Genomic DNA, 54,515 nt, shown 5'->3' with positions numbered 1-54,515 from the left:
GTGTGAGCCTCAAAGCTAATAAATAAAGTAAGTCCCCATGGCATGTGAGCTTCCAATGAGAAGACAGAAAGCATGACCTAGAAAATGAAAAGGGCAGCAAAATCCCATGGCATGTGAGTTTCCAATGAGAAGACAGAAACCATGACCTAGAAAATGAAAGGGATAGCAAAATCCCGTGGCATGCGTGAGCATTCAACATTTTATCATATAAGCATTGCCAACAAAAATAAAAGGGAAAGAAAAAAGTAAAGCTGTAGAAAGGTAAAAACATTGGGTACCTAACTCTTCTAGCAAGCCAGGTGATGCACATGGAAAATGCCCATAGCTCTCCAAGGGGTTTCCAACTCTTGACAATCCTGCTTAGGATGACATGACTCCTTGAGGTATGTCTTGGTAGCACACAGTAGCATTGTAGTTTCATTCATGCTTATGTTTCATGTTTGCATAGTATATTTTTCCATTGCATGAGTGTGTGAGTGTAGGCCACCTTGTTTAGTTATTTGAACATGCTCATAATCTCATAAATATTGTATTTGAGGTCTAATAACCTTGCTCTCAGAGATCTAGAGGTTTTGTGTACAGTTCATGGAAAGCATGTACAGGGTTGAAGAGGTAATGGCTTGGTTTGAGAGATGAATTCTTAATATAGAGAGGTTTCTGGTAGTTTGAGCTCTTGGTGGCTCTTATTTCAGTGTATTGGATATGTTCCAAGAAAGTTCAAGGTCAAACTCGAGCTATATTGCCTCCTCAAGGTTTAAGTTCAAGATTTTTGAAAATTCAAGTCAAAACAGTGTTTTTATTGGTTTAGAGGTTGGTTTGATGATTGGTGGGACCCACTAGTCTTTCAAGTGGCTACGCATGTTCAAATTCTTGTTGGTGGTGTGTTTCAAGTGTTACTTGAGCCAAACAATGGTTATTTGTGAAAATGATATATTCAGTTGCAAGTTTTCAAGTAAATTTAAAATTCAGCAACTGTGACTGTGAAGCCTTTTTAGGACTCTTGAAAAGTGTGCATATGAGAGAGAAAAGATAAGTGGTTTATGCCAACATGTTTACAAAATTTTTCTCTACAAGGGTGAACAAACCACACAGTCATTCGAGCTACAGGTTGATGTGTGTGAAGGTCAGAAGAGTGCATCAGGATCATTGTCAGTGAGCTGGACAGCAAGCTTGAGTTGATTTTGAAGAGAGAGAAAGAGGAGAGAGAGTGTAGGCCCCACTTGGGGGTGCCATGTGTCAGGGGGTAGTAAGGTAGCATGTCCACCTTGGCATTTGACTGAGTTAACATGGCCATATGGCCATCACAGCTTTGACAGCATGGCTACACAAGCACCAGCCCAGCAGCCTAGCACCATGGGCATAGCAGCCCAGTAGGTCAGCCCCATGGGCACAGCAGCCCAGCCTTCTTGGGCAGTTTGTCAAACAGCTTGAATATGCTCTTATACTTAGAAAATATTTGGAGGTTTTGAAAATCAAGCTACTAGAAGTCATTCTCTGTAGTAGGTTAGTGAATTTTTTGGAGGATCACATGGGAATTCCAACCGTACGGATGTGAAGCCCACGTGGCAAATAGTGGGAGATAAAAATTGTAGCTTTTTCTGACACGTGTACAAATCATGGATGAGTCATCGTTGTCCAAAAAACACAAGCAATTGTGTGGTTGAGATTAATCTTTAAATCTAAAATGAATCTCTTGTTCTGATTGGTTGATCTAAATCATAATCAATGGATGAGATAGAAGATTCTAAATGGACACCTCACAATTAAGCACATGCGAAATTGGTACACTTAAGTGATGACTTCTCATTGGTGGATCAGGAATCTAATCTGATGGCTCTGTTTTAATCTCATATCAAAGATGAGGATCCAACGGCTTATGTGTGCTCCGCTCCCGTGTAAAGCGAAAGACGGAAGATCGAATCTTATTTTAATCTGGGCCGTCCGTATGATCTGATCTAATGGCCCAGATTGACTCAATCTTTTGAGTAGATCGATGCATTGGGATCTGTGTCAGAGGCTTCCAGGACATGTCGCACGCTACTACTGATGTCCAGAAGGTCTGCATCGACAGTGGTTGTAGTTCTACTTCGTTCTTGAGGTAGTTTTTCATTCAAGTTCCCCGTCTTATCATTTAGTCTTGTTAGGGAGTGAGGTTCATGTAATTTTGAGTGTTGGGAATTTGGGTTGATTATATAAACTCACTTTTATTGTTTAAAACCTACTGTGCTGATACAATTAGGTGTGTGGGAGTATTTCCTGTGGTTCATGTGTCATATGGAACTGTGTTGAACCTATGTAGTAAGGTTTTTAATAGAAGTGTGCTGAGCAAAGCACGAAACTCGTGAGGGGTATTGCTCCGTGGACGTAGGCCATTATGCCGAACCACGTATATGCTTGTGTTGTGGTTTGATATTTTTTTTGAAGTGTTTGCTTGCAGAGTGGGTGTGGTTCACTGGTAGACCAAGCTACTTTGTAGTGATTGGTGCGTGACCATACGATTATATGTTGGTTGTTATAATCTGAGTTTGCGAATATTTTAATAAGCACAGATTCACCCCCCTCTCTGTGTCGAGTGCCATTCATCAATTAGTATCAGAGCTAGACTCAACATTAGTTAAATCGACAGTTGAGAGATCTCTATGGGAATAATGGCACACAATAAAGTCTCAAGTTATGGAAGGGCTTATGAAGTCAACAAGGATGAAAATCAGCCTTCTGAAGAGACAGAAGAAGTGGAAGCTGTAGTGGATCTTAAGGGTGAGTTGGAAGAGGCTCTTGAGAAGCTTGATATTAAGAAGAAAAAGAATAAGAAGCTGGTTAAGGTCTGCATGAAACAAGAAAAGAAATTTGAGAGTTTGAAGGATATCCAGACAACTTTGAATGATCTTGAGACTCAACTTGCATTCAAGGTTACTCACTGCAACAAGCTTGCTCAAGAAAATGAGGTTCTTCAAAGCCAAATCAAAGAGTATGAAGACAAAATCAATAACTATGAGCTGATGTGAGTTGAACTTAATGAGTTGAAACAGAAAGTTAGAAAATTTGATGAGAATGGAGTATCTCCAGAAATTCAGCTCACTCAATCTCAACCAAATGAGTCAAGTCAGATTCTTGAGAAGATCATCAACTATCAGAGACCAACTGGCATAAAAGCAGGTTTGGGGTATGTTCATATGGAATCATCTGGGAATAATGAGCAACTTAGCAAAAACTTAAAGAAGATGAATTTTGTGAAAGAAGGCAGCTCTACTGATGCAAGAGGAAAAGCTTCCCATGCGACAAGTAAGGGGGAGCAGAAGAAGAGACACCAAGAGCAAAGAAATCAGCAAAAGACCAATGCCTCTCATTTCAGATTCTATGGAACATCCAGGTTTGGAAGGTCAAGATTTCAAGGCAAAAAGAGCAACTACTTTCCTGGTTATTGTTTCAAGTGTAACACATATGGGCATAAGATAGCCACTTGCAATTTCAACTTAAAGCAAGTGTTTTTCACTAGTAAGAACTCTTTTGCACCTTTGTTGCAAAATGTGGTGTGTTACAATTGTTGCAATCATGGTCATATTACTAGAGATTACAAACAACCCATCTATTTCTCTCCCATAAAGAAGTCAAGTCAAACGAAGACTACAGCTGGTTCAGATGTGAAAATGCAAGTTAAAAAGGATTGGGTTGAAAAAGTTTCAAGAGGAAAGAGTATTAACTCTTTGGTTGTTCAAACTGCTTTTAGAGCTCAAGACAAGGCTGTTCCATGGATCCTTGATAGTGGCTGTTCAAGTCACATGACTGGTGACAAGAACAAGTTTGCAGAGCTTAACCAATATGAGGGAGGGTCTGTTAAGTTTGGAAACAGTGAGAGTGCCAAGATAGTTGGCAAGGGCACAATGCATCTAGATGATGGGAAAGTGAAGACATCTGATGTTTTACATGTTTCAAGTTTGAATCATAATCTTCTCAGCATTAGTCAAATGTGTGACAAGGGTCACAAGGTTATCTTTGATAAATCAGGATGTGAGATCATAAAATCAAAGAATGGCAAACTTGTGGCATCAGGTGTGAGGACTTCAGGAAATTTGTATGCATTGTCAGATAGCACAGGTGGATCTTGCTTGGTTAGTCAAGAAGAAGAGCATTGGATTTGGCAAAAGAGACTTGGGCACATTGGCTTTGACAACTTGGTGAAGATCACTTCTCATAAGGCAGTCAGAGATGTTCCTCAGCTGAAGAAGCCATCCAATCCTATTTGTTCATCATGTCAAAGAGGCAAGCAAGATGACTTGGGTACAATTTCTGAAGCATAAGAATGAAGCTTTGGATATGTTCAAGGTGTTCAGAAAGCAAGTTGAGAATGAAACTGAAAGAACTATCAAGTGTCTCAGGTCTGACAAAGGTGGAGAATACACCTAGGGTGTATTTTATGAGTATTGCTATGAGCATGGCATTAGGAGACAGACTTCAGTAGCTAGAACTCCACAACAAAATGGAGTTGCAGAGAAAAAGAACAGGACAGTTCAAGAGATGGCAAGAACACTGTTGATAGAGAGTGGTCTTGGCAAGAGGTACTGGAAAGAGGCTGTGCACACTGTTGTGCATATTCAAAATAGATGCATGCTTAGAAGGTTTGAAAAGAAAACACCATATGAACTCTGGTATAAAAGGAAAGCTACAACAAAATACTTTAGAATCTTTGGTAGCAAGTGCTTCATCAAGAATATAGAGGAAAATTTAAGCAAATTTTAAGATATGTCTGATGAGGGCATATTTCTTGGGTATTCAGTGAGAAGCAAGGCTTACAGATGCTTTAACAAGAGGTTAGCCAAGATTGTAGAGAGCTCAGATGTCACTTTTGATGAGAAGAGCAACAACAAACCCAAAGTTGATAGAATTGACTATGATACTGACAGTGAGTTCATAGAGAATGGTGATGAAGAAGCTGAAACTAAAAACTCAGCAACCAAGAATAAAGCCCTACCTTCCTCAGAGTTTGAAAAGGAGGAAGAAGATGAAGAAGCAACTGAGAAGAGACACAGGACTGAAAGACTTGAAAAAGATCATCCTCAAAATTAGATTGTTGGAGATCCTTCAGCTAGAGTACAGACTAGCAGAATGAAAGCAAGTAATTGCTACTCCCTTTTGTCTCATATCGAGCCTAAGTCTATTGAAGAAGCTTCAAGAGATTCAAGTTGGGTCAAAGCTATGGAGGAAGAGCTTGATCAGATTGAGAAGAACAAAACTTGGGAGTTGGTTCCTAGACCTGCAGGAAAGAATGTAATTGGCACAAAATGGGTGTTTAGAAACAAACTTAATGAAAAGGGAGAGGTGATAAGAAATAAAGCAAGGTTAGTCTGCAAAGGGTATGCTCAGGTTGAAGGTGTGGATTTTGATGAGACTTTTGCACATGTGGCTAGACTGGAGTCTATTCGGATGTTTTTAGCACTTGCAGCTTACAGAGATTTCAAGATTTTTCAAATGGATGTAAAATCAACATTTTTTAATGGAAATCTTGAAGAGGAGGTCTACATGGAGCAACCGGATGGTTTTCAACTTTGTGAAGATGTTACTATGGTTTGTAGACTCAAGAAAGCTCTATATGGTCTGAAACAAGCTCCTAGAGCTTGGTATTCAAGATTGGATAGCTATCTATATGAGATAGGCTTCAAGAAAGACATGGTGGATAGCAATCTCTACATTAGATCTGTGGACAGCAGCCCACTGGTTGTGGTTGTTTATGTTGATGATATCATATTTGGAGCCCATAATAGTGAACTATGCAAGGAATTTGCTGAGAGAATGCAGACAGAGTTTGAGATGTCAATGCTTGGTGAATTATTCTTTTTCCTTGGTTTACAGGTCAAGCAGATGTAGAATGGTATATTCATTTCACAAGCAAAGTATATTAAAGAGATGCTGAAGAAGTTCAACATGGAAGATTGCAAGTCTGTGAGTACTCCAATGATGACAAGTTGCAAGCTTAGCAAAGATGATGATTCTCCTGTAGTTGACCATACCATGTACAGGTCTATGATTGGTAGGCTATTATATCTCACTACTTCCAGGCCAGATATTCATCAAGCTGTATATATGGTGGCTACATTCCAAGCTGGTCCAAAGGAAACACATGTTGCAGCTGTGAAGAGAATTCTCAGATATTTAAAAGGAAGTATGGACTTTGGCCTGTGGTATCCCAAGAAGAAAGGATTTGAGTTGACAGCCTACTCAAATGCAAATTGGGCACGTTGTGTCGATGACAGGAAAACCACTAGTGGAGGTGCATTTTATCTTGGAGAAAGTTTAGTCACATGGCATAGCAAAAAGTAAGACACAGTTTCTCTTTCTACAGCTGAGGCTGAGTACATGGCAACTACTTCCTGTTGCACTCAGATACTTTGGATGATTCAGATACTGAAGGTCCTCTATATTGAGCAAAAACTACTAGTGACTATCTATTATGATAATACAAGCTCAATCAATATCTCTAAGAATCCAGTCATGCATTCCAGGACCAAACACATAGCCATCAGGTATCATTTTCGAAGGGAAAAGATAAGTAGTGGAGATATTAAACTTGGCTATGTTCCTACTGCTGAACAGGTGGCAGGCATTTTCACTAAACCCCTTCCAACATCTACATTTGCATATCTTAGGCAAAGACTGGGAGTGGTTACATCTACCTCACTTTAGTTTATCATTAGCACTGACATAGGGGGAGTGTGTCTGGTTACTGCATATTTTTTTCCTTCTTCTTTGTCAGGTTGGGTACCCCTTTGGTCTTGTTGTCAAAGGGGGAGAGAGAGTCTTTGAGGTAGGAAGTGTGTTTGTGTACTGGTGTATTGCCAACAATGCCAAAGGGGGAGATTGTTGATCTAATGGCATTGTTGCCATTGTTGGCAACTTGGTGGACAACAGTGGTGTAAGGAATGTGCTAAACTTGTCTGCAAGTTGGGAATAACGAACACCGTGTGAGCCTCAAAGCTAATAAATAAAGTAAGTCCCCATGGCATGTGAGCTTCCAATGAGAAGACAGAAAGCATGACCTAGAAAATGAAAAGGGCAGCAAAATCCCATGGCATGTGAGTTTCCAATGAGAAGACAAAAACCATGACCTAGAAAATGAAAGGGATAGCAAAATCCCGTGGCATGCGTGAGCATTCAACATTTTATCATATAAGCATTGCCAATAAAAATAAAAGGAAAAGGAAAAAGTAAAGCTGTAGAAAGGTAAAAACATTGGGTACCTAACTCTTCTTATAAGCTAGGTGACGCACATGGAAAATGCCCATAGCTCTCCAAGGGGTTTCCAACTCTTGACAATCCTGCTTAGGATGACATGACTCCTTGAGGTATGTCTTGGTAGCACACAGTAGCATTGTAGTTTCATTCATGCTTATTTTTCATGTTTGCATAGTATATTTTTCCATTGCATGAGTGTGTGAGTGTAGGCCACCTTGTTTAGTTATTTGAACATGCTCATAATCTCATAAATATTGTATTTGAGGTCTAATAACCTTGCTCTCAGAGATCTGGAGGTTTTGTGTACAGTTCATGAAAGCCATATACAGGGTTGAAGAGGTAGTGGCTTGGTTTGAGAGATGAATTCTTAATATAGAGAGGTTTCTGGTGGTTTGAGCTCTTGGTGGCTCTTATTTCAGTGTATTAGATATGTTCCAAAAAAGTTCAAGGTCAAACTCGAGCTATATTGCCTCCTCAAGGTTCAAGTTCAAGATTTATGAAAATTCAAGTCAAAACAGTGTTTTTCTTGGTTTGGAGGTTGGTTTGATGATTGGTGGGACCCACTAGTCTTTCGAGTGGCTACGCATGTTCAAATTCTTGTTGGTGATGTGTTTCAAGTGTTACTTGAGCCAAACAATGGTTATTTGTGAAAATGACATATTCAGTTACAAGTTTTCAAGTAAATTTGAAATTCAGCAACTGTAACTGTGAAGCTTTTTTGGGACTCTTGAAAAGTATGCATATGAGAGAGAAAAGACAAGTGGTTTGTGCCAACATGTTTATAAAGTTTTTTTCTACAAGGGTGAACAAACCACACAGTCATTCGAGCTATAGGTTGATGTGTGTGAAGGTCAGAAGAGTGCATCAGGATCATTGTCAGTGAGCTGGACTGCAAGCTTGAATTGATTTTGAAGAGAGAGAAAGAGGAGAGAGAGTGTGGATCCCACCTGGGGGTGCCACGTGTCAGGGGGTAGTACGATGACATGTCCACCTTAGCATTTGACTTAGTTAACATGGCCATATGGCCATCACTACCTTGACAGCATGGCTGCACAAGCATCAACCCAGCAGCCTAGCACCATGGGCACAACAGCCCAGGCAGCAGCCCAACAGGTCAGCCCCATGGGCACAGCAGCCCAGCCCTCTTGGGCATTTTGTAAAACAACTTGAGTATGCTCTTATACTTATAAAATATTTGGAGGTTTTGAAAATCAAGCTACTGGAAGTCATTCTCTGTAGTAGGTTAGTGAATTTTTCGGAGGATCACATGGGAATTCCAATCGTACGGATGTGAAGCCCACGTGGTAAATAGTAGGAGATAAAAGTTTCAGTTTTTTCTGACACGTGTACAGATCATGGATGAGTCATTGTTGTCCAAAAAATGCAAGCAATTGTGTGGTTGAGATTAATCTTTAAATCTAAAATAGAATCTCTTGTTCTGATTGGTTGATCTAAATCATAATCAATGGCTGAGATAGAAGATTCTAAATGGACACATCACAATTAAGCACATGCGAAATTGATACACTTAAGTGATGACTTCTCATTGGTGGATCAGAAATCTAATCTGATGGCTCTGTTTTAATCTCATATCAAAGATGAGGATCCAACGGCTTATGTGTGCTCTGCTCCCGTGTAAAGCGGAAGACGGAAGATTGAATCTTATTTTAATCTGGGCCATCCGTACGATCTGATCTAATGGGCCAGATTGACTCAATCTTTGCCTCGAACTTGGGGCTATGTAAAAGTCGAATCTTGGGATTTGTGCAAAGACGCTACCCCCAATATTTTGACGTCCTCTACGCAATGGTAAAGTCGGATTTAGGGTTTGATGCCTCTGTGATTTAATGTTTGAATTTTCTCAGAGAAGAAGGTATTTTGAGTAGATCGATGCATTGGGATCTGTGTCAGAGGCTTTTAGGACATGTCGCACGCTGCTACTGATGTCCAGAATGTCTGCATCGATAGTGGTTGTAGTTCTACTTCGTTCTTGAGGTAATTTTTCATTCAAGTTTTTCGTCTTATCATTTAGTCTTGTTGGGGAGTGAGGGTCATGTAATTTTGAGTGTTGGGAATTTAGGTTAATCATATAAACTCACTTTTACTATTTAAAACCTACTGTGCTGATACAGTTAGGTGTGTGGGAGTATTTCCTGTGGTTCCTGTGTCATATGGAACTGTGTTGAACCTTTTTAGTGATTGGTACGTGACCATACAATTGTGTGTTGATTGTTATAATCTGAGTTTGCTAATATTTTAATAAGCACAAATTCACCCCCCCTCTCTATGCCTCGTACTGAGACCATGAACCTTAGGAACTTCCCTGATGTTACTCCAAAGGCACACTTTGCAAGGTTTAGCTTCATCTGGTTCCTTCTCAGCACAATGAATACCTCCTCCAAGTCGGTCAGGTGTTGGTGGTCTTGGACGCTTTTCATGAACATGTCATCCACGTACACCTCCATATTGCGCCCGATCTGTTCCTCGAACATTTTATTGACCATCCTTTGGTAGATGGCCCCTGCATTCTTCAGTCTGAACGGCATGACACGGTAGCAGTAGTTCTCCTTGTCAGTTCGGAATGCAGTGTAGGACTCATCATCCTCATGCATGAGGATCTGGTTGTATCCAGAGTAGGCGTCCATGAAGCTCAACATCTTATGGTCGGCAATTGCATCGATCAACAAGACGATTATGGGGAGTGGGTACTCATCCTTTGGGCATGCTTTGTTTAAGTTGGTGTAGTCGACGCACATTCTCCACTTCCCATTGGGCTTTGGTACCATGACCACATTGGCGAGCCAGGTAGGGAACTTCTCTTCTCTGATGAACCCCGATCAGCTCAATTTCTCAACCTCTTCTTTGATAGCTGCTTGCCGGTCGAGGGCAAAATTCTGCCGCTTCTATTGGACGGGCTTCCTGGTTGGGTCTACATATAGCCTGTGCTCTGCTATAGATCTGGGTATGCCCGGCATGTTGGCAGTCGACCATGCGAAGACGTCCATGTTGGTTCAGAGGAGGTGTCCCAGTTCTTCTTTCTGTTCATCGTTCAACAACGAACCAACCTGTACAACCTTGGAAGGGTCATCTTTGCTGAGTGACCATGGGATGAGGTCCTCCACCAGCCTACCTCTCTTCTCTGTCTGTTCATCTCTCTGGTCGCTGACCAGGTTCTCCATGCATAGTGTCATTCCCCTAGTGTTACCATTGTTCTTCTTGACAAAGGTGGCATAGCATTCTCTGGCCTTCTTCTGATCGCCTCAGACTTCGCCCACTCTGTTGTTAGTGGGGAACTTCAGTTTTAGGTGGAGTGGTGATACTACTCCTCTAAGGGCTATCAGAGATGGCCGCCCTAAGAGGCTGTTGAATGAAACCATGGACCTAACGACCATAAAGTTCACCATGATGGTCACTTACCGAGGATGTTCTCCAAAAGTGACAGGTAGCTCTATAGTGCCTCTAATGGAGGCAGTGGCGCCCAAGAACCTATGGAGGTAGGTGGGCTCTGGCTTGAGTTGGTCATTCCCAAACCCAAATTGACGGTAGGCTTCCAATGAGAGCACATCCACTGATGCTCCTGTATCTATCAGCAGCCTTTGCATCGATCGATTGGCTATCTGCACCTGCACTACTAAAGCATCCTTATGTGGAAAGCTCACACCTTCCAAGTCTGCATCCGAGAAGGAGATCACCGTCTTGGTCTTTGCTAGCTTATTTGGTTTCTCTACTACTCCCATGAACCTGGTGTGGGCTTTGGCCTTTCTGGTAGACTCTTGCCCTGGTCCTCCAAGTATGGTGAGGATGAGGGCTCCCTTGGTGCCGCTTGGTTCTAGTACATCTCTCCTCTCTTCTGTGCGGTCTCTCTCCCTATCTTGATCCGCCCTCCTGTCTTCCTTTCTTGGTTCTTCTCTTTCTTGCTCACGACCTCGGTCTCCTTGGCCCGAACGACCGTCACGCCTTCCTTTGATGTACTTGTTCAGGCTTCTTGCCCTTACAAGTTGGTCTATCTCCCTCTTCAGTTGGTAACATTCTTTTGTGTCATGTCCGTTATCCTTGTGGAAGAGACAGTATTTGTTAGGGTTGTGCTTCTCAGGCCCTGCTAGCATGGGTCGTGTCCAATGGAGTAGGTCATGATCTTGGATCTGCATAAGGATCTGGGACCTAGTGGTGTTTAGAGGGGTGAACTCTAGGCTGCTTGATCGTTCACTCCTTTCTGGGCGGCGGTCGGTCCTTCCTGATGGGCAATCACCCTTCTCCTATCGATGCTTGGTCCTCGACCTTTTACTTTCTTTGCGGTCCTCCAGTGCCAACTCTTGTTATCCTAGGGCTTGGCTGCGGCCACCTTCTTCCAAGCTTGTAGTACCTTGGCCATGTTGGCGAATTCGTTACACCACTCCAGGATCTCCTTCATGGTCTTGGTCTCATGACGTGCCAGGTCCTTAATCAAGTTAAGGTCCCTGATACCCCCAGCCAAGGCTGCATGCTGGATCTGATCATCTAAGTCTCGGACCTCCAAGGATTCCTTGGTGAACCTGCTGACATATTCCTTGAGGGACTCCCCAGGGTTCTGTACCAAGTTCAATAGATTAACCGTGGTCTTCTTCTGTTTGACACTGCTCTGAAAATGGGTGACGAATTGCTCTCATAATTCTGCGAATGAACTAATTGACCTCGGTCGCAGTCTGGAGAACCATGAGGTGGCTACACCCTTGAGGGATGCAGGGAATGCTCGGCAGGAGACCACATCCAAGCCACAGTATAGGGTCATCATCCTGTTGAAGTAGTTGATGTGGTCATTAGGGTCCGTAGTACCACTGTAAAGTTCGAAGGTGGGTAACCTGAACCTGGAGGGGAATGAGGCTAATATGATCTCTTCTGAGAATGGATGTTGTCCAGGGATCGAGTGTGTCTCGCCCTTGGTTTGCTTCTTTAGTCCTTCCAACTTCTCGTCCAAATCTCAGAGCCTCTTGTCTAGTTCTTCATCCCGTGACTGTCCCTCACGTCTAGCTGGTCGCTCACTGCGACTTCGTTCTCATCCTCTCCTTGAAGTCCCCTCCCATCTTGAATGTTGGCGGGATGGTGAAGGGTCATGTCGCGATGAACCTTGCCGTGAACGCAAGGGGCTTTCTTCGCGGTAGGTCCGGCTTTGCTCTGATGTATGACTCCCTCCTAGTCGACCTTGGAACACCGACCTCTTGATGAACCCTTCAGGGTTAGGTACCATGGATCGGTGTGATGGTGTTCTCCCATGGTCTGACCGTACTGGAAGGTCTACTGTTCTCCTGGGAGGTTGGTAAGGCTCTCCCCACTGCTTGGTGTGCCTCTCTAACCTATCACCCCTGGGAGGTGATCTCCTAGGGCTTTGCTCCTGTCGAGGATCTATCATACGACGGTGGGATGTTGCACGCTGCCTCAGGTAGTCCCGAAAGAGTTGTTGGTCGTGGAGGATCTGTCGCTGCAAGTCATTAATCTAACCCATAGTCGCTGGTGCATTAGGATCAGGTACTGGCTCCACGGCGACCTCAATGGCTGCTTCAGGATTGAGGTCAATTACCCCAACTTGTTGGTTCTCGGGGACCTCCCTCTCCTAAGAGACATGGTCAGTGGCTCTGCGACGTGAATGCTCTGGAGGAGGTGATCCGTTCCCCTCCCTCGCAGCATTGTTGGTGGAGGGAGCGGTCTTCTTGCCTCGTGGTGCCATGGAATGATTATGAGAATAAGCTAGTAGGTACGATGGCTAGCGTCGTTCCCACAGACGACGCCAATCTGTTGCGTCAGGAAATCGTAGAGGGGTCCCTCAAGTGCCGTAACCTACAAAAGGACCAGGGTGACAAAGGAGAACCAGTGTAGTTCCGGCCTAGGACTCTCCGATGCCTAAGTTAGATCTCTCGGAGCAAGCAGATGAATGATAGAATTCAAGATGGGATCATGGAGTAGAATACCTTCCCTTTTATAGTAAAGTGTGGCGGTGTGGAGAGTCCCAGTTGATGGAGAGTAGTCTTCATAGTTGATAGAGTCCCTGAGTAGCAGGGTTCTTTCCTGAGTGGTTATCCTTCTATGGGAGGTGGTGTCCCGATAGAGTTGAGGTCTCCGATAGATAGATGTTGAGGTGTGCAGATAGAATGTTAGGTGCCTGTGTATATCTGGGACTGTAGGCAGCGGTCTAGAACCTAGAGTCCTTGTTCGCCCGTGCTTGCTCGTTCGAAGGTGATCCGCACCCGGGGGTTCATGTCTGATTGACGTCCTTCGATCCGAGCCCGGGGGTTCATGCCGGATTGACGCCCTTTGATTTGCGCCCGGGGTTCACGCCCAATGGAAGCCCTTTGATCCGCGCCCGGGGTTCACACCCGACGACGTCCTTCGATTCGTGCCCGGGGTGACCAGTTCGATCTAATTCGCGCCTGGGGTGGTTCGTGTCCATGCTTGGCTTTCCTCTGGTTCTGGCGTGGCCCATCTCCTTGGGTTAGGGACACGCGACATCTTTTGACTGGTCCGATGTTTATTGGGGTTCATCACATCACCTACAGAAATCAATATTCACATAGTTGATTTTGGGAAATGGAGATAAAAGATATGTTCAAGTTGCCATCATGGGTTGTTGGCTAGTCGCTTTGGGCCTTTGGATTTGGATTAATAATTCACGTAGTTTAATAGATTAATGAAGGATTAAAATCCTCTCCAATTCCCCCATGGTGCAGTGCGGTGCAATTCGGGGTGGAGATGTTGATGCTTGACAGGAGGGACATCCAATAGTCTAAACTGCACTGCCCTAGGTTTTTTTTTTCTTTCTTCTCGAGCTTAGCATCGTTGGATGTTGCGGCTTCCAGGTGTCGACATCTCCACCCCGAACTGCACCGCACTACACTTTTATAGATAGATCATAGGGGTGGCAAAACCCAACATGAACACGACCCAATAATAACTTTATGAAGTTCAGGTCCAACTCAGATTGAATTAGACTTGATATGAGAAGTTTTCAAGGTGGTTGTAAAAATAAAATAACATTTTAATCAATATCCTATACAAAAATATAATAATACATATATAATTCTTTTTTTAGTAGAAACATATACTATTCTAAATCATTACATGAAAGATGTTTAGATCGTACGGTTTAAAAATTACCCTCCCAAATTCCCATATGGGGTGGACGGAGCAGAGAACCCCAACCCATATTCTATCCTTTTGTTAATATATATATTTTTATTGGGTCATCAAAAAGGGTGGCACTGCAGTAATTTAAGTTAAACAACAAGAGTGATTAGATAAATATCGATTCCGGATTCCGTCGAATGTGACTCCATTGACACCTCCAACCAAACACGCTTTTAAAGTCTAAACTTGTAAAAGAGTGAGATTTATGAACCTTAAAAAAGGATTAACGGTGGGGTGAGGGTGGCAAGTAGGTGGGTGGGCTGCAGGACAAGGTGGCGAGGGGGAGGGAATGGGGTAGGGTGAGGCGGGGAGGTGTGGTGTGGGTTGCAAAGGAAGAAGAAGAAGAACGGGCTTTTCTAAAAACAAAAACAAATGTCTATTAACTCTTCAATTTTGGGTCTTATGAGAATGCTCATTAAACTTAAGGCTTAAGCTAAAAAACGAAGTAAAAATGTTTTTGGTCATAATACTAATGGTGTTTGTGTTTGTTCAATTTATATTAAATAAAAATAAGCTCCAAATGATACCAAACACATTTAAAAATGAAAAAATGTTAAAAAAAATAAAAATAAAAATGATACCAAAAAGATCCGATGTCTAACGGAATAGTAAACAGCTCAATGTCAAGCCTAGACCAATTATTACTCAGTTATTCTCAATGTTTGACAGTAATCCAACAAGCACCCGAGGGGGACCATTAATCAGCCGTTTATAGCCCAAATATCCATTTGTAGTTCAATATCATTTAATCCAATTAGTCCTATTAACATGAGTCCGGTTATGAACCGGTAAAATGATTGAATAGAAATGTGTCCATGCATAGCCTATGAGGTCCGATTAATTAAATGTTTAGTAACGATACGAGACCTTAAATTGATGCAGATCGAAACTGACCGGACCGACTAGTCGACACTTCCTGCTCAAACTTACCTAGCAGTTCCAATCTTTCATCGTGTCATTTTGGTCAATAAATGTGAATTGGCAGGCAAACAATGTTGGGAAATAGGCTTTGTCCCATCCTATTCCTAGTTCCCGGTTACCATCCTGCCTTTGGCTTTAACCCTTGGATGAAGGCCAAGCTTCTGGTTCCAAACAGAGGAAAAATAAAATAAAACATGCATTATTTTCATCAATGGGGATGTAGCTCAGATGGTAGAGCGCTCGCTTAGCATGCGAGAGGTACGGGGATCGATACCCCGCATCTCCATTTTTAACTTCTTGCATGGATTTATCCACTAAAAAACAAGAATACAACTGTGGCCATTAGGCCCATTACCATATTTTGTCTGACAATGAAAATGTGTCCATCTTTTATGAATATCATTTGCACTCGAGTAGAAGGTCGTGTCACAGGTTCAAGTCCTGAAAACAGGAGTAAGGCTGCGTACAATTGACCCACCCCAGACTTTACTAAAAGCGGGAGCCTTGTGCGCTGGCTCAGCAAAAAAAAAATTTTGGCAACCAGAAAAGTGAGTATAGCTACTCTGTTTAGTTTCCTTACTAGAGAGAGAGAGATCTTTTAAATTAACCTAAAGTTGGTAAAGCTTCAAGTATTAGTCCCTTGAAAATTTCCTAATCTCAGAAACTAAAGAAATAAATAAATAAAACAAAAAGAGACCTGTTAAGTAATCACCAAACCATGAATTTAATGTCAAGCATTCTCTGCATCACAATTAACTTAATTCATTTGTTTCCACCCCTTTGCCTGCTTAAGAATATTGGAGACTCCTATACCACTGGAACTAAAAGAAACATGCAGTCATTCACATAAAACTCTTGCATTTAATCAAATTACATAAGTTTTAAGTTTCAGTTTTCGCATAGGATTTTAGGATCCACATATATACAAAATTTCAATCCCACCTGAACTGCAATGTGACAGTTATTGGAAGGTGTGCTGTTCTACTTCCAGGTGAGGGCAGTCCTCTGAATTGTGTGGAAACAAATTTACAGAAAATCCATTCCACACAAGGATGGTCCACAGTATGTGATTATTTTTGTTTTGTTATCAGTCCTATTATTATTATTTTGATGTTTTGGAATTTCCCAAATCTCAACCAAATCAGCTGATCAATTAAAGAATGGCCATTTAAAACAAAAACAAAAAGTTGGATCTCCATTTATAGTCTAATATTTTGGGCTTGAAGCCAAACAAATTGAAGAGGGAGGAAGAAAGTTTCAGTTGGAACTTTTTTAAATCAAAAATTTAATCTTGATATTGCATAGCCAACCCTCTGTTCGATCACGGCATTGAATTGCCAAGAGTCCATGCATCACTGCTAACTTTAGAATTTAAAAATGGCTGTGAAGATCACTAGAATCATGGAAATCTGGTCAACCATGGCTTCCTCCAACTGGATGTTTCAGTTTACTTACAGACTTGGGTCTGTGCCTTAAAAGCTCCATCAAAACCATGAAGTAGTGGATGTTAGGAATTTTCCAAATTGTGACGAGTGGGTTTAATTAATTATCGGGTCGATCATTGATGAGGATCAAGAAATACAAGGGCTGACGTGGCTTGCTACTATTTATTGAAATGGACCAGACTGGCCTGGCCCATTGTGGAAGTGGGTTAGGGTTTTGGGGAATATTATAAATACTAATGATGAGGTGTCCCTGTAGTCACTATTCTCTTTTCTCTTTTCTCCACAAGAAAGGGAACTCAGTGGGAGAGTCTAGGAGACTGTAGAAGATCCCCATCGCGGTTGTCCGAGAGTATTTGAGGACTTGCATTCATTATCTGACGGATCGTTGCTGCTATTGGGTGCGTTCTTAACTGTTCTTCATCAGCATATGTGGGTGCCAGGTACACTTTATTTCCCTATTGTTTTTTATTCAATCGTGTTCTAGATCACTGTATGGGGATGGATTCGGGTTTGACAAAACCCTTGATCGATCTAACAAGTGGCATCAGAGCCGACCATACAGACCTATGATCGATTGATTGTCAGTTTAAGAATATGAATCGAGGTTTTTGACGACGAAAATATGGATTTTGATTGAATTTTTGGCAAAATCGCATGTTTTGGCCGCTGTCGGATTTTTTTACCAACGAAAATCAAATATTTTTATATGGGTACGAAAGGCTAGGAGAGACGAGAATTTTGATGGGTGGATCGTCACCGCCGACGGCCGGACGCACCGGTCGAAGCCGCTAGTGAGATCCACGCGCCGGCGGTGGTTATTTAAAAAAAAAAAACATAACGATTATGATGTCATGCAATGTCATCATGACGTCAGCGGTTGCTTGTGGGTCAAGTTTGACCCGATCAGAGCTGACCCAACCCGGGTCAAAGTTGACCCAGACCCGGTCAAAGATTTCCGGTCAACGTTTACCCGACCTGAGTTGTGACCCATTTTTTTGACCCGGTTTCCCGGTCGGGGTGGACCGGCGGTCCGTTTCAGGTGAACCATGTTCGACCCGATTTGGTTTGTTTCATCTCGGTTCGGCTTGGTTCAAACCGGTTCTGTTCACTTTAAACCAAAACAAACCAAAGCAAAAAGGGGAAAATGACCATAAAACTTCAAATGGACTGTGTGGGTTCGTTTGGATGAATTTTGAGACGTGGTTTTTTTTAGTGTGTCTGTTTTTTTGTACTCTTCGTTTTGATATGCAATTTGACATATCTTGAATAAACAGAGGCTATGATTTTGATGGTTTTTGCTTTTTCAATTCTTTTGGGAACAAAATCAACTGTTTGTATTTCGGAACTATTCTAGAATGTTTTTATTGTTCCAAAAGCTGTTTTTCCTGTTTTGGAATGCCGTTTTGATTGGATTCTGTCCTGGGATGCCCCATTTTACTTGTATTTTTCAATGCCGACTTTTTGGGTATCCTGTTTGAATATTTTGTAGAATTTATGGGACCTATTAATGATGATTGTGTCACCTTTGAGTGACGTATGGACAAGTGGAGCATCTGATTGGGCTCCGGTTGGTCTTATTTCATTTGTAATTTCAAGACCTATCTATTGGTACCTAGTTTTGGGACATTTAATACTTTCAGGGATCTGTTTTGGATGATTATGCTACTTCGACCATATTTGGACTATTTTGGGTTGACCATTGCCACTTGATTGTGCATATCACAGCACATTATGGACGATCAATGTGTTTACTTCCACATATATTACTGCATATCAGGTTGAGGAATTACGAGAGGGTAAAATAGTGATCCACCAAAGTGGTCCATTGAATCCTCTTATGGTTCTGTCAAGACAGCGGAATAGGTGACATTAGCCCAAAGGCAATGTTGCCAAAGACTGACGAGGTGATATGCACATGGATTGGAAGGGATAGTGGTCTAAGGGTTTCAGTTGTCCAAAGGTGCTGGGATTTCTGAAAACTACTAATTTTTTCATGGAAAGGCAGTGTGTCTATCCAAAGATAGTGTACTCAAAGAATTTGGGATGCGTGGCCTAGGGATTTTCTTACTGCCCAAAGGTGGAGGAAAATTTTTGAAAGTCATCGATATCTCGCGGTATTTGCAGTGCGATAAATTATGAAATTGAGGTGCATAACCTAGGGGTTTCTCTATCACCCAAAGGTGGAGGGAGATTTCTGAAAGTTGTTGCTATCTCGCGGTACTTGCGGTATGATAAAGACGTGTGCATTTTGACCCAAAAGGGCAAGAATGCAATATTGTGAAGAAGTATTGTTGATTGATGTTTATCATCTTGATTGTATGCATACATGTATCTGGTGTGTTGTTGATGATAAATGTATATATAACCACTGATTTTATGATAATATGTTGATGCATGTTTGAATGATGAATGGACACGCGATGGTTAAAGAACATGTTGATTTGTGCGATATAGAAACCTTTAACATTGTGATGTTTTATTTTTATATGTTGATGGAAACATTATGTTGTTGACGAATGATAACTTATTATCGTAGATGAAATAATAAATGAATAATTATGGTAACTGACGGTTAACCAACGTGCATAATGAACCATGAACGAATAATCCATCAATAAGAATTGTAATGATGAAAGATTCTGTTAAAATCAATTTATAAACCTATGGGGTATAACCGGCCTTGAGCCATTTGACGGAAGCTACTTTGGTAGCATAGATTGAAAGTATATTAATAGTATGGAATGATAAAGCCAAACACTGAAAGAAAATAAGAAATAATGAAAAGAATGACTGAGCAAATTAAAATCATGAAGAACATAATAAAAATATTGATGCACTTGACAAACTACGATTATACCCTTGAAGGAATTGATATCTAATTATGCACAAGAAAGAAAGAAAGAGTATTGAGAATGGTAACTTGACTGAGAACAAAAGAAGTAATCAGTAGTTTGATGGTTTTGATTACTTTGTGTAGAATTTGTGGTTTGAATTTTTACTTTCAAACTTGGTCGATTTAGTTTGTTCAATTCGCTTGATCAATGAGAGTACTTTTTTACATGATTGATCTGTTTGTGGATTGGGAGTTCTTCTCATTTTGATTAATATGCATGTTGAGTGAGAGAACTGAAATATATATGTTTCGTTTCGATTATGATGCTTTCACTTGGTGTGATGAACGGCATTGGCATGCATGCATATGATTGATGTGTTGAACTCCATTTTGGTCTAAGGATGTTCGATTGGCGACGAGCCAAGTCGTTCGGCTATTTCTAGCCATAGATGTTCGATTGGTGATAAACTAAGTCGTTTGATTACCAACGAATATGACGATGTTCAAAAGTAATCCATGAGTCGTACGATGCTCATGATACGTTCGAGGAACCACAAGAAATGATGACGATATTTATGTGATCACAGACGTGTACGACATTCCTTGTACAAAATTATCTCAAGGCGGTTCATGTTAGTAAGTAAATCCTTGTTTGTAGCTGACAGAAAGTGATATGCCGTATGTTGAGGCGTATTTTCTGCTGTTGCTCGACATCGATATATTTGCTAACTAGATCCAGGTTTAGTAGCATTATTGTTGTATTAAGATTTCATGGCCACATCTGATAATGATGACCTTATAATTAATCTAGCCCAAGTAGGAGATTGTTAGGAATTTTCCAAATTACGACGAGTGGGTTTAATTAATTATCGGGTCGATCATTTATGAGGATCAAAAAATACAAGGGCTGGCATGGCTTGTTACTATTTATTGAGATGGACCAGACCGGACCTGCCCATTGTGGAAGTGGGTTAGGGTTTTGGGGAGTATTATAAATACTAATGATGAGGGGTCCCTGCAGTCACTATTCTCTTTTCTCCATAAGAAAGGGAACTCAGTGGGAGAGTCTAGAAGACTGTAGAAGATCCCCATCGAGGTTGTCCGAGATTATTCGAGGACTTGCATTCATTATCTGATGGATCGTTGCTGCTATTGGGTGCGTTCTTATCTGTTTTTCATTAGCATACATGGGTGCCAGGTACACTTTATTTCCCTACTATTTTTTATTCAATCATGTTCTAGATCACTGTATGGGGATGGATTCGAGTTTGACAAACCCCTTGATTGATCTAACAGTGGAACCATCAAAACCATGAAGTAGTGGAATAGGGAATCTGGTTCCAAAGCCTTGAAGCCGGAGTAAACCTATTTTGATCCTTAGAGGCCATATAGGCAACATTTTCAAAAGTTTCTTCTTTGGGACCCAAGCATTGGATTTCCTATATCCAAAGTCATTCTATTCTCAAACGTTCTCGTCTAAGAATAGTTGCATGGAGGGGAATGAAGCTTCAGGCTGTCATTACAGGCTTTAGGTACTACTACAGCAGCTGTTGTCACACTTGTAAAACTGACTTCACCAGGACTAAACAAGGAAGAAAACCCTTTAGCAGATGGCTCTTGTCCTTCTCTCTCTCTCTCTCTCTGTTTCGATTGAATTCATGGATTCCAAAGGTTTGCCAGTAATCAGATTGATCTGCAGGAAATTCATTGCGCTTACAAGAATTTACAGTCCTACTTTTTGTAGAACTTACAAGAGTTCCTGCAATCTGATTTTGAGAATCTGACACAAAGCTATTCTGATGCTGCACCACCCCACTTATCTGCTGCTGGTAATTACCTTCACTCAAATTTGGCCTTGTAGCAGACTCATCACTCACCACTTTGTGCATCTCCTCCCTCATCCATCTCAACAAGTTCCCATACTTGGAGCATTTCTTGCCTTTGGTTGAGATCTAGTAATACTGGCTCCTCCTTCAGCCTTGGGTGACATCCAATCAGAAATCAATTTATGGTTCTTTAGAATTGGTAATTCTTCCCTAGAACTAGATTCATCTTCATTGATTGAAGAATCAATCAGATGGGTTAATGTCCCTCCTCCTCAATTCCCACTATTACTGAAACTTCTGCTTATGAACGACCCATTATGGGAAGGTAAAATCTCATCAATCTCACAGCTTTTCTATCTTGAAATACAGAATAAATGAATGAAACCCAGATGTCTTGAAATAGAAGTACATGATACATTCAACCTCCAGGAGACTCTTGAAAGAGGGAAACCAATGGATCAAGAAAGTAAAATATGAACAGTTCCTTGAACACATTGTGATAGGTTAAAGGTGAACTATAAATTGCAAGTTGGATTTTCTTCTTCCTGCAAACTATATATGCTTTTTAACATAAGAATTAGGCTAAAATTCAATCAGGAATTTAAAAATAAAAAAGGAGATCAAAAAATCAAAGATGCTAACTAACAGCTTTTACAACTTTTCACTCTCAATCCTATTTTCATCTTCATATCAATCCACAACCAATTTGATAAGCAAAAAAGAATCAAGAAAAGAACAAGAACAGGGAAAACTTACAGATTTCAATTTCTCAATCAGGTAAAGAAGTTAATATATGAAGACTTGTTGGATTTTTAATTGTTTTTAAAATTAAAGATTCAAAATGTGGTTTTGTTGGAGGGTTGAGTCATTTCCTAATAGACACCTAAATAGCCAATAGGTGCCTATTGGAAGACTTGTTTGAGTGGCTAACAAACAAGTCTTATGGGAAAAGGCATGTTTTATGGCCGGGCATATCCTTTAGAGACACCCCTTGGGGGTGCCTTTGGTTCTCCTATATAAAGAGAAGAGTCTTCCCATTTCTCTAATAATTTTGTGAAAAAACTTCTTCTATTTTTTTCTCTCAACTTTGTTTCTCCTTTGTTTATCCAATTGAGTGCAACTCTCCATGCCCTTAGTAGCCTAGTATTTGAAATGCATCATTACTAGATAGCTTTAACTGGAGCGTTGTTTTATCTTGGAGGTTGATTCGCAAGGACTCGGCTGCACCATAGAGGGCGTCTACAGTCTTAAGGAGACTGACTTTTGTCATGACTCAGCCCCACCATTTCTATTCTTCATGTTTTCAGGCTTATGACGCGTTATATGGTGCTTGAGATTGTCGTCATTGATCTTGATTTGTCTACATTAAGATAAGTAATCTAACCTCTTAGTTACATATATATTGATATGTATGCTTTGGAAGATTGTTTCCAACAAGACTACCCGTTCCCCTCATCAATATCAAAGAGATAAAGGAGAAATTAAAACTGATAAAACCCAGTTGCCCACAAAGAACGATTATCATAGAACACTAAGGCTACGTTTGGTAAATGTCTGAACAAAGAATGCCCGTTCTTGACTAGAAACATTCTTTGGCGTTTCTGGTCTGGAATGGCGTTCTGAGACTGAAATTGACCATTTGGTAACGGTCTCAAGAACGCCGTTTAGAACGAAAATGTTGTTTGGTATAATTTGTTCTTCCCTATTTGATATTAATTACAATAATACCATTTCCTTCTAAATTATACCAAAGAATACTTGTAAAATCCTTTTCTCTTACCAACTTTAGCATAATATCTCATTAACATAACCAAAGTAATTATAAAAATATGTCAAATTTCAAAGATGCCATTAAAAATTGAGTTCTTGCGTGGATTAATGCCATAACTGACTATGCTATGAACATTTGAATAAAATGGGCCTTGGTGGATTTGAACCACCATCCCCTTGGAACATGCTCATGTTCCAAGTGCTCTACCAATTTGAGCTAAAGATCCATCAAGTAGAGATCCAAAACAGAAATACAGCAAAAAAAAATTTAAAGTAGCATGAATCTCTATATGGTCTAACAGACTAAACCCCAAAGTATGCTGAAAAACCAATAAGAATGGGGTGCAATTAAGGGTAGAATGAGCTGCTGAACTATGGATCCCACAGCCCTATCTATATATAATATTTGGAGGGTTTTGGATATGATTGCGGTTTGCATATTGAAGGAGCTGCATTCTCCATCTCAGATCCTTGTTTGGATTGAAGGGAGCTCTACAGTGTTTTGGGTGTTACTGTTACATATAAATATATCAAAGTAAAGAAAGACAAGTCTATCTTTGCTGATGCAAGTATACACATCTCTTCTTCCAATCTTTTTCTCAATTAATCATAATGGAAGGAGAGAGCCTATTGGAATATTAATAATTAGGCACTTGGCTTTTTCATCAATCAAATGTGTGCATGTATGAACCTTTCCATCTTTAGAGACTGTAGTTTGTCCAGTACTCTTATTCTCTCTTATTAACTAATTGTCAAAAGGGTTTGATCCATCAAGATTGAAATGGCTATATCCGTCTTAATTTTTAGCGGAATTAGAAATTATGCAAGACTGCAGTTTTAGGACATCAATCAAAAACATTTTCAGCATCAGTTGCTTTCTGGTTCAACCGCTGGTTTTTATCACCAAGAGTCTTAACCATGAAACATGAAACATGAAATTGGGCATTGACCCTTCTCTTAACCCTCCTCCTACAACCTTTGCCTCTATCTCTACTTCACATTTTCAAACTCAAAAATTCTGTGTTTCATAAAAACCTATGTCACCATAACTGGCCATGTTTTCCCAAGATGCACATTTGTTTCAATCTTGCCTTCAATACACATCATACGTCATTGACACACATCATACAAAATCCCTAAAATTCTATCCTAAGAAACATAATCCATCAACAAACCTTAACACACATCATACATAATCTCTAAAATCCATACTGATAAGGCATAAAACACCCCACCAATCAGAAGCTGCCACATGGCCGAACCGAGCTCGGCAGAAGATCGGGCCGACCCGATCTTCGACCAACCTTACTGCTTGGCAGAGCTCGTCGGACACATCCAAGTCAACCGGACGCTGAGCCGAACTCGTACGGGTCGAACGAGGCCGACCGAGTGAGCCGAGCTCTTCGGCTGATCTCTGGCCGCACGACACGGCAGACCAGTACCAACCCAGAGATCCCCCATCGCGGCTGAGCAGCAAGCCCGTCGACCCCACGGTCTGAGCCTACTCAGGTCGGTCTTGATTGGAGCACCATAGCATGGCCAAGCTTACACAACTGGTGATGACCCTCAGGTCATACAGGCCGGGGCTGAGCTCCTAAGCCGAGCTCTGAGGCTGACCTCCCAGGCCGAGCCCTCCTCCACAGAAGCTACCATAACGTCCCACCAGGGATCGTGGGGCCACATCAGCACATCCCGAGAATCACGGGATAAGGATTGAGCCACGATCCCGGCGCAATACGAAATCATACTTTACATGGACTCTTACCTTAATAAGAGCCCGACCCTGAAAATAGCTCTCCACTCCGCTCTACGCGAGAGAGCCTTCCAAAAGAAGGACTCCTACCATACTAGGACTCTTCCAACCGCCTCATCTCATCCTCACTCTATAAATACCCAGGTATGGAGCACCATTCCTCATCTCACTTTTACTAGCTGTTACGCTGTTGCACTGGTGATCTAACTTGAGCATCGGAGAGTCCTAGGTCGGAACCACACCGGCTTTCTTGTGCTCATCACTTGTCTTTGCAGGCTCATCCGTGGGCGAACCAAGCACCAGAGATTTCCACACGCAACACATACCTAAAACAGAGACAGACAGAGAGAGATAGAACCGGAATACCAATAAAAACATCTAACAAAGACCATACAAAATCAGAAGACATATTACATATAAAATGGTAGCTAAATTGGAAACAGATCGATCTTGCCTAAAAATCAATTTCAGGTAACAGTAGATAACAGTAAAATCCCTAAAATTCATACCTAAAAGTCAATTTTGCTCATGAAATCCCTAAAATCCATACCTGTTCGGCTGATTCTTTCCAAGATATAGTGATGGTGATCCAATTCTTGAGACAAAACCATGTGTAATGGTATAGGTTTTGTTAGATCTAGGCTTTCCAAAACTATAAGGCTAACAACAGAGACAATTGAGAGAGAGAGAGAGAGAGAGAGAGAGAGAGAGAGAGAGAGAGAGAGAGAGAGAGAGAGAGAGAGAGAGAGAGACAGAGAGAGAGAGAGAGAGAGAGAGAGAGAGAGAGAGAGAGAGTGAGAGGTAGAGAGACAGAGAGAGGGATAGAGAGAGAGAGAGATGAGATCGTGGTTTACCTAGAAGGCCGAGCGTTGCAAGTAGATTCTCTTCTTCCTCTGCTACTTCTCTTCCCTTCTCTTCCCCGGGTCTATCGCAAGGAAGCTTTGACTTCTAACCCCAAATCATGGGTTTTCATGATTTTGCGCGATGATTTTCGTTCTTGTTCTTTACAGACCGTCTCTTTGATGGAAAGATTCCTCCGGTCCGTTCTAAAAGACCAGAAAAATGAACCGTCACACGTAAATTCATATTTTTTTATTCTCAAAGAACGAAAAAAATAGTTCTAAACGCCGTTCAGACATTTACCAAATGTAGCCTAAAGGACTACACAAACAAAGAGACAAATACCATATAGGCTCACCTTAGTTCTATGGACAGAAACAGAAAAAGATTCATATGAAGAGATTCATCCCTACCTTTCTCCATTCTCTAAAGTAGTAAAGCTTCATCCCCTCCCCCCCCCCCCCCCCCCTAGAGCTCACTCTAAAAGAGGAAGAAAAATAATTTTAGTAACAGTAAGTGGATAGTATAAAGAGTCTCTTTTAAGTTTTAATGGTAGCTCTGAATATAGAGAAGAAGGGACTGGATTATGAGGTAGAGAGAGAGAGAGAGACTAATGAAGAACTCATATTTCCCAACGAATTTCTCTGACAGTGGTACAACACTGGATAGAGAAATTAAATGATCCACGAGGAGGCTAGACAAGGGACCCATTAGGGGCCAGCAAGGGGAACTAGCTCCACTTTTTTTTTTTTTTTGATGAGAACAAAGGAAAATATAATTATATAGGAAGGAAACTTACAGAGTTGGTTAAGTTACTTGAGCAAGCATTTCTAGCCATATTCCTAGCTATATTTAGACAAAATTTATCACCAAACTTAGTAAACTTTACATCTTGGGTACGGTCAGATATATATAAAAAGTCTTTGAACAAAAACCACGGCCATGAGCATTTGGTTGGAGATGGAAGTGTATTAGTAATCAGCTTGTGATCAACCCAGACTTCTTTAATCTTCAACCCAATGCAGGCAACATGGTCACAACCTTTGCGGAGTGCAAAAATAACAGCTACTATTTCTTCTGCGTTTGGAAGAGTTCATGTATCAAAAAACTTTAGTCTGCAATCTATCAAAAATAATTAGGACCATCCAGCAGTAGTTAGTCCAGAACTAGAGTGTCCTGCACAGATTAAAACAGGAAAGTTAAGCAAGGGTAAGTTGAAAGCTGAAAGATAAACTGAGAGATCATCAAAGTTATCTGTTACAACTAGGGACAAAACGGTGGGGGGGGGGGGGGAATAAGTTCAGATCAGAAATCCATTTTTGGACGCTTTTTATGATCCACATTGCATCAGCCTTCTCCGAGGCCACCACAACCTTGTTTCTAACAGTCCAATTAAAATAACAGGTTATAAAAAAAATACTAAAAAACCAAGAGACCAGATGTTTATCCGACTTGAATTGAAGAAAAAAGAACAAACAGAAGGTGGGGGGTAGGAGTCTACCACTCAACCCCTGGACTTACACCACTCCATTGGGTGGAGGACTGCCACTAAGCTAGAAGCTCATCCCCACAACTTTTAATGTTGGTTGTGCTTCTGTGGTACCATTGGAATCTCAATTATTACCATGGACTTAAGTTATGAAAGTGCAAGGAACCACCTTACTTAAAGCCAGAAGCATAATGTAGGGTCTGTCCAAGGTACTAGAAAAGAGGGAACCAGAAAGTAGAAGTTTGGATTGACAACTCCGATTTGGTTAATTAGCTGAATCAGGGTAATCAAAAACGACTGGTCATGGGACTTATTTAAAGACGTACAATTTCCACTTACTTATTTGAGATGGATGTAAATATTTGTTTAAAGTCTTTTGGTATCACTTTGGTAGCTATTAGAGCCATAGGTAAAGCTACTACTTTAAAGTTATTTAACCGAACTGACAACCATGGTTCTAAGTATTGGTATTGTATCGCCCGATGCAGGCGATACCTACCAGTTTTGTTAGTCACCGATATCGATACCGTGCAGATACCATATCGATAGCATGGTACGGACAAGGGGTAAAATGGTTCAAAACTTATTTTTTAAGAAAATCAAGGGGTAATTTTGTTCGATATACAAGAAAAAGCATTTATGGCGACGGTTAGAAAAATGTTCCGTAGCCAAATATCATTTTCGACGACAGTTAATATGATACCGTCGCTCTATATACTTTTTGTGACGGTTTGTAATTTTCCGTCGTGGAAAATAGAATTGGGCGACAGTTTATAATCTTCCGTCATGGAAAATATAACTTAGGCGACAGTTTATAATTATCTGTCGTCGAAAGTAGAATTTGGGCGACGTTTTTCAGTTATCCGTCGTTGAAAATAGATATTAATTTGCGATCGTAATAAAAACACCGTTAGCATTTTTTTGCGCTTTGATTTTCCTCTTTCCCGCTTTCTCTATCCCATTCCCGCACGAAATCCTCTCCCTCTCTCTCTTCTCAAACCGACCTCTCTCTTCGATTCCCACAAACCGTCCTATGTGAAACCCTAACCCCCTTCTTACATCTCAATTTTGGCCTCCTTTTCTCTCGCTCTCCATCTCCATATAGAAATGCCCTATGTACAGCCCCAACCCCATTCTCATATCTTAATCTGACCTCTTTTCTTCGGCCCGCCCTCCCTCTCGAAAACCTCCTCTTTACAATCCTAGTCCCAAATTAGAGAAGGGATTAAAAGGGTTTTTAATTACCAAAGGAAAAGGAGGAGTCATCTTCAACATTTGATCGTGAACACCAGTGGCAGGAGGAAGAGACTCAATCGATTGAACCCCTCTACAGGGCTTCGTGTGGCCTGAAATTTCAGGCCAATGGTTTCAACTCTGAGTTCTATCGGCACCAACACTTCACAACTTCCATTAACAACTAAATAAAGAGTGTTTGATCTCTGAAATTTCTCCAGGCAGCAGTTGCAGTCTTGGATTTGGTTGCTGGTATGAAACTCTCCACAAAGAAGCTTGTTGGGACTTAGGGGGTCTGTCCTCTCATTCTGCTTTTGTAAACTTTGAGGATATTTTTTCCTCTCCCCCTTGATTTATTTCAAAAATGAGAAGATAAAAATAATTATGGTCTAACACTTGAATTTTTGTTCGTCTTAGTTCCGACAGTCGATTACAGCAACCCCTCTCCACCACCTTCTCTACTGTTCGCGTCCCCTCATTGAGCATTTATCGTGCGCTCGACACAGAGGACGATGGAAACAGAGGTTATAAGAGAATTCCCTGCTCGAACTACCATCTCTGTAAGGTTTGGTTCTCTCTCTCTCTCTCTAAGGTTGACTGTGATGTTTGCCGGTCTCTCTCTCAAACTGGTGTTTGAACCTGTTAGTTTTGATTTCCCCCACTTCTCTCATTATTTGCATGCAATTCTTCTCTATCTGCTCGCTAGGGTTTATCGTAGTACTTTAGTATTTGTTAAAGTGTGTTTTGATTTTCTTAGGTTTCCAGTTGTCCATTGCATAGGCTTTTTTTGATCTCTTCCCCTCCCTTCTATATAGTTGTGTCTAGATGTAATCAGTGTTCATCTAGTAGTATCTTATAGCTTCTTCTTATTATTGTAACAATTGAACTGAATGCCTTTAATGGTGCAGTTTTTCTATCTTTCACAGGTGATTACTATTTGGGTTTAGGATAGCTAGTTTGCTAAATCTCATCTTACTTAGCAAAGTGATTGATATTCTAATCAATAAAAGTTAAATCAGAATTTTTAAGATGCTTCATCCAGTGTTTTGTGAGTGTTGTGTAGGATAAAAGAACTTGGTTTGTGCCATTCCCATTAAATCAAAGATGTGTGGATTTTTCTTGGAGTTGTCAATCAGAGGAGCAAGACTCCTTACAAATTTTAAGATGGAGGTCTGCTCAAGTTCTGTCGTGAGGAGTCTTAGAAGCTGGAATGACTCTCAGCTGCATTAATACGGAGTCACAATGTCTCCTGCTGCTTTTTTGGGTGTCAAATCCTTATCAAAGGTATTTTCACTACCAAAAATGAGATAAATTCATAAAACTAAAAGCTGAAAAGACATTGTCAGATTAATGGTATACTTTTATCCAATCTAACGCATGGGTATTTTTGAAAACTTGTTTATGTGAATCTTTTATCCATTTTACATTCCCAACTTGAGTAGTTGCAAAATTCTGCCATTAGTTAATAATTTAGTGTAACTAGTAAATCAGGGAATTTGTCCATTGGAATGAATAGTTGATTCTTTTATATCAAACTTTCTACTTGATTAGCGGGAAAAATTTTCCAGTTTTGATGATGTTCTGCCGTGGGGATTTAAAGATATCTTGTTGTTTCTAACTTGTTGGGTAATTTTGTTGCCTACAAATCATAGCCTTAACTAACAGCAAATTAAAAACTAGATTGGAACTACACATCCATCTCTTTATTCCAACCATACCCCTATACTTATCCTCTTTGACCAAGAAAGGGGCTCTTGAACTTATTTCAAATGAGCCAGTTTGATCTTTTAAGTAGTAGCTTGGTGGAATTGGAATTTTGCTCCACCAAAGAAGAGCCTTATCCAACATTTGGATCTTATGAACCAGTCCTATTTCAGAATTAGCAACTTCAGATCCTAAAAACTAGGAACTCAAGTAGTAACTCACAAAGTACTGGACAAATGCAAATCAACTTCTGGTAATGATAGCATGTTTCTTCTGTATTGAGATTTGCATTGTTTAATTTTACCCAGCTACTATTTTCTAACTTCTCTTCTTATTAATCTTGTATAAAATCATTTCAAATCTTGGTGCTGCATTTGATAATGACAGCATTACTATTTTGTGTGGAGAACATACCATATACACGAGGTTTATCTTTCTCAAGGATCCCCCCCCTCGGCCTACAAGTTCTAACCTACCGATACAAACTATCAATCAATTGCAATTTCTTGTTTAAGGCAGAGCCCAAATAGCAGACAAATTAAAGGGGGCATTTTATATATCATTGCATTTGGGTTTTCATCAGCCTCGTTTACTTTTCTAGTGGTCTACCTTCTATATTTAGATTAGAGTGCTTGTCATGTGATCAATCAAATATTTTGCCCAAACCCTTTATTTTAGGTGGCACATCAGTCGAATAGTCCAAGCCAACACAGTTGGTGAGCCACTTGGAGAACATACTATATACATGAGGTTCAAAAACAGTGATAAACTGAGAATAATCTAAGAACAACACTAGAAATTACAGAAATTGATAGAAGAAATAAGCAGGAAATAAGACCTGACCTGATTGCAGAACATTAAAAGTGAAGAAGAGGTTTAGAAAAAGAGGATACGACCAGACCTCTCACCTATCCTTGCTGGAATCCCACCAGCAGTATTGGAATCTTTCCAATAGGGCAGTTGAATCACACAATCACCAGCAGTATTGGAATCTAGGGCAGTTGATTCACACAACCACTAGTAGTATTGGAATCAAGGGCAGCTGGATCACACAACCAAATCTGAATCATAGACCATGAATAGCAACAAGGCATCTCTTTAATGAAAATAAATTGTTGGGAGCTCAATGGATCTCATACTCAATGTAGGAAGTAATGTCCAACTATGGGATCATATTAAAGTTTTCTCATGAGATGACCACATCTATTTCTAATAACAAACTCACATTGTTACCCATCATAAGGAATCTATAGTAACAAAACCAACATATATACTATCCATACCTTGTGTTTGGAGTTTGGAGAAAGGAACAAAAGTTGAGAGCAACTGAATGATGAATAGAGCAACCGAGAGATAAGCTGGTTCACAACACAGATCCACAATGCAACACAAAGCTGAACTTAAAAAAAAATTAACCAAAAAATACAGAATCACAAAATCCACTCCAAATACACAGGTTTTCATGTGAGATAATCCGAACTGCAGAAGTGAATGATAAATCGGAATGTGTGGGTAACAATGTGAGTTTGTTATCCGTGCATGGATAAACTTCGACAAAGTGAACACATGGGTCTTTAACAAAGTGAACACTCTCAATGCATAACCTTCATACCTTGTAAAGGAGCAGATTTGAATGCTAAGACTTATGTGACCTTTTAATAAAATAAATAGATGGAAATACAATGAAGATTCCCATTACTGAAAATTCATAGCTCTCATTAATTTACTATCTACTTTGGTTTCTTTGTGCTTACTGTGTGTGATATGGACTGCAGGTTCTTGTTATGACCCCTCAAACACTACTATGTAGTTTACACCATTGCTTCGTGAGAATGGAGCAAATTGCACTTTTGATAATTGATGTCTGTCATCATGCACAGGCACAAAGCACTCATCCTTATGCATAAATCATAAAGGTACATCTACTTCACAACATAATTATTACATCCATTCATCTAGAATATTTTGTGATTACTTTATGGTGGATGGGTCCTAGATATTTTTCCTATTGATGTGGGTAAGGGAGGAGGGAACTACCATGCTTTAGAAGGTTACATGCTTCAGGTGTACTAGCTGAATATAAGAGCTCATTATATTGCATGAGTCCTAGATATTTTTCCTATTTTTAAGTCTCTCTAACAATTGAATATAAGAGCTCATTATATTGCATGAGTTCCATAGCAGAACTTCTTGAAAAGAAATCGATTTTGGGAAGGTATAATTTTGACACATCTTTTGAGTTTCAAGATAGGTCTGTTGGAATATGAGGTTAACACTTACTTGTAGGTGTACTCAGTTAAGGTTCTTAGATACAACACAGTAGGGGTTTTAGTTTGTTGTTCTTCTTGACATTAGTGAGGCTGTTGATAATCATCTAAATGGCAGGTTATTGGAAAGAGTATTTTGCTTGGTTGTGATGTAGTTTTCTTTGTTGGAGTTTTCTTATGCACTTTTCTACTTCTCCGAATGATCCATGGATGCAAGTGAAGGTGAATTTCTTCTTTAAATGGAGCTGCACTGTTGCAGTAGTTCGGTTGTTGTATATGAAGTTTAAGTTTTGTTAGATTTTTAATATTGAAAAGATCAAGAATTTATTGTTCTCAGAATTATTCTATTGTTTTTTGAAGTTTACACACTGTGAACATACCCGATAGATGGATGAAGTTTTTTTGGACCTTTTTTGTTGGTTTTTGGTTAACAACAATGGTGGATAATTGATTGAAAGTGTAATGAAAGCAATAAGTTTTTTTTGTTGCTGTTTTGGTTAATAACAATGGCGGATAATTGATTGAAAGTGTAATGCAATTATGGTATTTGTATTTAATAGTTTTTTTTATGAAATGAATAAATATTATAACTGGATGTAATTATTATAGGTGAAATTTTTTTATACAAATTGTAATTTAAAAATAAAAAATAAAAAAAAAACACTTTTTTTGCGATTGTAAAAGTATTATTGTCGCTAAAAATCTATTTTTACCGATGGTAATAAAATAAGTGTCACCTAAAATAAATACCGTCGCAAAAAAATACATTTTAGGCGACGGAAAAATAAACCATCGCCAAAAAGTATTTTGCTAGACGAGAGCAATTTTACCGTCGCCATTTTTCCCGATGCCACTTTGGCCGACGGAGTGGCGATTGTTAAAGATACCGTCACCGTTATATTTAGCAATGGAAATGTATTTTTAGCGACGGTAAAAAACCGTCGCCAAAAATCACATTTGAGGTAGGGTATAGCTGATCCAGGTCGATATCGTATTAGTTTTTCGTGTTGCTGATAACCATTCCGAAACCGTGTACTAAAACCATGCTAACAACTGATGTAAAATTTATTGGAGAGGATTTTGTGCCTGGCAGTGTGGCCTTCAGACACAAAGGGAGACAAAATGACCGCCCACCCTACGTTTTATTTTATCTAATCTAAATCTTCAATTCTTACTTTGAGTTGGAAGAATGCACAATAATATCTAGAGTATCGATACACATACATGGACATAAACGGTATTGGTGCAATACAAAAAGGGGTATTTGATTTGAATTCAATGATGAAATTTGACATGTGACTAATTTAGACGGTCATGTCCTTACTATACAACATTCGGAATAGACGATACATCATTTGAGCATGTGGCAGAATAAATGCTTTGTAACATTTGAAAAAAATAACAGACCTTTGTGCGTGTATGTTGTTTTTGTATAATGAAGCTCAATCTATTGTGATGGTAACATTTTTGTGTGTGTGTATGTGTTGTTTTTGTACAATGAAAGCTCAATCTATTGTGATGGTACCATTTTTGTGTGTGTATGTGTTGTTTTTGTACAATGAAAGCTCAATCTATTGTGATGGTACCATTTTTGTGTGTGTATGTGTTGTTTTTGTACAATGAAGCTCAATCTATTTTGCTGATTCCATTTTTGTATTCGTATCAAAAGCTTATAGGAGAGACGGTGCCACATGGCACAATAGCACATCATCGAGGTATGATAAATTTCAAGTGGGGCAGCTTGGAAAGTTATCTCTAAATGTTAACAAATTCAAGATTTAGAAAGTGCTCAAAGAAGCGGAAAAATATAGGAACAGTGCCAATAACAAAAAGGTATTTAATTGAAAGTAGAAGAATAGGCACAATGCCCACATTTTGCAGTAAGCTATTGGATGACATCAATGAAGCAAGGGACGAGGCATCATTTACGAGGGACAAAGAATCATTTCAAAGGGGAAAAGAGAGAAATAGACACCACATGCACTAGCTTGCGAAACATGGACACTTATTAGATACTAGAATTTGATAAGTGGTCAATTAATATCAATTCCTTATCAAAAAAATTAATTAATACCAATTTTTATATATCTAGTGGTTTAGACTTACTTTATCACCCGTCCCCACAAAAAAAATGCAGCTTTTGGAGATTACTTTCCAAAATACGGGCTTAAAGGAATTTTCCCAAGTTTAAAAAGGGGAATAGAACCTTGAAAAACATGTAACTTGGCCTTTGCACTTTGATATAGAGGTGCCTAAAATGACCGTCCTACTCCCCATGAAAGTTGCACATCCCACCCTTGTTGATATTTTTGCACATGTTTCCATTAACACCTAGGGATGTAAACGGATCGGATTCAGCTTGGATACGAATTAGATGTAATTGGATCCGGATATTTTTTGATCGAACACGAATACCTTTAAACGGATTCCGATAGATTCGGATGCGGATCAAATTCGAATTTTTAATTATCCATTTACATCTCTGTCTTGTATAATCCGGACCTTTCTCTCCTTAGTGGATACAATTTACTCTCAAGCCATATCTCTTAGATCATGATCCTCGTTTTCTCATATTCTATAACCTGTTGAATCTTCAAAAACTCTCAAGATCATTGTTTACTTAATTTTTTATTATTAAATATTCAGATTTTTTATTTTTTGATGGATTTTTTTTCTGCATATCTCTAAACGAATACAGATACGGATCGGATTCGAATTTTCGATTATCTATTTACTTCCCTATTGACAGTTGATACCCCATCCCCAAAAACGGTGGCACAGGAGCCATGCAGTCATACCTTCTCTCATTTAGATGGAGTCATCAGTCATGGATTGTCCATATCTTGGATGACATAATATGATGACGCAAGTGGTTTTGAACGCACGTGGATAGATGGGAAGAATATAGACAAGAACAAATTTAAAAGGGAATTTTTATAAATTAATATATATATATATATATACACGCAATCCAAGGAGCGATCCCGATCCTCGTTTTAATCCTTTCCCCAATTAAAGTAAGGAATTATAGATGACTCCAAATACCAAAATGTCCACCCACCCCTTATCCTTTGGCAGGCGCTTTCTGTGTAGGATGATGTGATGTTGAACTGTTGATGAGGATGGCATTTTATATCATCCTATATTTTTTAAGATAAAATATTATCGTATACCCTCCCACGTATTTCAAATTACCAATTTCTCCAAATTATTTGTATTTTTGGAGTCGTTTAATGTGATCTATACCAACACTCTCATGCATCTATTTTTTTCCTTCTCAAAGAAAGGGACAGCGATATCTTTTCATTGAAGAAGCAGAGAGAGAGACTCATGGAAGTGTTGGTGCCATACTCCTCCAGGATAGAGTTCTTTTTCCCTTGTAGTTTATAGAGCACAAAGAAGTGATCCGATGAAACAGTCGTGCCCGGTACACCTATTTCACCAAAAGAAAAAAAAATAAAATTTGATGGTACGCTTATAGTACGAAAAAATCTGCTTCAACACGTCAATGAGTGCAATGCGCATCGGATGGCTGGAGCTGTCCTTGGGGGACATGTTAGACAACTCCAGTCATTCGATGCGCATTGCACTCACTAGCACACTGAAGAGGATTGAGACTCTCCTATAGTTCATGCTCCTAATAAAGGAAAACTCATCTAGAAAATCAAAGTTTTTCTTTTTTTCTAATGAGGGTAAAACTAGGGGTGTCAAACGGTGTGGTTTTAGTTATATGGTCCGATTCCAGTTCGGTACATATTTTGCAAGGTAAAAATCAAAACCGCGCTGGATAAGAATATGTCAAAATTATAATCGTTTTATATGCGGTGCGATTTTACCGATTTTTATTCAGTTTTCGTTATCCGATTTGTTTGCAGTTTGTAATACCGGTTCACATCCGGTTTCACCTTTTTACTCTTTAATTCTATTTTCCATGTACTTTTTATGTGGGAGAGGAAGAGACTGGAGAAGAGACTCCTGCCATCTAACCGTCTGGCATCTACGCTCTATCGTATTGGGGACTGGATGTTGGAGTGAGTGAGAAAAAAGACGAAGTGACTCAGAAAGTGACAGAGATGATTAGTCTTAGGGGGTTTTATATACTCACGTTACTACATAAAGACGTAATCCACCGTAACACCAGTGATGATGATAGTTATGGATATGGATTAAAATATAGAATGGAATAAACTATGAATGATTATGGTAACTATGGAAAGAGATTAAATATATGTAAAAATTAGAGAAATGTAGAACAAAATGTTAAGTAGTAAGGAATAAAATAAACTAAGCCTTTTTTGTTTTAAATAATATTCAAGAAAATAAATAAATAAACTATGCCTTTTTTTGTATTCTTCATTGTGTCCACGACATCACATTCCCTATTACAATAACATCAATTGTAAAACAATTTTTAATACGGTTTCTATTAAAAAAAAAACTGTATTAAAAACCAGAATCGAACAAAAAATAGAATCTATAAAATCAAAACTTGATCCTTTTTTTTTGCGATTCATTCGATTCATCTTAAACGATAGTTTCGATTCCAAAATTCGGTTTCGATTCCATTTTGACACTTTTTGGTAAATCTGAAACGAAAGAAAGTGTCTACTTGCAATCTAAAATGCTAAAAATGTCGCACCAAACCCATACCATCAGAGTAGAGAAAATGGAGATTGAAGGGTCTCCACCATGGTTCTAAGTATCGATATATGGACGATACGTATCGATTTTGCTAGTCACCGATATTGATACCTTGTCAATACCATATTGGTAGGAAGGGGTAAAATGGTTAGAAAACTCTTTTTTTTAAAGAAATTCAGAGGTATTTTTGTTCGATATAACCGATCCAGGTTGATACCATATTGGTATCATATCGGTTTTGCGGGTCACAGATACCCGTTCCAATACCGTGCACTAAAACCGTAGCCCCCACTCATGACCAAAAAATAAGAAGAAAATTCTGATCCGAATTGGGCTGTACCACATACATACCTAGGCGTGCATCGAGATGTGTACGGCACAGCTCAACCATGGATGTCCCTTGCAGGCACGCCTCCCTAGAGACGAGCTAAATTCGCAACTGAGGGAAACAACTCACGAGGAGACCACGTAAAATCCAAACAAGGATCCACGTGTCAATCTCTCTCACTCCCACTCTATAATTTCCTGGTCTCTGATTGTTTCTAACTTTAGATATGGTTTTCCTATCAACCCGTAATTCACAGTTCATAGCTGAGATGGAGAAAAAACTCACCTGCCACGGAAACGTCACAGATTTTCCGGCAGAGCTGGAATACTTGTCCGGCTTCGGCAATCATTTTTCATCGGAGGCGATCCCCGAAGCTTTACCTCAAGGACAGAACAATCCTCTGGTGTGCCCTTACGGTCTCTACGCCGAGCAACTTTCAGGAACCTCCTTCACTTCTCCTCGCAAGCTCAATCAGAGAAGGTCTTTTTTTTGAGTTTCTTATCCTTTTTCATTATTCTTGATCACATAAACAGAATATTTAATAAAAATGGAAATTTTGAATTGAGAAGCAATAGTTTCATAAGTTCTGATCGATGTGTTTTAGGTGTTATATGTATGATTTGGATCGTCATCTGTTGGTACAGTCTTAATTCTCTTGTATAAGAACAGAAAATCAAAAAAACATTTATCCTTTTTCTTTTTTGTGGAATTTAAAGATAATAAATTGGTGGATTCTTCGAGTTGGAAATTAATTTTATATATTGTTGTCGGAATACTCTGTTTTAATGGATACAAAATTTCTGAGTTACTGCCAAAATGAAATCTTTACTTCAGAGAATGAAAAACCTTGGTTTTCTTATTCTAATGTTACTATTGCTACTGTTATTTTGATGAATTAGTACTCTTATTGTTGTAATTGATGTCCTGAGAATTTTTCTTGGTTTTGCTTTTTCAGTTGGTTTTATCGGATCAAGCCATCAGTTACACATGAACCATTTAAACCTCTCATTCCAAGCCACAAGAAGCTTGTGAGTGAGTTTAACCAGTCTAACAGCTCCACCAATCCTACCCAACTGCGGTGGAAGCCTCCACAAATTCCTGATTCACCCACTGATTTTATTGATGGATTGTACACGATGTCTGGGGCTGGTAGTTCATTCCTTCGACATGGATTTGCTATTCACATGTAAGTATTATTTCTTCCTTGGTCCATAATTTGTATATACCTTATTAGTACCATGGTTCTGATTGAGGTTCTAGCTTTCAAGCTTCACATTTGGTATGAACTTTTGCTCTGCATATGTAAAAAAATGATGAAACTTTTAGACTAGTCCAGGCCAAGCAGTCGGCCGGTTCCAAAGACACAAACTTAAATATTTGTTTGTAAAAAACAATGGATCATTAGGCACTTTCAGTCGATAATCTGACTGATCCGACCCTGATGACTGTTGCATCAACCGGTCTATGAAACAGTTGCATTTCAATCAACATGTGGCTTTCCTTGTCCTGCTTCAGAAAGCCTGGTGCTTCAAGAACATTATTTTTTCTTGACCCAAAAGGGAAGGGGGGAGGGACAACCATGCATTCGAAACTTCAAATCCAAATTTTCTTTTATTTGTGTGATGTTCCTGCTTTTCTTCACTATCTACAACTCTCCGTTCATTTCCTACTTCCTTCCTCACCTTCCTCCTAATTTTTGTCCCCCACCCTTAGCAACATCCCTTACTCTTTGCCATATCATATTTCATGGGGCTTCTCTTGTAATTGGTGCTGTATTGGGCTTCCCTTGGGGTGAAATGCAGTAAAGATTTTATGGGTATGAGTGGTGGTAATTAGGAATTAGGGTGGGACAGAGTTCTCTTTGGTATGTGATCTAATCCTTCTTAGACTGAACATTTTTGGTTTTTTTTTTTTTTTGGGTATAAATTCTTGGGCAAAAGATGCTAACATACACGACATAGGTTTTTTGATTGCATGGTTTTCTTTTCATCCAAGAAAATAGGAAGTAGCAGTTTCTGCTCTTGTCAGCTATAGAGAAACATTTGATGGTCATACCATAGGTTCTTTGATTTCATGGGTTTTCTTTTCAACCAAGGAAATAGGAAGTAGCAGTTTCTGCTCTTGTCAGCAATAGAGAAACATTTGATGATCGTATCATATGCTCTAATTCTATTCCAGCGACTCAAGTTTTTTGGTCCTCCTCATGAATAAATTCAGTTAAAATGAGATCATTATATGATAAAGCATTAGCATGCTCAACTAGAGATTGTTGATATTTATATTTTCTCAAATCTATGTTCAGAGGTACAACTTACTCCTCTTTTTGTATTTAGGTACACTGCCAACAAATCAATGGAGAATTGTGCCTTTTGCAATGCCGACGGTGACTTCTTGATAGTGCCCCAAGAAGGGAGTATGTGGATCTCAGTAGTCTTTTGTATATTGGTTTGTGCATGATTTACTATTTCAGCTTCAGATGGTCTTCCACGGCTTGAATATTGCATGCATTTCCATCCATAAAATGTCTTGTGTATTATGCCATACTGAAGCCTTGCTTGCATACTTCTTGAATTTCATGCAAAAGCAAAGGGCATAACTTCCCTGACTAAGAGTTTGGCCAAATGGAAGGCCTAGGAGTGGAATTGACTCTCCTGTTATTGGAGTCAACTTGGGATTCATGATACTTCTCTATAATTTACAGAAACTTCGGTTTCTTGGACTTTATTGTTCTGTAATACAGTTCAAATTAACATTATATTTTACTGCTGATAAAAAAAAAAAAGATAGTAATAAAATAAGAATAACATTGCATTTTTATAATAATGATGCCTGACCATTTCAATGAAAACTTGTTAATCGTAAGAAGATCACTGTAAATCTACCTACTAATTACTGATATATATGTCTAACATCTGAATCACTTCTAACTTAACTCTGAAATTTGTTGATAATAACATAAAAAAAAAACTCAATCGAGCCTGTGATTCAATTAATATCATGAGTATCTGAAGTCTAGTCTTAAGTTTTAATAATCGTGTATCCCATCTAAATATTGAAAAGTTGATGCTTCAGAATTCAAGCATCAATATGGCCTTCAATCATGATGAAGACATGGATTGGTATAAATAAATTATTTAAATACTTAAAAAATGATAATGAATTCAATTTCCTATTGTAAAAATCAAGACAATGTAGATAGAAACTTTCAATTTTGACATGAACTGGGTGGTCTCGGGTTTCAAATGAGGCCCTTTAGACAAACTTCCAGTTTTGAAAAGCTTAAAAGAGGAATATGTACTATGAGTTACTTTGTTGTAATATATCACTACTACTGCCACATATTGTAGAGCTTACTAACAATCCGAACTTAGCTCAAAATTGTTTTATGATTTGAAGTGTATGTTCATGATGTGCTACAGGATATGTTACTTTAAGATCTGTATTATCCTTATATCTGTCTCTGTTTCACAGGGTTGTGGATCAAAACTGAGTGTGGAAGATTGCAAGTTTCCCCTGGTGAAATAGTTGTTTTACCTCAGGGATTCCGATTTTCTGTTGACTTGCTAGATGGTCCATCACGTGGTTATGTCGCAGAAGTTTTTGGTACCCATTTTCAGATACCTGATCTTGGCCCGATAGGTACTGAATTTATTGTTCAATTTTTTAGCAAACCACGATAAAACATTGTTCTGTTTATCAAGTTTTGTAAAAGAAGGTGATGTCTCCAATCATTTAATATAGTTATAAAATTGTTCGCTTTTGCTGTTGTAGGTGCTAATGGCCTTGCTGCCTCAAGGGATTTTCTTGCCCCTACTGCTTGGTTTGAAGATAAGATTTGTCCGGGATACATCGTTGTACAAAAGTTTGGTGGTGAACTCTTTACTGCAAAACAAGATTTTTCTCCTTTCAATGTTGTTGCTTGGCAGGGTAATTATGTACCTTATAAGGTGGGTGCTGATTTTTTTCCTCCATGCCACAATTGGGATAGATAGACAAACTTCTCATGGTGTCTCCTCCACACATAGTCAATGAAAAAGACAAACTTCTCCTAATGAAGTAACTCTATTTTTAGTATTGACATTCTAAAATTACTTTTCAATATCTTTTTGTATATGCACCTCTTGGTGATCTAACATGGACACTTGTCTACTTGCAGTATGATCTAAGTAAGTTTTGTCCATTCAATACTGTATTGTTTGATCATGGTGATCCATCAATAAATACTGGTATCTAAATCTTGCAATCCTTCACATATGTTGTCTTCTTAAATTGGAACAGTTGAATTGTGGTTGTGGTTCTTGTACTCAATTTGAATTCTCTTTGTTACAGTATTGACAGCACCATCTGACAAGCCTGGTGTTGCGATTCTTGATTTTGTCATTTTCCCTCCACGATGGTTGGTTGCGGAGCATACATTCAGACCTCCATATTTCCACCGCAATTGTATGAGTGAATTTATGGGTCTAATTTTTGGCAGTTATGAGGTAATTATCTATTAGCTCACAACTTATGTTTGATTTTATCTGTTTATAGGTTTCAATATAATTATTATGTTGTCTATTTGAGGGTGGGGCATGAAGAGTGAAAGATATTTAACTTCTAAAACATAAACGAGTGAATCAGGCTTGAGTAGCAGCAATGGGGTCCCTGTCACTTGGGGTGCAGACAGTAATCAGGTTAATTACTCTTGTTAGATAATCTTTATGTAACCATCAAATGATTAATCCCACTCTATCTGATGATGGAATTGATTTTGTTTGATGAGCCATAACATACTTGCTCATCTGCATATATAAATTTGTGTTTAAATGAGCAAAGTAGAAATTATTTTCACATGAAATTGGCACATTTCTGAGATACATAACCTTATTGACATGGTTGTAGGCAAAAGCTGATGGGTTTCTTCCAGGAGGTGCAAGCCTTCATAATTGCATGAGCCCTCATGGGCCTGATACCAACACATTTGAGGTATAAAACTTGTCTAAAATTAGGTTGACATGTTAATAGATATTCTGCTTTTCTTCTGCTATTTTATTTTAAATTCTTTTCCTGTTTAACATATCAGGCAACAGTGGCACGTGGAAACGACGCTAAACCTTTCCGAATAACTGATACCATGGCATTTATGTTTGAATCATGCCTCATTGCTCGTGTGTGCCCATGGGCTCTTGAATCTCCCCACATAGATCACAACTACTACCAGTGTTGGATAGGTTTGAAATCACACTTCTCATTGGAAGAATCAAACCATATGAGTAGAGAAATGCTAAATGGAAATTATGGCAAGAGAAATGGAAATGTAGTGGAGAAACTGGCACAGAAAATGGAGGATGTTGTTGATTTGGGATGCAAATGAGCTTTTTAATAGCACTGGCTCTGCTAAAATAACAACTTGTACAGAATCCAATAAAAATAAAAGTTTCACTGAGGAAACATTCAATATGTGGAAATGTAGATATACATTTATATCCTAGCTTTTATGGTTATAATCTAAGTTATTTTCTTGCAATTGTTAGTAATCCTCAATATTGTTCTAATTGTTGTCTAATTTGTTTATGGGAGAGGGTTCTCTGAACCGATGAGGTGAAGCCAACCAGCGAATGGGGAGAGTAGAACATGGTTTGCCAATAGAAGGCAGAGAGGAAAGAGATAGAGATAGTGAGTGCTAGCATAGCCTACGCCACTTGCTCAGAGAGGCTTTTTCCTCTGTTTATTTCACCATGTTTTGTTAGGATTTTGAATTACCACTAGTGGTTTATGCGCAAATCTATTCTTCATTTTCAGCCAACTAAATCACTTTAATATAAATTATTAAGTTTTATCTTTTAAAAAGGTATTCAAAATTATATTAGCTAAGGTATATTACACTAGGCTTAGGTACCCTTTGTAAATGGGAAGGATGCAAGAACATTTGAAGTATTTATTTGGATCCATTGCTTAGCAGCTCACGAAATGGAAAGAGCTTTGAATGCATAAAAAATAAATAAAATAAATAAATAAATAAAAACTCATCAACTTTCTTTTTGTGTCCCTTCTCTCTTCTAGCTAACTGCCTCTTCTTGTAATGTTATGAGCTACCTTTCTATGTATAGGTTGAAGATTGAAGGTAAACCTCTCTTTGGAGGTTGCAAACATTGCCACTCCTATGAATGGGGCTTAAACCAAACAACATGACTTATTCTAAGAAAATGAGTATTCTTTTGCGATAATATAATTTGGGTTTTGGTTTAATGATTTCACTTATGAACCAGACAAAAAACAAAAAAAAACAAAACTTATGTGTTCAGGAAAAGACTGTTTTGGGGCATAATATGTTGGTGTTTTAAAGTTTCAAAACATCTTCTCCCCCTTGTGCTCACTTATTTCGTGTCTTTGGTTCTCTTGTGCTACTTTTTGAATAGTCCCACATTGAAAACTTGAGAAAGTTTGATGGGGGTATATATGTAGGAATTGATCTTTAAGGAACATAGGGTTTTAGAGGCCGGGAAGTCTCCCTCCTCTCTTGAGTTGGGTTTGGGGTACTTCTTAAACTGCAAGCCGAGCTCGGTCAAGCCACATCGAGGTCAAGTGTGGGCGTGGATCAAATCGGGATCACCCAAACTCGGGCAAATATGACACTTTTGTCCGTTTTCTTATTAAAAAAAGTTTTTTTTTTTACATTTTTACCCCTATCCGTACAGCTGGATCGGATCGGTATCGGGATTGGTTTTGGTCGATACTGATCTGATACGGCCAAAATGGCCGATCCAATCCGGCCAAAATCGGCCGATCCAATCCAATACCTCAAACCATGGGTATGGGTGTGGACTATGCTTATCTTTTTGGATAATAGTGTTGGCTCCAATTCGAATATATTGAACATTTTTTTATTTAAATTTGGCTCCAAAACCAAATTCATTGGATTAATATAAGGTAAAATATTTATTTCATATACATATACACACTTTATACATACATACTCGTATAGTGTAATATACCCATATATATAGGGATATACCTATACATACAGTCAACACCTAGTAGCAGTAGATAAACTTGTACACATACAGGTGTGTGTAGACATACAGATACACCTATATGGTTACAATCTTTGTCTACAAATTCAAATTTAAGGGACATAGGATTTTAGAGGCCGGGAAGTCTCCCTCCTCTCATGTGTTAAGTTGGGTCTGGGGCACTTTTTAAATTGCAAGCCAAGCTGGGCCGGGCCAAACCGAGGCCGGGTGTGGGTGTGGACTATGCTTATCTTTTTGGATTATAGTTTTGACTCCAATTCGAATATATTGAATATTTTTTAATTCAAATTTGGTTCCAAAACCAAATTCATTGGATTAATATAAGGTAAGTATTTATTTCATATACATATACGCACTTTACACATACATATTCGTATAGTGTAATATACCCATATATACAGGGATATACCTATATGTATAGTCAACACCCAATAGCAGTAGATAAACCTGTACACATATATGTGTGTGTAGACGTACAGATACACCTATACAGTTACAGTCTTTGTCTATAAATTCAAATTTAAAGGACATAGGATTTTAGAGGCTGGGAAGTCTCCCTCCTCTTATGTGTTAAGTTGGGTCTAGGGCACTTTTTAAATCGCAAGTCGAGCTGGGCCGGGCCAAACCGAGGCCAGGTGTGGGTGTGGACTATGCTTATCTTTTTGTACACGTACAGGTGTGTGTAGACGTACAGATACACCTATACGGTTACAGTCTTTGTCTATAAATTCAAATTTAAGGGACATAGGGTTTTAGAGGTCGGGAAGTCTCCCTCCTCTCATGTGTTAAGTTGGGTCTGGGGGACTTTTTAAATCGTAACCCGAGCTGGTCCAAGCCAAACCGAGGCAAGGTGTGGGTGTTGACCATGCTTATCTTTTTGGATAATAGTTTTGGCTCCAATTCGAATATATATATATATATATATAATTTTTTTGGTGGAAAAAGACTTACTATTAGGATTGGAACATAATAGTACATTAGTTTCCATACATACTGACTTAGTGTGGTTGATTCTTGCATATTTTGCCAAGTTGTCCATTGGTTGGGGTAAAGTCTAGGTTGTTTAAAAATACTTACAGACTCAAATAAAATAAGAAAAAAGTTGATATCAAATAACCAACTAAAGAGCTCTCTAGGCCATGTGAATTCTTCTGGGGATGTCAGCCAATTCTTAAATTCCTGCGAATCTGTCCAAACAATTAGTTGTCTGCATTCCAATGAAAGTGCCTTTTCGATTCCTTCTTTGAGTCCTCCGAGTTTGGTTTCCTGTGTTGACCCTATAAATCCATAATTCATAGAAGAGACATAGAGATCATGTTTGTGGATAATTAGATAGCCCAACTCTCCTTAATGTGAAGATGTGTGATAACTTCCATCTGAGATGATTAGACATGTGTCCGCGGTTCCCAGGTTAAGATAAGAGGGTATAGGAAAAGACTCAATAAATTGTTCCAAGGCTATGGTTATTGGTGATTGAAGGCAATCATCTGAAGAGCTTGGAACTAAATTTGACTCCCCCACCCATTTATTAATAAGATCCATGACGATGGATGGGTTGATGGGTTGATGTTGAAACACCACCTTGTTCTTGTGATGCCAGATGAAATATAGGGTAATGCTTGCAATACTTAGTACCCGGTTCCCATCAGATTTGCTACAATTGGGGTGTGCTAACAGATTGGAAAATGCTTCGACAATGGTACTGCCCTTTAAATTTTCAGATCTAATACCCAAAGGTCTTACTGCCCAAATTCTTTTTGAGAGTTTACAACAGAAAAATAAATGCCATGAAGTTTCAGATTCCTCCGTACAAAAAGGGCACAGGTCTACACTCCGATCCAACCAGGGTAGTTTAGATTTAATAGTAAGACCATTGTGAAAGACTTTCCAGAGGAAGAGTTTGAATTTTGGGTGAACTATAAGTTTCAAATTTTTGACCAAATAGAACCTGGATGGTTGCTATGACTGGAATCAGTTGAGAGAAAAGCAGCAATAGTGTTTGTGGTCAACAAACCAGATTTGGATATTGGTGAGAAAAGTTTATTCTCATGGTGGTGGAGGGAGAGAGGTATGGATAGAATATGATTACTGATGGGTTGTGGGAACATGGATGTGATCAAAGATGTATTCCAAGACCTGTTGGTGATGAATTCATGAACATATTGGTACATGGGATTAGGCTGTGAAGATTGGTTTAAAGTAATGAACAAGGGTGTAGGAATCCAAGGGTCAAACCAGATGTTAACCTTAGATCCATCCCCAATACGCCATTTGACCATTTGTCTGAAAGTAGGGAGAACAGCCCAAATACTGTTCCAAGTCCAGGATCCCGAGGAAAGCCTAGATTGTGGATTTAGAATGGATGATGTTGGGATGTATTTACATTTAAGTATCTTTGTCCACAGGGAATCAAGTTTGGAAACCAACCTCCAGGTTAGCTTAAGGGATTAAGGCTCTGTTATGGTTCCAATGGGACTGTAGACCCAGTCCACCCATCTTTTTCGGCCTACAAATGGCACTCCAAGAAACAGGAGAGAACCCCTTGTTGTTTGAATGGTGGCCGTTCCAAAATGACAAGCTAATAAAATCAAGTTTTGAGCAAATTAATTTTGGAAACAGAAAACAGGACATTTGATAAGTTGGAATTGAGTGGAGCACTAATTTAATCAGGATGATTCTACCAGCTTGTGAGAGGAAGTTGCATTTCCAACCAGCCAGTCTTGACCTAACTCGGTTTATTAAGGGTGTAAGATAGGTGTTTTTGGATATATATTTGGGAAGAGTGGAGTGCCCAGGTACTTAGAATCTGCCCCCATATCGGATACTTTTGTGCTGTTCCGGATTTCATTTTGAAGTGAGATTGGTGTATTCCTACTGAAATAAATGCTGTTTTTTGACAGGTTGAGCTGTTGTTCAGATAAAGATTCAAAAAGATTGAGGATAGTCTTAAGTGTATTAACATCCTCCAGAGTTGCACGGCAGAAGAGCAGAGTATCGTCAACAAAGAGGAGATGGGTGATTTCCGGTGTAGTTCTAGAAATCTTAATTCCCTTAAAAAATTTTAGATCCCTATAGATTTGCAATAACCTCGAAAATTGTGAGAATAAACAGGTATGGGCTAAGAGGGCACCCATGTCTAAGTCCCCTAGAGGATTTGAAGAAATCAAAAACAGCTCCCTTGAATCTTGATGGAGAAAGAACATGCAAGGATAGAGGAAATAAGTTGTATCCAATTCTGATCAAAACCAAGGAATTTGAATAAAGATTGTATAAAACCCCATTCAACTCTATCATAGGCTTTAGACATGTTGAGTTTGAGTGCCAAATAGCCAGTCTTCCCCCTCATTTTTGGCTTCAGAAAATGGAAGATTTCTTGAGCAATGATAATGTTATCAGTAATTTGGCGCCCTTTGATGAAATAGATTGGGTTGGGGAAATGAATTGAGAGAGGATGCCCTTAAGTCTCTTGGCCAAAATCTTTGTTAGGATTTTGTAGGATACATTACAAAGACTAATTAGTCTGTAGTCTTCCACCTTAGAATCCGAATCTTTCTTGGGAATGAGAGTGATGAGGGTGTGATTCACGCCAAGGGTAATGAAAGCATCTTTGAAGAATTTAAGAACAAAGTTGAAAATATCAGTCTTGATAATATCCCAACAAAAGTGGTCGAAGCCTGCCGATAAGCCATCAAAACCTGGGGATTTCAAAGCCCCAATACTGAAAAATAGCATTTTTTATTTCAACCATATCCAGTGTAGAAGTGAGGGATGTAAGGGAAGGAGAGGTGGGTAGTGGATCAAAAATACATTCCACTAAAGATGGATCTAGGGGTCCTGTGGTTGTCATGATTTCCCTGAAATAAGATGTAAAAAAGTGTGCCATTTCAGGTGGATTGGATATTAGCTAACCATCTTGGTTTTTTAAAACAGTGATACGATGTACTCTTAGATTCTGCTTGGCCACAGAGTGATAGAATTTGGTATTTCTGTCTCCATCCGAGATATAAGATTGTGAGATTTTTGGAGCCAGAAAATTTCTTCAGCATCTAGAATCCGCTTAAAAGAAAGATAGAATCCCTTTAAAGTTCGGAGCCTCCTCAGATGGGGGACAGGGTTCGAGGAAGTTGATGCGGTCAAAGATTTCAGATTTGATAGTGTCAAGTCTTCCGAAAACATGGACATTCCAATGTTTTAGCTTATTGGTAAGTCCATTGATTTTGATCATGAGATTATCAGCATTAATGGCCTCCCAAAAAGATGACACCAAATTTTCAAAATCGGTATGTGTAGTCCAAGCCGCTTGGTAGTGGAAGAGCTTCCGAAAGAAGCTCAAAGGAGTAGAGGTGTTTAGAAAAATAGGATTGTGGTCGGAACCTAGAGAAGGGAGCAATTGAATAGAGGCAATAGGCAAAAGAGTAACCCAGTCTTTGTTAGTCAAACACCTATCCAGGTGTTCAAGAATACAGTTTGGGGGTTTACGGTTGTTCCGCCAAGTGTACCAATTAGTCATGGGTCGAAGTTCATCAAGGCAGAAATCAGACATTAGGGATAAGAGGGCAGCAGCAGAGGGAGATGGAGATAAAAAAGCAGTACCTCCAAATATCCATAGACAGAATATCATTAAAATACCTAGGATAATAAAGGGACATGAGAGATTAGATAGGAAGGATCAGATAGAGGACCAAAAGGAAAGGCATTTGTAGGTTTGAGGGGGGGGGGGCATACAAACAAATTAGGCACTGTAGACACTGAATTTTGTCACCCCCCGGCGATGATGACAACAGGACACGGACAGACATCGGTATCTCTCTCAAGAAGGACTCTTGTCCCTACATCTAAATCAAATCATCCTAACATCCCTAAAATGACTTATAAGACCCTTTTACCAAACGCTGAAGGAGGTACTGCTCACCTTCCCCAACCACAACGGTCCCGCTACGGCACTGTGGACACTCCCACGGCACCGTGGGGACCCACCACGACACCACTGTATTTTTTCCATATTGCTCTCAAGGGGTGTGACATCAGCTTGCTGACGGCATCTACGGTGCCGTGGAAAAGTCCCCCACGGTGCCGTGGAGGACCTATCCGGGCCAGGCTGTGGGGCACCCCCTATAAATAGGAGGGTCCCCCTCCCCTCATTTCAAAGTTTTTCGGGCAGAGAGACCCTCCCAACTCATTTATTTTATCCCTTTTTCCCCCAATTCTCTCCCTCTTGAGCGTCTGTTGGAGTGAGACTCCAAAGGCATGGGTAGATCCTTCGATTACCCACTCGAGTAAAGAGCGGTTCTTATCCCGCAATTTCGTTATCCCGTCAATGTACGGATAATGAAAAATCCCCTTCGCAGCTGTTATTCTGTCTGCATACAGTTAACGAGAATCCCTTATATAGCCGTTGCTCTGCTCGAAGTGAGTGACGAAACCCATCTGATATAGTCCTTACTCTGTCTGACAAGAGAGAGGCAAGCCGATCGTCCATCTCCACCTAAGCTGTGGGACATCGCATATTTCGTATTTGGTGCATTTTCATTTATTTCTTGTATTTCTTGACAGGTATTTGTCTCTTTCCTTCTTATTATTTTTGGCGCAATGTAGACAATTAAAGTAATTCGCTTTAGTGTACATAGTAAATGATTTCTTCTTTGTCATGATTAATGCATCATAACCTAGCCTTGCATGTTCGTATATGATATATTATTAAGGGAGAATATTCGAAAACAAGCATATAGTAGAAAGACCAGTTTATCCGGGCGAGATGGGTGCCTAACACCTTCCCACTCTCGTAACCTAACTATTTACCCTGAATCTCTAACTAGACCATATGGAATCACGTAGCCCTTTTCGCGAACCCCGAATGGGGCTACACCCATTGGGTCCTAGGCCCTAATCCTAGGTGGTGACTCCATTTCTTTATGAAGTATGATCCCAATCCCCATGATGATATGTCGGAACGATACGCCGTTATTCATCGAAGCCAATCCTTGTCGCCATAAGGCTGAGGAACCCTCGTCCTGAGGACCACGGTACTTACAGGCACCACTGAGAGTTGTGGGCAGTGTCCAAAAGGAAAGTCACCAAAAACCTATCATTAGAGATTGATTTAACCACACAGATGTCATCATGGCCGAGCAGCCATAAACCCCCCCCCCCCCCACTGAACCCTTTTGATCCAGTGCTACCCTGAAAACCCAAGGTTTTTAGATGACAAAGAGATCGAGGGAGAAGGGTCAAGTCAAGACAAGGAAATTTAGTTTCACTTAAGAACAAAAAATCAGGCTTATGTTTAAAGAAAAAATGTTTTAAAGCATTTAAAGTGGTTTTAGATTTTAAACCACAAACATTCCCGCTACAGATTTTCATTCTTTACAAGAGATAGCGCTCTGGTACTAAACTTTGAAATGAGGAAACAAACACTTAATAAAATGATAATAAAAACACACATAAAAGAAAACAAAGGTTTAAGAGAAGTAGAAATAGATACCGAGCTAGAATGGAGGTTGGGGTCTCCACAGGATTGGCTTTGCACTGATCTATGTCCATCAATATCTTCAATGATCTGAATGGATCGCTTCTTCCGAGAGGAGAATTGAAATTCCTTATCTTAATTTTTTTGAAAGTTCAACTGGGGAGTCCACAACCAATGATGTCAGAGGAGAAGTTTTGGATGATATCAAGTTCTGCTTGGTATTTGAAGCCCAATAAATCATTACTGCTTTTAGATGTCTTCCTTTTCTTCTTGGAACAGGTTGGAGCCTTATCCTTGTCCTTGGATCTCTTAGATTTATAGGGAATGGAATCAGAGGAGCTTGAAGAGATCGATGTACCCGGCATACTAAAAGATGGAGAAAACTGTCCACAATCTCTCAACTGAACAGAAGCTTCAGAGGAGACTTTTCTTTGTATTGGAAAGGCCTTTTGATGGTTCCTTTAAAACCTTCTTCTTCCCGAGATGGGGGATGACAATAGACTTGGGTCTTAGCCTCGAATTATATGATTGGTACTTTTTACAACATCCACTGCAGCAACGGAAAATTTTCAGGATAATGGGTCTTTGGGTATAAGGTTTGGGATTTCACTTTGGGATGCCAAGGGGTTCAGGTTTGGGAAAGGGGGAGGGGGAATTGTAGAGGTAGGGTAAGGGGAGGTTAAAGCCTTTAGATGGTCATGGGTTTGGTAAAGGAGATTAGTGAACGAAAAGGGGTTGGAAAGAAAGTAGGGATTGAGAAGGGGAAAGGATAATTCGGTTAAGGTGTTTGGATATGGGGATGGAGTAAAACCACTGGTAAGGGTAGGACCAATTGGTTGTTGATGCCGAAAAAGCAAAGGTGGGATTTTTGGGTTAGTTTCGAGGTCCAAAAGGGGACTAGTAGAGATAATATCAGAGATTGAGGGAGGGAGTGGGTCATCCCGTATCAAGTTTAAGGAAGGTATTGGTGGGGATTGCCATCTAGGATTCATAGAGTTCGTTCAATTGATAGGGCACATGTCTTGGTAGCAGCCAAGATCTACAGGAGTAAAGTTCTTAATCATGGAATCTAGGGGTGGAGGTTCAAGTAGGGAGCAAACAATGATAGTTAAATCACTGAAAAGGTCATTGCTATCACTGGAACCTGAAGAGTAAGAAGTGTGTACCCTTGATAGTCAATGTGAAGCTTGGCTAGATGTGGTGTTCAACAATTCCGATGGAGGCTCAGGTTCCAGAGTGGACGAATATGGGTCTGCTACAGCAGTAAGAGCCGGAGCTCGTGTACTAGAGACACAGAGTTTGGGTTGGAGTGGTCAGACACGGATGTTGCTACGGTAAGCCGCCAAATTCTTCGGGAACAGTTTAAGAATCCGAGTGTCTTCTGTTGAAGGTGAGGGATTCTTGGAGGCCTTAAACCCATAGCAATCTTCAGTGAGATGTGTCATCCGTTCGTGCCATGTGCAGATAAAATATACTTCAAATCTGATCTTTATAAAAAAGCTTTCCCCCCGGCCATTAGAGATCTTGAGCATAGTTTGGACTGGTTGGCGTTTGGGAAAAGGGTTTTGACCAAGCAATGAAGGGAAGCAACAGGTTTGATTCCTAAGACAGATCAATAAATTGAACAAGACTACGAGGTTTCACAGCATCCGTGATACAAACATTAGAGAAGCAGTCTGGTGGAATATTGAGGAGCTAGATCCATATGTGGAAGTGTTCAAATTGTTGGTGGAAGAGAGGAGAGGAAGGTTTAACAGTGAAGAGATGTAAGGGGTGTTTTTCGAACCACCAAGGAGAAGACTTGAAAATACAATCTCAGTCTTCAACAAAATAAATTTCAACAGTGAAGTGGCCTTGTTCTTCAGTCTAGATTGCATTAGCACCCACTTTACCCCATTTAGAAACAAGAAATTACCAAGCCGATCTTCCGAAGGAGAACAGTTGCCAAGGACACTTCCCAAGAGAGGAGCATGGAGACTCGGCGGTGGCTTATTCCTCGAGAGACCATTTTTCTTCACTAAGGATGGGGAGCTGATCGATGGTACTTGAGGAGATAATGAGGCATTCTCAAAAGCAGCGTCAGTCTTCAAAACAATGCCAAGAGGAGCTTCAGTCATCGAGTCTTGAGAAGTGGAAGGATTTTTTCCTTTCATTGACATGAAGAAGCCACGACGAGCAAAACCAGAAACCAACAAAAAGCGGGGACAGTATCGAGACCACTGAAAAGGTAAAAAAACTAAAAGGAAAACATTGAGATAGCCCAGAAATGGGGAGCAAGGATAGATAAATCCCAAAAAAGAAAAGTTAGAACAAGGCTTGGGGAGAAAGAATGGTCATTAAAGCAAGAGGTGTAGGTAAAAAAGCACAGAAAAGTGGTGTAGGTAATAATTGACAAGGAGTTTAAGAAAGGACAAAAAGGAACAGAGAGAAATTTGAGAGGGGGCGGGAGGGATACAGCATGGAGTGGAAATGAAAAAAAAATGATGAAAAATTCTGAAATCAGAGACGAGGACCCTAGTTCAGAGAAAAAGAAAGTGAGCACAGACTTTATTAGACGGGCATATCACAGTGCTAGCCAACTCCGTGGATCAGGGAAAAGGGGGGAGAGGGACAGGGGAAGGGGTTGTTGTAGAGAGATCGACATCTCTCTAGCTATAGTGCTTATTGTCTTCTATAATATATATCAGCAATAAGCCGTTTTGTTTCTCTCTCTATAAGTGGAAACACAACCTCCAATTCGAATATATTGAATATTTTTTAATTCAAATTTGGCTCCAAAACTAAATTCATTGGATTAATATAAGGTAAAGTATTTATTTCATATACATATACACACTTTACACATATATATTCATATAGTATAATATACCCATACATACAGGGATATACCTGTACGTACAACCAACACCCAGTGGCAAGGGATAATCTTGTACATGTACAAGTGTGTGTAGATGTACAAATACACCTATACGGTTATAGTATTTGTCTATAAATTCAAGTTTGCTCCAAAACCAAATTCATTGGATTAATAAGATAAAGTTTTTATTTTATATACATATACGCTCTTTACACATATATATTCGTATAGTGCAATATATTCGTACATATAGGGACATACCTGTGCGTACAGTTAACACCCAATAGCAAGGGATAAACTTGTACAAGTATAGGTATGTGTAGACGTACAGATACACCTATACGGTTACAATCTTTGTCTATAAATACCCAGTACCTACAAAAGAATTTTATTAAGAGAATTCTCTGTACTGCGAGCACTTCGTGAGAGAGAAATTCTATCTAGAGATCAACTCTGCTACTGACGTGTGAGACTAATTAAGAGAGTGTTCTATTTCGTTTCTATTCATCTCAGAGCTCTATTTTGTTCTTTAGAATAATATTTGTCTTCTGTTACTATTCTATTTTTTGTTCGAATACTGCGTATAGTTTGTTGGATTCCCTAGTGTAATCACACTTAGGAAGTGCATCCTTTGTGATTTTGGGTGATTTTATCTTAGAGGTATAATCGTAGGTCAACTCTGTATGCACAAATAAAGGCACTTAAAAACCTTAAGGAAAGTATCCTATAAGATTTCACCCATTG

At 39.4% G+C, this 54,515-nt stretch overlaps 2 protein-coding genes and 1 non-coding gene across 3 annotated transcripts; all 3 read left to right on the top strand.

Annotated features, from left to right (window-relative positions):
• The first annotated feature begins 5,901 nt into the window (after nucleotides 1-5,901).
• On the top strand, nucleotides 5,902-6,315 carry LOC122638711 (secreted RxLR effector protein 161-like). Its single transcript, XM_043831565.1, has one exon. It carries the CDS (start codon nucleotides 5,902-5,904, stop codon nucleotides 6,313-6,315), a length of 414 nt encoding a protein of 137 aa, XP_043687500.1.
• A 9,201-nt stretch (nucleotides 6,316-15,516) lies between these two features.
• TRNAA-AGC lies at nucleotides 15,517-15,589 on the top strand. The gene has a single exon. It is a non-coding gene; the product is annotated as a tRNA-Ala (tRNA).
• Nucleotides 15,590-37,683: 22,094 nt separating this feature from the next.
• On the top strand, nucleotides 37,684-42,969 carry LOC122640655 (homogentisate 1,2-dioxygenase). Its single transcript, XM_043833881.1, has 9 exons — nucleotides 37,684-37,912; nucleotides 38,388-38,618; nucleotides 39,766-39,845; nucleotides 40,904-41,071; nucleotides 41,204-41,379; nucleotides 41,589-41,658; nucleotides 41,762-41,916; nucleotides 42,317-42,400; nucleotides 42,498-42,969. Exons 1-9 carry the CDS (start codon nucleotides 37,701-37,703, stop codon nucleotides 42,786-42,788), a joined length of 1,467 nt encoding a protein of 488 aa, XP_043689816.1. The 5' UTR covers nucleotides 37,684-37,700; the 3' UTR covers nucleotides 42,789-42,969.
• Nucleotides 42,970-54,515: the final 11,546 nt, after the last annotated feature.

Source organism: Telopea speciosissima, chromosome 9, assembly GCF_018873765.1.
Source record: "Telopea speciosissima isolate NSW1024214 ecotype Mountain lineage chromosome 9, Tspe_v1, whole genome shotgun sequence".
Classification (NCBI taxonomy): Eukaryota; Viridiplantae; Streptophyta; class Magnoliopsida; order Proteales; family Proteaceae; genus Telopea; species Telopea speciosissima.
This window is presented reverse-complemented; position numbering and strand designations above follow the sequence as displayed.

Excerpts from the sequence above, each read along its gene's own strand:
- LOC122640655 (XM_043833881.1), top strand. The coding sequence starts at position 37,701 with ATGGAGAAAAAACTCACCTGCCACGGAAACGTCACAGATTTTCCGGCA. Across the intron at positions 38,619-39,765 it reads CATGGATTTGCTATTCACAT|GTACACTGCCAACAAATCAA; the intron begins GTAAGTATTATT and ends TTTTGTATTTAG. Across the intron at positions 41,917-42,316 it reads TAATTTTTGGCAGTTATGAG|GCAAAAGCTGATGGGTTTCT; the intron begins GTAATTATCTAT and ends ACATGGTTGTAG.
- LOC122638711 (XM_043831565.1), top strand. The coding sequence starts at position 5,902 with ATGCTGAAGAAGTTCAACATGGAAGATTGCAAGTCTGTGAGTACTCCA.